The 67,002-nt window shown below is 45.2% G+C and overlaps 5 protein-coding genes across 6 annotated transcripts; all 5 read left to right on the top strand.

Moving 5' to 3' along the window:
* Positions 1–10,396: 10,396 nt before the first annotated feature.
* Positions 10,397–11,986, top strand: LOC133923513 (protein BEARSKIN1-like). Its single transcript, XM_062368797.1, has 3 exons — positions 10,397–10,592; positions 10,720–10,997; positions 11,153–11,986. The coding sequence occupies exons 1-3, from the start codon at positions 10,424–10,426 to the stop codon at positions 11,690–11,692; spliced, it is 987 nt and encodes a 328-aa protein (XP_062224781.1). The 5' UTR covers positions 10,397–10,423; the 3' UTR covers positions 11,693–11,986.
* A 9,048-nt stretch (positions 11,987–21,034) lies between these two features.
* On the top strand, positions 21,035–22,710 carry LOC133923512 (uncharacterized). Of its 2 annotated transcripts, XM_062368796.1 has the most exons (4): positions 21,035–21,456; positions 21,555–21,623; positions 21,723–21,827; positions 21,953–22,710. In XM_062368796.1, the coding sequence occupies exons 2-4, from the start codon at positions 21,579–21,581 to the stop codon at positions 22,052–22,054; spliced, it is 252 nt and encodes an 83-aa protein (XP_062224780.1). In that variant the 5' UTR covers positions 21,035–21,456; positions 21,555–21,578; the 3' UTR covers positions 22,055–22,710. The 2 variants fall into 2 exon arrangements, with proteins under 2 accessions (XP_062224780.1, XP_062224779.1); XM_062368795.1 differs by lacking the exon at positions 21,035–21,456 and having other exon boundaries at positions 21,467–21,623; positions 21,929–22,710.
* A 9,687-nt stretch (positions 22,711–32,397) lies between these two features.
* On the top strand, positions 32,398–36,529 carry LOC133924288 (putative 12-oxophytodienoate reductase 13). The gene is made up of 5 exons (XM_062369757.1): positions 32,398–32,698; positions 33,205–33,848; positions 34,599–34,879; positions 35,258–35,407; positions 35,679–36,529. The coding sequence occupies exons 2-5, from the start codon at positions 33,790–33,792 to the stop codon at positions 36,293–36,295; spliced, it is 1,107 nt and encodes a 368-aa protein (XP_062225741.1). The 5' UTR covers positions 32,398–32,698; positions 33,205–33,789; the 3' UTR covers positions 36,296–36,529.
* Positions 36,530–43,304: 6,775 nt separating this feature from the next.
* On the top strand, positions 43,305–45,089 carry LOC133924287 (putative 12-oxophytodienoate reductase 11). The gene is made up of 5 exons (XM_062369756.1): positions 43,305–43,510; positions 43,606–43,746; positions 43,830–43,960; positions 44,062–44,238; positions 44,322–45,089. The coding sequence occupies exons 1-5, from the start codon at positions 43,428–43,430 to the stop codon at positions 44,915–44,917; spliced, it is 1,128 nt and encodes a 375-aa protein (XP_062225740.1). The 5' UTR covers positions 43,305–43,427; the 3' UTR covers positions 44,918–45,089.
* An 11,781-nt stretch (positions 45,090–56,870) lies between these two features.
* LOC133924286 (putative 12-oxophytodienoate reductase 11) lies at positions 56,871–59,864 on the top strand. Its single transcript, XM_062369754.1, has 5 exons — positions 56,871–57,034; positions 57,909–58,049; positions 58,165–58,295; positions 58,519–58,695; positions 58,944–59,864. Exons 1-5 carry the CDS (start codon positions 56,886–56,888, stop codon positions 59,534–59,536), a joined length of 1,191 nt encoding a protein of 396 aa, XP_062225738.1. The 5' UTR covers positions 56,871–56,885; the 3' UTR covers positions 59,537–59,864.
* The last annotated feature ends 7,138 nt before the right edge of the window (positions 59,865–67,002 follow it).

Raw genomic sequence — 67,002 nt, 5'->3', positions numbered from 1 at the left:
CAGCCTTAGAGCAAAATACGCACTTCTCAGGATTAAGTCGCGCGCCAGCAACCTAGAGGGTGTCAAATGTCTCTTTAAGTTCAGCAGCATGATCTGGTTTGAGCTTGCTCTTCATGACAATGTCGTTGATGTAGGCCTCGATATTGTCTAATTGTTGCTCCAGGATTTTACGTATCAGATGAGAGAAGGTGGCTCCGGCATTTCGGAGGCCAAAGGGCATCCAAATGTAGCAGTATACCCCTAAAGGGGTGATGAAGCTAGTCTTGCTCTTGTCCTCCGTAGCCATCCACATCTGGTGGTATCCGGAGCACGTGTCCAGGAAGCTCAGAAACTCGCAGTCGGCTGTGAAGTCTACTAGCTGGTCGATGCGAGGAAGGGGGTATGAATATCGAGGGCAAGCTTTGTTGAGTTATGTGAAGTTAATGCACGTGCGCCATTTCCCATTGTGCTTCTTGACCAGGACAGGGTTTAAGAGCCACTCGGAGTGTATGACCTCTCGAATGACGCTAGCCTCCATCAGATTCTAGACTTCCTCCTTTGCAGCCTCCGCCCACTCAGGGGAGAGCTTGTGGAGCCCCTAATGCACTGCCCTGGCCTTTGGGTCAACCCGGAGGGCGTGTTTGATGATGCAGTAGTTGACCCCAGGGAGGTCCTGTGGGGACCATGCGAAGACATTGAGGTTGCCCTGCAGGATGGCCAAGAGCTAGGCTTTCTGCTCCGGAGTGAGGTCTGCCCTGATTTGGAAGGTTCGGTCGGGCTGGTCCAAACATGCTGGAACATGCTTTAAGTACCCCTCTAGTCATGGCTTTGGAGGGCCACGATGTCCGGGGTATGCGAAGGGGGGGGGGTCTTTGAAACTCTCTTTTGCCATGTTATGGATGCGCGACCATTGAGAGGAGTAGGGTGCTCGTACTCAATGCGTCTTGCCAAGTCTTGGTCACCGTGGATGGAGATTAGTCCCTAGGGTCTGTGTATCTTTAGGCAAAGGTAGTTGTGATGGGGAACAACTTTGAACCTGTTTAGAGTTCCCCATCCTAGGATGGCATTGTAGGCATAGGGTACGTCCACAACGTCAAAGGTGATCACTTCAGTCTGTGTTGCAGGGCCCTCGCCGAAGATGATCGAAAGTTCTATTTGGCCTAAGGTGTCAAGAGGGGCACCATCAAACCCCTGTAGGGGCCTATGGGCCAGAGAGAGCCGGTTCTGCGGAATGCGGAGCTGGTCAAAAGTGTGTATGAAGAGAAGGTCAGCCGAACTGCCTCCGTCGACTAGCACCCTCCGGACTTCAACTTCAGATGCCGGCTGAGATGACTAAGGCATCGGAGTGGGGGAAATCCACCCCCTTGGAGTCATCACAGGTGAATGTTACAGGGACGTCAGCCCATCCAGGGGCCTGACGATGGATGTTGGTTGCCTCGACATGGTTGACCCCACACACGTAGTCTGGCTGCTGCCATTTTGAGGAGCAGCCAGAGCTTCCTCCCCCTCTTATAGTGAGAACCACCTGCCTGACCCTGTCCCCCTCGTTGTTGTAATGCTTCACGAGTGGCGGAGGCGGTGTAGGCAGGGCAAGCTAGGAATGGTTTTGCAAGGCTAGGTGGTCAACCTGGCAGGCCGCCGCTGGTCTATGACCTTCGGGCCACTCGTCGTCCCTTTTCCACCGTCGTGCGTGTTGGCTGCCTCCCGAGGTATTCCTCTCGAAAGGTTATGAGAGTATGACCGTCCTTGGTGTTATGGCCACATTCGGCTCCATGCAAAGTGCACTAGTATCCCTCCTCGGGGTGCCAGCTAGGGGCGCGATGCCGCTCGGGGAAGGCTCCAGAGCGCCCCCAGCTGCGACCCCTAGAATGGGGGTGTGCTCAGAGCCCCTCGACCGTAATTAATATTGTAGACGTCACACCACTTGTCGTGGTCATACCTTGCGGACTCCAAAGCCATCAGTCTCTTCAGAGCCCCACTTTGCTGATGGAGCAGGAGGAAAGGCGTGTGAGGACCCTGCTTGCAAGGTTGATTTCTCGGGCTCTACGCTGGGGTCGGGGTTGCCTGCATAAGCCCCCGTCGGAGATGCTCTTCCTCTGGACGTGCATATTCCTCAAATTTGCACATGAGGGCCTCCACTGAGCGTACATGGCACTGGTGCAATTGATCAAAGAGGGGCCCATCGGCCAGACCCTGGGTTGTCGCGTCGATGACTGATGACTCCGAGATACCTTTAATCTAGGTCTTTGGTTCGGAAAAACCTCCGAAAGTAATCCCGGGGGGTCTCGCCTGGCTACTGCTTGATGTTGAACAGGCTCCCAGAGGTCACCTGTTCGATGAAGGTCCTTGGAAATTGTTGCATAAAAGGTCTCAGAGCTAGGCCTAGGCACAAATAGTCCCAGGCTCCAGTGTCTAGGGTGAGAGGGAAGCACTTGGTCTTGGCGGCTTGTCCACCTCCGTTGGCTTCTAATGCGAGGGCGTACAAGCGAACAAATTTGTCTGGGTCTGAATCGCCCCTAAACTTAGGTAGCTTCGGGGTTCAAAAACCCTCTGGGAAGAGGGCGGCCTGCATGTCTACCTACAGGGGGAGTCGTAGTCTTGTAACAGAGCCTCACGACGACGGACCTGAGGTTCTAGAGCATGTGCATCGACTATGGGGGATGCCTGGCGGTGATGTGTCGCGATGACGAAGCCTTCGCCGGGCCCTAGAGCCTGAGTTAGGATGGCGTTGGCCATTAAGGCAGCAACGGTGGTTCAATGGGCAGGTTGCTACTTGTTCCGTAAGGCCGCTTGCAGCTCCTCCAGGTAAGCCTGGAGGGCCACCACACACGACTGCTGTTCGGTCGAGGTGGTGTTCACAACGATGGCACCAGCTACAGCCCCTAGGGACGCAGTGGGGCCCACACTATGCTGCTACTAGGCCTCCGAGGCAGGGGGCTCCTTGCGCCAATGACAGCTAAGGTCGTGGCCAGATTGGTAGTGACCACAAGGCTCTCATTCCCCCCGATTGGGGGTTGTCGTCGGCTTAGCGTGCGCTTGGTCACAGTGGTCGTGTGGATCTTTGCACAGGCGTGGACGGAGAGTTGACCGCCTGTGCTGTGGCCTTGGTGGTCTTCTTATTGAGTGGCATCCTACCTCTCTGGTACTTCTATGTTCAGCCTTCCCCATGGACGATGCGTTGTTGGCAGAAAAGAATATGTCTTCCACGAACAAAGTACAACGAGAATCTGTTCTAGAGAGGATACTCAAACTGAGAAGAAGTAGAGAGGAAGGAGAATCAATAATGTGTTGATAATCAAAAAGATTCTCTAGCCTGATGACTATGAGTTTGTATTTATAGTGTCATTCAAGGTGTAAATGTGCAAGCATGCCCTTACAGAGATAACGGTACAAACTATTTAAAATTCAGTGAGAATTCGGACCGAACCAACCGAACGGTAACCATTAACCAGTCGGTTTGCTACGGTTACCGACTGCATTTAATGATTTATCGAGCGATTTTTCTGCATTTTCAAATTGTAGGTAACCATTCGAATTCGTCGGTAACTGTTCAGTTTTAGCGATTTGTCGAGCGGTTTTCTCGAAATTTAGTGAAGTTTAACAAAAAACTAAAAAATGGCTCAACCTTGTAAAATCAGTAGCTAATTCATCTGAGCTTCAAATCATGTAAAACAAATTTTGTTGATTTCCTTGTAACATGATCTACAAGATAAAAGTATTTATACTCATAAAAAAGTTGAATATTTTCTGTGAGAAAATATATTTGCTAAACCTAGTTAAATGCATAGTTTACTCATTTCTAATCCAAAAACCATGAAACCAATTTTGTTAGTCTTCATAAACGATCCTATGTCTTTTAAAAATACATGAACTCATGAAATAGTTATTGTTACATGCAGGATTGTGTAAATGTGTTGCAACTAGATTAATTCATAACTAACCCATCACACCTCCAAAATTAGTGAAACTACTTTTATTAATTTACTTATACTATGATTTATGTAGGAAAAATAATGGTAGACATGAAAAATTAATTATAGTGCTGTTTCTTAACATATTCATTTTATGCTTTGTGAACTTTGTAAAAATCATGGAGAAATTAATAAAACTCTAAATGAAGTGAAACCAATTTTAAAGATCCTCTTAAGATACTTCCTACACAAAAAATATGTGTTTATATGTTAAGATTTTCTTTAATATAAGTTAATAAATAAGCTGCACGCTTCAATTTTTTTTTCTTTTTTTAAAACTTCCTCCATATAGAATATGATGCAAACGATATTATTTTTGAAAAATATTTTCACTGGAGGTCTTAGAATTATCTCTAGTTTTTTTTAGGATTTTTTATTTTATTTTTTGAACTTTTTTAATTCAAATTTGAAAATCAAACCATTTCTATTATCGATGTGGAGTGGTAAGCTCGGTTACCGCGATTTTCGAGCGGTAATTGTCGCTAAGTTGAACCCTGCTGGTGATGGAATAAACTTTTGGCTCATACCCATAGATTATAAAATTGTCTACTTCTCAGCGATCCAATCTCAACCTCCCAAAGGTATGAAAACGTTCAAAGGACCATGATAGAAAGATGCACATTGCCCACTGTTTTATCCGACGACAACAGCAGGGACGTGTGGCTCATCTGGAAGGTAACCCTGCAGGCAATGCAGGGATTCCCTGAGGAGATCACCGATCTGGTGCGACGCTGTGACATAGCCTCGCTGAGCTTCACGCAGCTCTGCTACGGGGCACCGTGGCATATTTTTTGAAACGCAACAAGCTGAAGAGCTGTTAAAATCGTGTTAATAAGATAGAAAAGTGTTAATAAGATAGAAAAGTTCGACAGACAGGAAAACAAAAAGGTACAAACCGACGCAACAAAAAGATAACAAAAAAGGAGGAGAAAGAAAACACGACCCAAAAGAGGAGCTAGAGCTGAGAGGCTACTCTCATAACAAAAAGCACCCTAAGTGGTGCGCTCTGGTGATATCCTAAGTGATCGTCTCCTCAAAGATCCATCCTATAATCTGAGCCACCGGCTGTTTCTTCTAAAAAATACATATGTTCCTCTCATTCTTGATTTTTTAAACGATCAGCATGACAAGCGACTAGGATCTTTCCTGTAAGAAGGGATGACAGAAGCGAGCGATGTCCACCACCCATAAACCGAGTAAAAGGGTGGCCACATATCAGGACAAATGGTCAACTACTTTAGCTTCACACCCATGATCCACCAAATTCGCCGCGAGAAGGAGCATTCTGCAACTAGGTGCAAGCCGGACTCATTAAGCTGCTCACAAAGCGGACAAATAGAGTTGCAAGATCAATTCCTACGTGTAAGACGATCTACAGTCCATAACCTATTCTGAAGCGTCAGCCATGCATGCAAAGAAGCACGTGGCACATGATCCTCGAGGTGTTCCAGGAGGGCACCGTCTGTGGCAAGTGATGCCATGCATGGGATGGGCCGGGGCCTTTTCTTGGCTAGGGTGGCTCTTGCAGCCTGGAGGATGCGGTTGTGCTCGCACGATGCTTGGCTACAACGATGTCTGAGGTGGTCAACAGCGCGGCTGATGACTGGAAACTGGGCAAGAGCATCGAGGAGGGGCTCGAGTCGTACGTGCAGGAGAGGAGGGAGAGGATCCTGATGCTGTCTTTGCAATCTTTTCTCACAGGAGCGCTCATCGCAGCACCTTTAGAGTTCAAGAAGGTGTTGATCACAGCTTTTATGGTCGTTCTCTTCAGAAGAAAGTACAAGCATACTGATCACAACTGTGGTTCCCTGTAGTGCAAATCATGCCTAAGATTCAGAGAGGTTTATGCAGAGTAACAAAATTTAAATGAGAACACCCCGGTAAGAACCGCATCTCTATGTTTTTAAGGAAGTATAATGGGAGTTTGAACCCACAACATCAACCACAAATTCTTGTGCTCTACCTTATTCTATACTGGTGCTTAGCTCAGTTTCTCCTGAACAACAGCATTGCAATCTTTTGTTGATATATACATGCACCAGTTTATTGACTATATACAAATTACTTCAATTGAATCGTAGAAAATTCTCACTCTGATGTTAGATTTTTTACTTTTTGTAAAGGGAATTAGTGCACTATTCGATCACGTAACATGCACACAGATAAGATCGTGCAAAAGGAAAGGGGCGCTGCATGCCCATCTAGTAGCTACAATTCACATGATTGACTTTGTGGTGAATTGATTATTGAACAACTTTGATCGTCTTCAACGGAATCCACTTTAAGACACTTGACAAGAAAGCAAATCTTCTTCTATAGTTTCTAATGCTAATATATTATTAGTCGAGTTGAGGAACCTGTGTCTTAGTCTCGGAATATACTCACTCCGATTGTAAATGTATGTCGTTTTAGACTAGTGCACAAAGATTAAGAAAGTAAATCAAATAACCTTGTTGTCCTTTATTTATTCTGTATTGAAAAAGATAGCTCATTCATTTGTGAGAGTTGTAGCATTTATTGAATAAGGGAAAGAAGGGAATGAAAGAGAAAAAAATACATAGAAGTTTGAGAATGATTTATATTTAGAGAATAGTTGAGGAAGATAAAACAAACTATATTTACAATCAGAGGGAATAGAATTTAGCTAATAATTTAAGCCTCTTAGAATATTTTTTTCCCTTTTTCACTCGGTTTGGAATCAGAGGACAGTGAGGTATTTTCTCTTTTAACTGCATATACCAACAGTTTGATGCGTGTTTTGGAGCATGAGAATCGATCACACAGGAAATCCAGACGATTTATCACACTATAACATTCTTTTAGTACTCTTTGATGTAAACATTGCCCGCATGCTTGAGACAAGGGATGGGCATGAATCGCTTCATGGATCCACTCTAATTCAACTTAATCAACTAATTATTTAATTGATTAAGTTGAATAGAGTGGATCAACGGATACTATAGAGCGACCCATTCCCATCTCTACTTGAGATACTGCTGGTACTGGACTGGTGTGGTCGTAGAACGGTACATGGCCAACACTCATTAAGTGAAAAAGCACAATAATCTCCCTGAGAACAACTGGCTAACGAGGACAGAAGTCACCTAGCCAGGCAGGGTTTGGTTTTCACTAAACTTTATTAAGAGCAAAGATGGGGGGGGGGGGGGCGTCTCTCCCCTAGTCGAGTTCTCTTTTTATGTGAAAAGGTGCATAATGTTTACTCCCATGCATTGCTGGATCTGAAATGGAAAAAAAATGGCTACGCGAGATTTGGTAAAATGTCTTTTGTGTTCGGTAGCTTCTTCAGTAAAAGTTTTGGTGCACTCAAATGCTCTTATCATTCATGCACCCCGTGGCAAGCTTGCATTGCTGTCTTCACTCAATCCCCACAAACAGAGCGGATACCTGAAGCATGCATGCATGCATGCATTGTGAGATGTGGCGAATTGGCAAGTTTAAAATTGAGGCTGGAGCCTGGAGGCACAAGCTTTCATGGTAAACACGCTTCACCACACGCTCACAAGATTACCAGGAGCAGCAAGCAAATGGCACAGGAAGCAAGCTGAAACCAGCATCAGTTCGGCTAGGTTCCTATCCTAGGTGGTAACAATCAGGAGAAGCCGGTTAATTGCAGTAAACTCCAGGCTAGGCTCCCCTAATCATTTGCCTTCTCCCTCAAAGCGCGAGCCCTGAGGTTCCTTCGGCTGATCGATCGAGTGCTGCGCATGCAACCGATCGAGCAAGCGCGCACCCCGCGCCCGCAGGAGCCCCCCCCCCCCTTCCCCTCTTCGACCTCATGGGGAGCCTCGCTCGCCGAGGGAGCGCGTCACGGTGACGGCGGAGCAGTACGTCTCACTCAAGGTGCACGGGGGTAGTGTCCATATGCACCATGGACGACGACTCTCCCCACCAGTCGTGGCTTGGTGGCCTGCCCACATGGAGCGCCCCTTAAGTCATGCTTAGATCGAGCAATCATGCTACCGCGTCGATATTTTGGTTAATTTCTGTGATATTTCGGTTGACGAGTAATTTGAGTTCTAAACTCTAGTCCAATCTTTATGTATATGTTGAGGCTATGCGCAGAATATACCTGCGATGCGTGCTGCCCAGCTGACTGCTAGCTTCTTCTCTGCGCTTGCCTGGGCCTCCAACATGCACAAAACAAAGGAGTTAGTCAGCCAGCTTATGTCATATCACCCATTAGTCTACCCACTTGACTTGTAGAAAGGGCATTTTCTGTTGATTTTAATTGTTAAAATACAATATTTGTAGAACCATATTTTCGATTTTTGATCCGTTTAAAACAAAATGAGATCCATAAAAGCTATATTTTAATAAAGTTTTAGGACCATAAATGAGTTATGTCTATATAATTATAACATGATAGACACTCTAGTTACAACATTATAAACATTACAGTTACAACATGATGAACTGCAGTATTGAGTGTTGACTAGTTACAATAAGGTAGACACTCTAGTTACAATGTGGTAAACATTACAGTTACAGCATGGTAGATACTTTATAACATGGTGAATATTGCAGTTATAACATAGTAAACTGCAGTGTTGAGTGTTGACTAGTTAGTAGACACTCTAGTTACAACATGATGAACACTATAGTTACAACACGGTATACAATCTAGTTACAATGAACAATACAATTACAATATTACCGATTACAACATGGTTATAATTAGTTACAATCAGTCAGGCTGGACAGGTAAGTTGCAATGTCACTCTGTATATAGTTGTAACCGCTCTATATCTGTAGTTGCAACTAATAGTTGTAATCACTTTATACTACATTTTGTAACTCTTCTATATGTGTAGTTGCAACTGGTTGCAATCATTGCTCATGAGGTGGAAACACACTCGGTCATTCAGTGAGCCCATGGGGTAGGTGGTGGGTGCATGTTCGGTCGTGTGGGGCTGGTGCATGTGTCAGAGCCTGGTTGGCTGCAGAAAGATGCACAGTGTGTGTATAGCTACGGGAAATGCAAAACCGCTATATAGGTTTGCCAAGTTAGATTTCTATTTGAGAGATATGAATGAAGTTTTGGAATTCAGATGAACGAACTTTCAGATTAATTTCAGAATGTTCTGTGCTGAATTTTGCCTGCATGATGTGTGTCTATTTCCCAAGTTGTAGCCGTAGTAATACTGTTTCAGTGCTTTTGAAGTGGTTTGATCAGCTGGTGAAGCAGAATTCTCCTAGTAGTTTAATGACTGAGGATGGATGTCAACTGATCCTTCAGTTCTAGTTAAGCTCAATCAGTTAAGGTTTAGTGGAAACTGTGCCTGCCTGCATGTGTGTGGTGGTCGATCCCTAGAGAGATTGGTTGGTTTAGGTAGCAGTACCAAGTGTTGGGCTGCATAATTTAGTTTAGTTTTAGCCACCCCTCCCTCCACCAGTGTGCAAGTAATCCCAAACTTGCATGAAATTGCATGCAGATCGAGCAAATTAAATAATTGACAGTATATATCCCCAGCTAGTTACTTCTCTAACTTCGCTTGATCATATTTCGTTTGAAATCACCCACTCGCCCACTATTGATTATATTTAAATTGCAGCTATCTCGTGGCAATGCATGAATGCCACATAGGCAGCTACATCAATGAGTTAAACTAGGTCAGAATCCAAATCATTTATGATTCGTATTGGATCTTGCCCTATCTACTTCTTTCCTAGCTAGTCCTAAAATCCTGTGCGTGAGCATGTTCATGAAAACGATGGCATCACACCACATATCTCAACTTAATCCTAAACTTACACAGTTACAATACAACCACCGCATACAATACAATCTTTAAAAAAAAAAAAACCCGCACGCAATACGATCATCATCGTCGACTATATATCAATGGAAGATAGAATCAGGCCCCGTGCGTGCGCGTCCGGCAATTGAGAATTGCACATAATTTCTACGGGAATTATATTGTTTCAAATGAAATTCATGTATAATTCTTGTGCCCAAAGCGAGGCCTTGATCTTCGATCAATTTCGTCGAGCTACCCCAGCTAATGTAATTAGGGAAAACTACGTATATATTAATATATGCATAACTATTAAGTTTTTTAAGTAGCGGTGATGGCAGCTCTTCCAAAGCTAGCTCGCGCTTGCTTTGAGAACAATCAAGCGATCCCTAAACAAAGTCCGGTGCGAGCTTCGGGATCGTTAACGGCGGCGTAGAATAATGCAGCTGACCGCTGGGCGACCGAGCTCCCCGCGCGCGCGCTCATGGCCGTGCCTTGCGTCCTACGCGACCAACTTTTATCCCCGTCCACCGCCGCGGCGGCCGGCGTCAACTCTCCCCCACCACCCCCTGCGGCTACAGCCTACAGCTAGCTGTCTGTGCTGACGATGCACCTGCCCTGCCCGTGGAGAGGCCACGCGTGTATATATACGCGCTACAGGCCTCGTCCGCGTCAAAATCGAAGGCTTAATTAGTAATTGGGAGCCGATCGAATAGAATGGCGGCCTTCTCGTCCAGCAACGGCGTGCCGCCGGGGTTCCGGTTCCACCCGACCGACGAGGAGCTGCTGCTCTACTACCTCAAGAAGAAGATCGACTTCGAGAAGTTCGACCTCGAGGTCATCAGGGAGGTCGACCTCAACAAGATCGAGCCATGGGAGCTGCAAGGTAACTAAACTAGTCCATGCATGCATGCACTAGCTGGTGATGATCTAACTCGCTTACCAAGTTGGTGCATGTTGTTCTTGTTGATAATTGGTGTACCTAAGTGTGTGGCTGGCATGGATGGATGCAGAGAGGTGCCGGATCGGGTCGGCGCCACAGAACGAGTGGTACTTCTTCAGCCACAAGGATCGCAAGTACCCGACAGGGTCGAGGACGAACCGAGCAACGATGGCGGGCTTCTGGAAGGCGACGGGCCGGGATAAGTGCATCCGCACCAGCTATCGCAAGATCGGCATGCGCAAGACGCTCGTCTTCTACCGCGGCCGCGCCCCACACGGCCAGAAGACTGACTGGATCATGCACGAGTACCGCCTCGAGGACACCGACGACGCACAGGGCGGCACCAGCGTAAGCCCTCCGATCCCTTTCCACAATCCACAAGCATGCATGCATTTGAAATCCCAGCTAGCATGTGTTGATGCGTGCATCCACACGTTGGTTTAGGGCTTCGCTTAACTCTGTGTTGATGTGGCCATGCATGCATTTCATGTTCACGCTTGTAGGAGGACGGATGGGTGGTGTGCCGCGTGTTCAAGAAGAAGTGCTTCTTCAAGATCGGCGGCGGCGGCGAAGGGAGCACGAGCCAGGGCGCGGATGCCGGCGGCCACCTTGCCATGTCCCCGCCGCTGGGTGGCCACCACGACCAGGCCAGGGCCGCACTGGCGTCCCACTACATGCACCCGCACCAGTACTACCACCACGCCTCCTCCTACTACTCACAGATGCAGGCCCCGGCGCCGCACGCCGCGTACTCGCACCACGTCCAGGTCCAGGACCTCCTCACCAACCACCGGCCCGCGGCCGACGCCGGCTACAACTTCTCCGGCCTGCCGATCGAGCACCCTGGCGGCCTGGACGTTGGCAGCAGCGACGGCGTCGCTGCAGATGGCCAGCTGGGCGAAGGCAGAGACCAGGCGGGCGGTACGGCCGCTGAGCAGTGGCAGACGATCGACGGGTTCAGCAACGGCGGGAGCGCGGCGGTGCAGCAGATGACCGGCGCCCAACGAAGTGGAGAGATGGATTTATGGGGTTATGGGAGGTAAACTTGATGACCATCGATCGATCGAAGACATGAACAACATGTGCATGCATGTGATCGTGCAAATTGATGCGGGTTCTTGGGGAGTTATGTTTTGATTAGGTTTGGTGTTTACGATGTGTGTATATGCGTTGTATTATTTGTTGTTGGTTTGGTGTAATAAGAGCCAAGGATACGCATTGGTGTGTAATCGGTGATTAAATTAATCATTGTGTGTGTGCATGCATGCAGAAAAACACAGAAGAATAATTTAACTTTGGGTTTTTCTTGACATGCATGTTCACAGATGTAGGGCGCGCGTGTTTGGATTGGAAGTGGGCGGGAGCATTTGTTCCGCATGCCCTTCTCCTAGTATGTTTTGCGATGAACTTTATGTAAGAACTAAGTTTTACTTAGGGAATAAAAAAAAACACCCCCGCTTCGCTCCAGGGAGGGGCGACTCGGGTGGCCACCACACCCGCTGCACCGCCGCCCCCCCCCCCCCTTTGGCATCCCCGCCTCGCCGCCGCTTGAGTGTGCCGCCAGAAGTCTATGTGGCCGCAAGGACAGCGACGGTGGGGCTGTTTTCTGCCCACGCCGTTGTCCTCTCCTTCGTCGTCTTGAGGAACGGAGGCCGATTGGAGGCTCGCGGCAGAGCGAAGCCTAGCCGGAATTCAATGGATGTGTGGGATTTCTTTGCAGTAACACACCTCTAGCATAAACACAAAAACTAATGGTGTGACTCAAGGTGAGGTGTCTGAAAACATAAATAATCTCAGTGGATGCTACTGGCTGTTGGATGCATATCGAATGGCCTATCTGTTTTTTCTCTAACACTATTATAGAATACCACATATATAGTGTTTATCAGTGTCGATTCAATAGTAATCGGCACTGAAAACATATCAGTTCCGGTTCTTAAACTCCTGCGCACGAACAACAGCTGAGGAGATAAGAACTGACACTAATAGTCACTATTAGTGTCATTTCTTGGCTGAAACCGGTATTGATACATCAGTACCGGTTCCAACCACGAACCGGCACAGATAGTGACTATATCAGTGCGGTTCTAACTACGAACCGGCACTGATAATCAATATCAGTGTCAGTTCTAACCATGAATCGGCACTGATAATCAGTATCAGTGCCGGTTCTAATTACGAACCATCACTGATTATTGCTATTGTCACATCTCATCTTAAAAAATTCATACTTTTTCACACGAAGTCGGATGGACAAAAACTTTATGGAAATTATAGCTCTCGATAAGATCTACAACTTTGTAGTTAATTTTTTTTTAAATTTGAGGTCATTTAAATGCCCAAATAATTATAATAAATTTGCAGCAGTGATCGCTGATAGCTCACATTAAAAAATTCATAACTTTTTCACACGAAGTCGAATAGGGAAACTTTATATGAAAATTGTAGCTCTTGATGAGATCTATAACTTTGTAGTTGATCACTTTTTTATTTGATATCATTTAGATATCCAAATAGCTATTCAAACGTTCGGTTAGAAGATATCAAAATGATTTATTTTGCTACTATACTCACGAACGGACGATATCTGAGATGGTTAAAGGGGTCATGCGTGCGCACATGCTGTGAGGTCTTGAGTTCGAGTCTTGGTTACCGCATGCGAGTGAATATCACATGACTTTGAGAATATTGGGCGCGGTCGGGTGGACAGCCTCTTGTCGGGTGTGTCTAGTCACGAAAAGAAATTTTTAAAACTTTTTTCAGCCCAAAAAACGTTAAATCGAGACCGACTATCAGTGCCGGAACTGGCACTAACACTGATTTTCAGTGCCGGTTCCATACCCGGCACTGATAGTCACTGACTATCAGTGCCGAGTAACCAGTGCCGGTTAAAAACCGACCACTGATGACGATTTTAAACCGGCACTGATGAGGTGTTTTGGTGTAGTGTAATGGGTAAGTGTTGGTCTGCTGTTATGTTCTTCTCTCTCTTATGCGGAAGTTGCACCAATGATATTCCCCGCCCCGCCCTCTTCCTCCTGTCTCCAATGCTCGCTCGCACCGCTGGATCTACCGCAATGCTAACCTGTCAGTGCTAGGCCGTTGATTTCATACCCTCACCACCTTCGCCAGCCCACTGCCGATACTTCACTACCATGGTTGGCGGTGCCCCGCCTCGCCGCCTCCCCAGGCATCCCCCCTCTAAGCACGGGGGCCAACCCAACTATAAAACCTAACCACTTAACTAACATTATCAGAGGCCGCTGCTCTTGTCGTCAACTAAATCGTGAGTGATTTTGGTCGATTAAGCAGAAGACATTTCGATAAACTAATACGCGGACAAAAGGGCGCCGACCCTAGGCTTTTAGGCACATATGCCAACAAAGACTCCAACTTTGATTTGAACTAGACCTAAAACTGACTCGTACTCACACAAACTGACACTTTTGTTTCGGCCCTTGCGATGCACACATGATGAATGTAAGTACGGGGTCATATCCATTAGAAAGGTCTGAGAACAATCTTTCAAACAAGTAATTATGCAGCAGACGAGATTTCTTTGAGGGATTTATGGATCTTTTACTCAGGGTTGTAACACCCTATGTTTTACCATCACATAAAAATCAAAATTTGAATGTTTTCAATTTTGTCACAAACTCAAATGAAAATCATTAAATATGGGTACAATATCCCAAATATACATCAAATTTAAAATTTGAAAACATGTACAAACCAAATTATAATGCATTTTGGAGTTTTCTAGTTTTTATTGGTTTTCATTTGATTTCCAATTGCAGGTTCAAATTTTAACTACTTCAATTCTCAGATTGAGTGTTTGGATAAGGAAAGTTATAACTTCATTGATTATTTAACCTAGATTTTATTACCACAACCTAATAGAGCCTGTTTAAAAATGCTATTATTATGCATCTTAATTTAAATGATTGATTAGTTGTGACATAGCTTGATAATGCCAAACCTTGTTTCTTATTTACCTATTTATCTTGAAACATTATAAGGTCTCCAACATCAACTATGTTTGAGTGTATTTGGATGATTGCCTTGATCACTAGTATGTTTAGGGCTTTTACTCCTCAGATGAATAGTATAGTTGGACACCTTAATCATATATTTTTTTTTTGCAAAAATACGTGAAATGTGTTAAGTGTTTTTGGTGGTGTGAGTGTGTTAAACATGTGAAGTTAATGGAATCAAAAGTCTATTTTAGCGAAGGTGAGTAAGGTACCCCACGTTGGTGGGATTGCCTTAAAGGTAAGGTTTGCCTTTGTGGTGCATAAGGATCAGTTCGTTGTGTCATCGTGCTAATAAACCTTTGTGCAACCGCATGCCCCTTTCATGGGAAGGGTTTGACCTAACACCCCACTAGCAGAACCTAATATCTATTCAGAGACAGGAGATGCAATGGGAGCCAGGAGAAGATGCAGGTGACCTAAGTGCCATGTGGTCCGGTTGAAGAATCTAAAATTATTTGAGCCATGTTGATCATGAGCCCTGAATTTAGTGTCCCATTGTTGGATATTGTGGCGGTGTTGGGTGAGTATAGACCTTGTTTTGTCCACTTCACCAGTAACTAAGATTGGAGGTGGAATATTTATTGTGGGTAAAATGTACAACCTCTATAAAGTGTAAACATATCAAAATAGTTGTGTTCACAATCATGGACACACGAAGTTTCGGCCACACAATGATTATCCCAATTGTGTGTGCTTGTCTTTTAGAAAGTCCAGCTAAGCATTGTAGGCTGGAGAGGACCTTGTGTCCGGCAGCTAATAAAACTTGGGAATTGACAAGATGGATGTATCTTTCCAGAGCCAACTACCATAATTTGACTTAAATCATGTTTTACCAAATGCTTTCAACTTTGTTATGCAAAATCAGCCCTCGCATAAAAATTGGCTTTTTTCAAAAACCAAACCCTATAGCCTTATCCTTGGTTATACCTCTTATACATCTATTAACCCCTCGAAGTAGTGTCAGAACTTGCTGAATACCTTAAGTACACATTTTTGCTTATTGATTCAGATGAAGAGCTGGAACACACCTTTTATAATGGTGATGATGAAGAATAAGAGAAGACTAGAGCTATGTCGCCCAAGTTGCTTGTAAGCATTGGGCTACCTTTATTTTCGCCATTGTGTCTCTTTTCAATAAGGCCCGTGTGCTATGGTTTGTATTGGACTTAGTGTTGTAAGGCCTATGGAGACTATTTATGGTACTATAATAAATCGAGGTTTGATTGTGATGTCAACCTGTTGGAAATGTGCGTATCAACTACTGATCAAGGGATTGATACGAGATACACTGTGGAACCAAAAAATTAGTGTCCGACAGGGGCTGTCTAGCAGTGTTAGGCAAATCTCTAAGTTTTCTCTAACTTGAATATGTGGAGGATATAAAAAGGAAGCCCATGTTTTCTCTAAGTTTTCTCTAACTTGAATAAGGGGCTGTCTCAATAGCTCCATGTCTCTTTCCTACATTACATGTTTTCTCCTTTGCCACATAGCTTGATCTACACTTTTGACTTCCCCTTGCGCACAATGTGAGACCCACCAAATCTAAGTACTCCCTCTAGTAAATAAGAGTGTCATTTTGGGTTGCATGTAGTCAACACTTTAAATTTTGACAATCAATATTTTTTTGACGATAAATACTGGATAATTATCATATCTAGGTACCCTAGGGTTTCCCGTAATTCTTGAGACATGTCTCTATCTCCAGAAAGGGGATCTATATATAAAAGAAAACTACCTGTAGGCATCCAAGACATCCCGTAATTGGGAAAATTTATCTCCAAGAATAGGAAAGTGGACTCCAAAGGATGTACAATACCCCCATATATATACGGAGTTAAGGGGTCTTACGCAGGACAAGTCATTAGGAGCGACACAAGTCTACACAAGCTAACATAAGTCAAGCAAGGAAATCGCTAACTAGGTTTAGAATCATCTAGGCTAGCCACATACCCCCTTGTAACAGGCTCAGATCAATACAAGACAAACAATACATATAGTTATTATCCTCAAGGAGACCCGAACCTATATTAAAAAACTGTGTGTTCTCCTGTAATTCATTTACTCAAAGCATCCCTCAATTCTTTAATAAGTTTATTAGATCGGCGGTTCACAAATTGTCGACAGCTGTGCTGTCCGTGGAGATCATGACAATAGGTGTTGAAGAGTTTACACAGAACATGCCATCAACTATGCATGCGTTAAGGATTGGTTTTTCAGGCACGAGGTTCTACGATGACTTCACCCCTCCTACCGACGAACCGGCAATCGATTGGATAAACTTTGATGAAGAGCTTTCCGATGATGATTCTAGCGATGAGGTAAGTTGCTTTATGGATCAATATGCTAAGGATTACGACATCGAGTTTGAACCACCCGACTGGCAAGATAGCCATGAATGCCCTAATCACCACAAGCTGAGATCTTTCCCCACAATTTCCAACAACACAGATTGTCGAGATATCTATCCAGAGCAATCCGATGAAAAACCCATGATGGACCTGCCATCAAGCCGGTTACATAAGTCTTCAATGGCATAATACCCAAATCTTTGGCCACTCCCATCAGCTAGATATTACTCTGTGTTACCTTCTGGAAGCATAACAACTTCCGGATGAAAAAGATTCTATTCGATGTGATCAACTTCGAGACAACATACACTATTATCTTGGGAAGACATACTCTCACCAAATTCATGGTAGCAATGTGTTACGCTTATCAATGCGTGAAAATCCTAGGACCTAGGGGAGTCATCACCATCCAAGGTTGTCCCAAGGTAGGTCTCTATTGCGACAAGTAGAGTCTCGACATGGTAGTTCAACACCAACCAAGTAAGGAATCCAAGAGTTCAAGGATCAACGTGAATAAGAAGTCTCAGTTGTAACCGCGACCACAACGCCTTGAGACATAAACCCAGAAACCCAGGGGATGGGTTCCATGACTAGTTTGGAACTCATGTAACAACGCCTATGCTACCCCCAGAGTAATAAGGGTCATCGCTTATCGACTTTAATCTAGTTGGTGTCATTTAGGTTTAATATTTAGGTCTACAATAGCTCATGGGTCGTCAATAAGCTCTGCAAGTACCAAACGTAAGTATTAAGAGTATCTTCGTAATAATAAAAATCATATTACCTAGGAAGTCATTTGAATTATTTTCCTACCTTACTTGTCTTTCTGTGTATCCTCATGTCCAACAACAGGATAAGTCACTTCTCGGGTTCCTCATCCCAAATGCGCACTCGGAGCAGCGAAAAGCATTTCTCGATCCAAAGACAATATGAACTCTTTTCTCTTTATTGTGTTTTCTATTTAGATTGCCTACCTGAAAAATTCTTCCGGGCAGACAGTCGGGGGCTTCACAAGTACAGGGTGCTGTAAACCAAATATAACATATTGTGTACCCTCTGAAAGCAAATTTCAACGAGAAGAGAAGGATCATTACGTTGCAAACTCGGGTTGTGAAAAGGCTCATTCTCGTGTTCCAAGAGTGTCCAGGGGCTATGACGCCTCCCACTCAAGAGAATCTAAGGCTGATCATAATAAACGCTCCGACTAATGATTAACGCGTCTTGAACTAATTGAAGGACGAAGTCAATAAGGAGATCACGATATGACATCGAATACGGATTTCTAATAGTCGGTGCTGCTGCACATGCAGCCATTTTTATGGTAAGAGACTATGTAATGAAGTATTCCCGTCAAATGCGAAAAATGTTTAAATTCCTACAAGTCTAACAAATCTATCAAGTTACTTATTATAGTCTGCAGAGTAAAGTTTTAAGGCAAGGTGACCCCAATGTTCTTGAAGAAAAAATGACACAAATGCTGATAAGATCAACATGGTACCAGCAAGCTCTCCGGCGCTACCACGATCAGAACATCCGCAAAAGATCTTTTGAACCGAGAACTTGGTTCTACGACCTGTTCAGAGCCAACATAACAGCAACAAGCCATCCCTGAAGTGGGAGTGTTTTGCATGTTGGTTGATCCTACTCGCCCTGGGTCTCTTAGCAATAGAGGATGGATGAGTCTTCAATAATTCTTGGAACATCTATTAACTTCAAAAGTTTTATGTGTAAATATTAAGAGTAAGTTTACACTAGTAAATATTCATATTTCCCGTAAGGTCGCTTGAATCTATTTGTAATGTTTTGTCTTCCCTAAACTAAACATCTAGCACCCCTAAGACGGGTACACCAGCGATAAGCCGCAATCCAGATAGCTTTACCTATCGCGCACAACCGGATAAGCTCAGACAAGGTCACACGAGAGCTGACTTCAGGAAACAAGAGTTCTTACGACCAGAGGAAAAGTATGAGCATTCAATTCTTTTCTCTTACCCCGATCGATTGATTCATAATGGTCAGTCGATAGTTTTTATCTTATTATCTTTGACTGTCTATTTGAATTTTTTCCCCAGATAACCAATTGAGGCAAGATCAATACAATATACCAAGAGCTAACAACAACATATTGTGCATGTGCCAAAGCGACTTCCTTCGCGTGGGGATGATGTTCTAAGTTACAGCCTCACAAGATGTGATAAAGGTTCCTTGTCGCGTCTCTAAGTGCCCGAGGGCTACGATGCCTTCCACTCATGCTGAATCTAGGACTGACCCGATTAAGCTCCTCGATTAGTGACGAAGTCATCCTACCCTAGCTGAAGGAGGAAGCGAGTAACACTAAGCATGCTAGGTTATCGTTATCTCCTCGGTACGAGTTCCTAATAAGTCCCACCAATTTCATTTGCATTCTTTTTGTTTTTACTAACAAAAGAATAAGTTTCTATTCCTAAGCACATGTTATAGAAGAAAGCCTAAGCGGACTCGGCGATTCTCCGACTATCCACCGTGGCGGTTCGGAGTACTACTCAGAGATATGACCTTCTGTGCTGGTCCCATCATATTTTCTGCTCGAGATCTCTTCCGGCTCACATGGGGGTTGTTGGTACAAAATACCAAGAGAGCTGGTGCACTACACCGATAAATACACTCAGTTTCCAAACGCCATCATGATCTTTTTCTAGAAAAAGAGGAAAGAATCTATTCACCATCATGTAAAACTTCTACTGCGACAGTCCAACTTTTGAGCTTGGCCAGCGATGAGTCATATCTTCCTCGTACCTTTGAAAGGACGAGATGATATTTACATGCCGATTAGAAAATCTACCCGGATGGAACACATTCTCGAGGACTCGTTTGAGAACTCGGAGGCTTTCAAAATCCCGAGTAAGTGATCTGAGAACTCAGAGAACCTAGTTAGATGATTCACCATAATCGGTGACCCGAGTCTTACTCGATGACATGGTTGAAAAAAACTTATATTTGTTAGACATGTACTTGATCCATCGAAGCCTCATTTCACAATTGATAGGAGGGCTTGACGATGAATACTGAATAATTATCATATTCAGGCACCCTATGGTCTTTTGTAATTCTTTGGGGCATATCTCTATCTCGAGGAAGAGCATCTCTGGATAAAAGAAAACTACCCATAGACACCTAATACAGCTCGTAATCGGGAAGATTTATCTCCAAAAATAAGGAGGATTCCAAAGGAAGTATGACACTCACATATATATGAAGCTAAAGAGCCTTGCGGAGGACAAGTCATTAGAAGCGATACAAGTCTACACAAGCCAACAGAAGCCGAGAAAGAAAGTCGCCAATTAGATTTAGAGTCATCTAGGATAGCCACATACCTCCTTGTAACAGACTCGGATCAATACAGGATAAATAAGATGTATGATTATTATCCTCAGTGAGGTCCGAATATGTATAAACACCCCTCCCCCGGTGGGTTCTCCTGCAATTCGTCTACTCAAAGCACTTTCTAACTTCAACAAGTTCCTTAGAATAACGGTTCACAAATCATCAATACTTTTTTAATACTTTGATTGAACTTACTAAAACGATATAGCCATATTTGTCTTAAAAAATAGTTTCATAATATTATAATTTTACTATATTATGTATATATTTTATAGTTACGTCATAAGAATAACGTGCTAGTGACCATATTAATATCCAATATAACTCTCTTTTGTGATTGGAGGGAACAATATAATTTTCAGACACGTGGGTAAACAAACAAACAAAAAAAAGTGTGTTGGATGTAAAGGTTGGAGGGTGCTATAAAGCCATGTTTGGTTTGTAGACAAATCAATCCTCCTTAAAAAAAATTCTTTTTATGATCAGTCCTCGTCAAAGCTTTATTTGGCCATGATTTGACTAAGAATTGACAAGAATACATGACATATAATCATATGAGTAAGGAGACATGAACTGCTTAATATTTTCCAACCATTCTAATCAGTACCAAAAAAAAATAGCGAGGTCCAAAATGGCAAAATTGTCAAGAGAACATCTCGAGTTCTTTTTAGTTTTTATACCCAGGTACTTTTTACGCAAAACACCCGGAAAGTATCAAAATAACCCCTCGCTGCTCCAGCCCTCACCCTCTTCCTTCCTCTGCTCCTTCCCTCTTCCTTCCTCGAGGAGTGCAGAACCCGTTCCGCCGAGGCGAAGGTCGCCACGCAACTCTTCTATTATAGTCCTCCTCCTCCCCTCTACTGGACCGGCGTGGAGTGGACATCCGTCCGAACTTAGATTGTTTTCCTCTTTTGCTGGTAACAAAGCCTGCTTTGATTCATTGATCTATGAATGAGGTTTATGCCGGAGGATCTTTTGTTTGCTGTGAGAAACGAATCCTAATCATCCTTGCTTGGATGGATACCCAATCCATCCAGTTCGTTGATTTGTTTTCTGTGTGATGTGGGTACCAAATATCAGTATAGCTTTTTATTTTTCCAAAATATTGAAGGTTCAACAGAACCACCATTCCTTACCTAACATGGCCAGCGATCATGCAGGCTCACGTTTAAACATCTCTGGAGATGCATCCTCCACTAACCTTGCACAGGCATCCTATGTGTGCTGAGGTACCTTTGTGCTGATCTCTGGGTCTTTTTAAAGCTTTGGCATTTTAACTGTATATTTTGCGCAATTTTTCATACATCTAACGTCGATTTGTCACCCAGATTATTGAAGCATTTCAGAAGTGCCATGTGGATCACCCAGTCAAGAAGTTATTTGGCGAGTGCACAGATCTTAAGATTAAGCTAGACCAGTGCTTCCGGCAGGAGGTACGCAATTTTTTTTCCTGTGTTAGAATTGATACAAAAATTGATTTATTTGTTCCTCTATCAGAATCGATACTGCAAGTTTTCCACTTCCCTAAATGCAGTGTTACTCTCTTTGTAAAATTCAGAAAGCTTTGAAGAGGAAGGAAAACTTTCAAAAGAGCAAGAAATTTAAAGAACAGCTGCAGGCCTATAAAAAGGAGATGGCTGAGAAGGGCAAGGAATCATAACTTGGAATAGAGGGCGAGGACCCGGTGGCTTCAGTTGTGTACTTCACATATTTTACTGTTCAAAAGGTTACTATTGATGAACTAGAGGCTATAAGTAGTACATTGAACTTGGAGTTTTGAACTCTCTCCCGTGTGCCGTGGCTATCCTACTTATGTTCGGTCAGTTCTCAAAAATATATAGAAAAAAACCCGACCTTCTTGTTCAGTCAATTTTCAGTAACACTAGAAGCTCTATATAGCAGAGTAGCAGACGCAGACAACAAAGTTTGCACTATGTTGTATTGTAAGAACTATGTTCTAGAATAAGACTATCCAGATAATTATCAGCTGAAATGAGATTTTGCTTGAACGCCTGCAGAGACTATTTTGTTCTGTGGTGTCATACCAGCTATTAACATGTTGACATGGTTTATAGCTCATGGGATCATTGTCTGGTATTGGAATTGGCATTTAGTCATACATTGTTACATTTTCAGTGTTTGTTATTATAGTTCCTTAAGATTCTCTGCGATTGTTTAAAACCATCTAGGGTTTGTGAGCCTTCCTTTTTTATTTCTGAAATTTGTTGATGTGCCAACGTCCCCATCAGCACCCTTGAATAAGGATTAGGACGGATGTGGCACTCGAAAAGAGAAGTCAGGGACAGCTATGCACTGAATAACAATCAAAACGTTATTTTTTTGTTACTTTGCTTCTGGAATTTTCATGTTATATGAAAATACCATCTTGGATGGTAGCAAGGTACTGGGCGTTATATCGCAAGCCACTCAGGTTCCTTTCAGAGAGGAGTAGCATTAGCAATAGTATCAAGAGAGAAGAAAAGAAAAGATGTTACCTGTACCTATTCTGAGCCCAAATGGGAATTTTCGCGTTCTTTTTTTTCTCTAACGTGCAGGAGAGCTGCGTGTCATTATATTAAGAAAAAAGAGTTCAAATATAAAGCCGTACCAACGGCCGGATTAGTTTTACATTAACTACGCGCCACAAACTATTGACAATGACCACATGCTGGAAAGTCATCCCAACAGAGATCCCAACTCTACTGCCCCACCTAAACACCAAAGCCAAGTCTCATCGTTGATTTCCCGTGAAAGTGCTCTGACACTCGGCCGATCACCCTCGAAGACACACCGGTTGCGTAGCTTCCAAATCGACCAAGCCACCAGGATCACCAACGAGTTGAGACCCTGACAGCTTTCCTTGAAGACTCTGCGTTTAGCACGTCACCACCAATTCTGGAAGTTGATGTCGAGACCCCCTGGCGCCAACTCCTGTAGCCCAACGCGTCGCAATGCTTTGAACCAAACCTCTTTCGTGAAGACGCACTCCATCAGCAGGTGTTGCTGTCTACCTGATCACATAGGGGGCAGCATTGTGGGTGTTGTAGGCCTCTCCGCGCGAGGCGGTCTGCTGTCCAACCTATCAAGGGTGGCCAGCCAAATGAAGAGTCTAGCACACAAAGGTGCCCATGACTTCTAGATCCGCCTATATGGCTCGAAGGCAATGGCTCCCGTGAAGAACCTACAATACGCCGATCGCGTGGAGAACGCGCCCGACTCGCTCGGTGTCCACACAAGCTAGTCTGGGCAATCAGCCCGTATGACGAAGCCTTCCAGAGCATCCCAAAGCTGTAAGTAATCCACCAGCGCCGGTGCAGTGAGGTCGCCACTAATATCCTAAGTCCAAGCGTGCTCCTGCAAGCCCTCACAGATAGTTCACCTTCGAACAACCCTCCTCGCCACAAATGGAAGCAAGGTTGGCGCCAAATCCTTCAAGGAGTGACCAAGAAGCCATCGATCAGACCAAAATGATGTCGACCTTCCATCTCTGACCACTGTCACTGTTGATTGCGTAAACAACGCCTGGACGTTGGCATGGACAGTAATGTCAAATGTCACCCACGGTCGTTCTGGCTACGACTTCTACAGTCAGAGCCACCGCATCCGCAGAGGCCATCCAAGCAGCTCCAAGTTATGCAGACCGAGACCCTCAAGCTCCAGCGGCCAGCAAACCTAGCTCCAAGCTACAGTGTAATGCCCACCATGGATTTGCTTGCTTCCCTTCCAGAGAAAAGCCCTCCACCTCTTATCAATAGCCTTGAGCACCCATTTTGGCACATCGAGAGCCAAGAGCGTGTAGATGGGGACCGCCGTGAGCACAGAGCGAACAAGAATGGATCTCCCCGCGGTGTTCAACATACCCGTTTTCCATCCTGGCAGTAAGTCGTCCAATCTGTCGATGAGCGGTTGCAAGTCTGCCCTCCTCAGCTTGTGTATGGACAGAGGCAACCCCAAATATTTACATGGGAAGGTAGCGACTGCGCAGGGCAACTCCGAACAAACAATGTCCAGGTCACTATCCAGACATTGGATTGGAACAATAGAGCTCTTGCTCATATTAGTTCTCAAACCCGTCGCGACACCAAAGTAGTGAAGGATGGCCTTGGTTACTAAGATGTCCCGAGGTTTTGGTTGAATAAATAGAACAGCGTCATCTACATACATGGAGAGCCGGTGACCGATTTCTCTGTTCGCCAACGGATGTAGCAACCCCTTCTGGCCACCCGTGACAAACAATGAATTCAACACATCCATGACTAAGATAAACAGCATCGGAGACAATGGATCACCTTGACGGAGGCCACGATGATGCATAATCAACTCCCCTGGGCACCCATTTAGAAGGACTCATGTTGATGATGATGCCAACAGCATGCACAACATGTTTCTCCACTTAGGACTGAATCCTAAGTGCATCAGAACCTCCAACAAGAAGGACCAGGACCCGAGGCTTCTTCTATTTGTGAAGGAATCTGGCCATCTGCTAGACAAGTAGGAAATTGTCATGGATGCAGCAACCTTTGATGAAAGTGCTTTGGTTCACGGAGACCATCGAAGATAGTTTTGGCGCAAGGCGGTTAGCTAAGATCTTGGTGACCAACTTCGCGAAACTATGAACCAAGCTAATAGGTCTAAAATCCCGCACATGCTCGACGCGTGGCGTTTTAGGATCAGAACCAAGAATGCTGAGTTCAAGATGTGCAACTTTCTGCCGTCACCATCATGCAACGCTTGCAACGTGGCCAAGACATCATCTTTGATCACTGGCCAACATTCCTTGTAGAACCTCCCTGTGAAGCCGTCTGGACCGGGCGCTTTGTCAAGCGGCAACCGTCTTATAGTTTCCCACACTTCATCCACCTCAAACGGAAGCTCCAGAGCTCCTAGGTCAAAGGAAGCAGGATGAAAGGATTGAAGGTTGAGGGTAACTTGCCGATGGTGCGGGGAGCCCAAAATCTCATTGTAGAACCTCCAGACCTCACGCTCCTTTTCTTCTAGGGAACTCAGGATCCGATCGTCCACCTTGAGCGAAGCTACAAAGTTCTTTCGCTTTTGATATCTGGCTTGGAAATGAAAGAAGGCCGTGTTGGCATCACCATTGTGCAGCTAGGAGATTCTCTACCAGGAACGTGCAATGGTGCGCTGAAGGGATGCTAGGGCCAGGCAGTGCTTCTTCAAACGACGGCACAGCCATGTCTCTAAACGTGACAAGGACCGGTTGTCCTGCGCAATGTCCAGTTGATGGAGAAGCTCGCGAGCAAGGTGCAGCTGATAGGTTACGCTGCCGATTTTGCGCTGGTTCCATGCATGTAGACTCCGAGCAAGGCCATTGAACTTCAACGCGAGGCGATGAACCAGGCAGATGGTGTCCACCGTTGTCGATCAAGCCTGAATCACCGCATCCTGGAAGCCATCGAGACTAGGCCAAAAGCTGTCAAAATGAAACCACCCTTTCCCCCTTATGTTGTCCTTGAGACCCAAGAGAAGGGGGTAGTGGTCCAAAATTCCCGACGCGGAGCTCTGGAGCAGACAAATAGGAAAGATTTGATCCCACTCGGTTGTGCAGAGTACCCGGTCCAAATGAACTAGCATCGGTGAAGATCGTTCATTGGACCAAGTGTATCTGCGACCCAAAAGCTCGATCTCGAGCAACTTAAGATCATCCAGGAGGCGGAGAAAATGACCCATCATATCAGGATCCACATTGTTGTTGTTCTTATCACCCGACCTATAAATCATGTTGAAGTCGCCCACCATAGCCCAAGGCTTTGGGCATCCAGAGCGGACCTGGCGCAGCTCCTGCAGGAAGAGAAGTTTCTCTGCATCCATCTGTGGACCATAAACACTCGTGAGCCACCAATGTCAGCCATCCATGCCCATGAACTGAACAGATACAAAGAAGGAATCAATCCTGGACGAAATGGCTATGCACACAGACCCCTTCTAGGCAACGAGCATTCCCCCTCACGAGCCAGTGGCCGACAAGGCGACATGTTGGTCAAACTCTGACCCAATAGCAGATAGAAGGATTCTGGCGGACATTACCGCTATCTTCATCTCTTGGAAGCAGACGATATCAGGCCTTGTGGTGACTACGACACTGCGCACCAAGTCACGGCGTGCATGGTTGTTCAAACCTCCCACATTCCAAATTAGAATATTTGAAGGATCCATATCAAGAACCAAGATAAAGACGACCAACCGACCCATACATAAAGGCAATACAATCAACATCTACGGTGAGGAAGTCAGTGGACCAAACTTCCTCCTCTTCCGGCACCGTCCAACCAAAGAGCGCAGCAAGTGCAACCAGATGTGCACAGGAGAGCGGCCTACTAAAGAGGCTAGCGTACTAATCATGTGCGTCCTGACCAATGCCATCCTCATCAGCCAAAACCCCCAACTTCTTCATAAGCAACGCCTGCGCTCGTCGGACAACATGAGCATGGGGAGCGCGGCCCGCCAACCGGCTGCTCCGATGGCAAGGGATCTCCGATGCAGACGAAGTCTTAGGGCGAGACCTGGTCATGGGAGGCACCTCAAGCATAGACGAAGTGGGCATGGACACTCGGGCGAAGAACTCAGCTTTTGTGAGGCTTGGATGCAGCAACGACGACATCGTAGGCACAGGCGTGGCTGAGAACAATGGCGTAAGGGCAGGTGGCAGAGATGACGGCGGCGTAGGAGTAGAAACTAACAACTGCATTGTAGACTCGGACAAACGCGACGACGACGATGTGCGAATATGCGCTCCCCTTGAGCGACGCCTACAGTAGACCAGGGAGCAAATCTTGGGCGCGTAAACCCGCAATTGGCGAAACAAGAGCGTGTTCGCGCGCCGGGCACCCCCAGACCTTCCAGTCAGGTGGGTCGTGGGCATCGGATCCTGGGGGAGCTGTAGAGGCAGGCCCAGAAGCATCTCCCCCGGTGTACAGAGCGACCCAGGATGGCCCGCATCAGGGGACGGGGAGTCAGCGGTGTTCCCATCCACAACGCATAGCACGAACCCTCAAGGTGGTGGAGAGACGGGAGGCGCACAAGCGACTTCCAAAGGGTTTGAACCAGGGCTGATGGAGTGGGCATCTGAACCGAACCACCCAAAGTAGCCTTTTCAGGGGTTGCAGAGCAGGGGCTTGGTCGAAAGCTCGGGGACACGAGATTCCTTGGGGTCATGTGAATCAATCCATCCGCGGTAGATGATAGCGCGTGACCCATTAAGGAGAATTTCGCCACCATCAGATCGCAAGCCAACGACGTCAGGGCGCTATGCTGGTCGACCATGGCCTCCCACTCTAGGGGGACCATGCGGTGCACACGACGAGGACCAGAGGAACCTTCCTCGCCCATAGGGTCCCAAGTGACTGGGGGAAGGGCTCAGTGCAAGGTTATACTCAACAGCGACTATGTCCGATGGTTCGTTCCGCACGTGAAGCACAGCACGTAGTCCGAGGATGAGGCGACCGAACCAAAGCGGGGCCGCTAGGGACCAGCCTAGGCCTGCCACGGGCGAGTAGCCAACTCCCCCCGGCGGTGAGTTCGTGGCCCACTGAACTCTGGCAATGGACGGAAACGAAACACCGCCAACACCAGTACCGCCAAAGTCATTCCCTACCTACGGGCCCTGGAATTCCGTGCGCTTCGGCCAGGGCTTGGATTGGCAACGCTGCTGGAACCTGAGGCAACTGTCGCCGTTGCTATCCCAAGTATTCGGCAGTGTGCCATCGTCGGAGGAGTTTGAAGGCGAGTGCCGGTCCTGGATTTCCCTGAGGAGGATGGTGACCATATAATTGAGATAGGGCTATTTTGAGTGAATAATCTCCTTCGGCCGTAGAAAAAGGCCCGCCTCGACGTACTCCTCCGCAGGCTCGGGTACGATAAGTGTCACTACTGTCGGGACGAGGTCCGGGTCAATTCACCAAGCGACCACACTGTAACAACTCAAATCCTCCATGGCGACGGTAGCCGGCTTCGGTTGTAGATCGGCACATGGAGAGCCCAAGATGCGTTCTACCATGGAGAGACACCACGCATGCGCCAAAATCCCCCTGAGTTTCACCAACAGGCGAAACAGCATAGCTCCCGCGGCCGCAGAGGACTGGCGCGTCCACGGCCGGAGGCTCAGCTGGAAAGGCGACCCGACAAGGAAGGTGGAGTGAAGAACGCGATCATGGATCCGCGGGTCACGGAAGGTAATCAGGAAATCCTCCAGGAAACCTCGACGGACCGAGAAGTCGCCAGCATCGACTCTGAAGGTGGACTCCAAATACGACCGAACTTGCAGTGTGGACACCGGGGGTCTAGTGCCCACCACTAGCGCCAACAACGCGCTAGAAAGCTCCGTCTCATCTCGGATCAGCTCCCCAGAACGGGGAATGAGACGGAGTTGGTGACGCGGCCAGTGCGACGAGGGGCCATGGACTGACCCGGTAGGCGAAGGTGCACAAATGGGGGGGTGGCGAGAAGGCCCGACCGGTGGACTGGGAGGCATCTAACAGCGTGAGGGAAAGCACCGACAGCAACGGCGGAGAGGCGAGCAGAGGCTAACCCGCTGAGTTGGAAGGCACAGGTGATGGTGGACGAGTGCGATGGAGCAAGCGACCGAACCACCCTGGCGCTGGCGCTGGAGGAAGGCATGCGGCCTGAGTGACTTGCGGCCTTGACGAGGACCTCGGTAAGGACCGAGGCCGCTTGCACTGATGAGCCTGGTGGCCTTCCTGCCGGCACCGAAGGCAGCGCGACAGGTTCGAGCAGGCCACCGCGACATGGTCGGTGGCAAGGCAATTGAAGCACTTCCCGACCAAATTAGCAGAAACCGAACGCGAGGATGAAGGCGGCCGATGGCGCGGAGCTCGGGTCCAACTCTTCTTCTTCCTGATGACTTGTTTCCAACCGTCAGCATCAACGACCGAGGTGCGCGAGGTCTGCCGGCCAGGAGTGGGGCTCACTGCACTAGATGACAAAGGCTGCGAACGCGGCGGGCTAGACGCCTTGTCTGGGAGATGTAGAAGCTCCGCCCGCATCGCGATAGCTAAGAACCCGCCAAAGAGCGATGACCGGCCCTACTGGTCCATGGGGGGAGCGCTCCCCGTTGCGGCGACCAGGAAGGGTGACGGGCGGGACTGTCACGCCCGGTTTTTCAAAAGAACAACCAGGTGTATTCCACATGTATGCCAAGATCAGTTTCATCATACATACGGTGACATATCAGTGATATACAGTTCTATATCGAACAAAAACAACTTTATTGAAACAATTACCAGAGTTTTGAACAGCAGCGGAAAAACTCGAGAAAACTCCAACGAAAGTTTTAGGACACACCACAGGCAATCGACTGGGGGCAACGTGACCTAGGACGCTCCATCTTCATTGTAGTCTTCAGCTTCATTGATCTCTGTGTAGTCTCCTCCCACTGAGTAGCATTTATTTTTGGAAATAGCAAGTGTGAGTACATATCGTACTCCGCAAGTGTAGAAAAATATGACATGAGGGTTTAAGTCAAGAAAAAGTTAGACACTGGTTTACTGCACTAAGCAACATTAACCTACAACTCCCAGAATCAGGCATCCTATGTACTAGGTGTGAAGACACAACTTAAACAAGAAGAACAGCTCATCGGATTCCATCCGACTACCAAACTCACCAGGTGTCACATATCTAGCTACCAACTCATCGGGAGTTCCACCACCCGACTACCCAAACCAACCCTTAAGATTCCCATCTAATCATGAAGAAGTCCAAGCCGCTCTTGACCGTGAGCACGGCTGATCGATCAGTTTTATTACTCTGCAGAGTTTGCACACTTTACCCACGAGTCGTGATTCCCATTTTGCTTCACACTTCCGGGGTGTAGAGCCGGGGTCTCACTACAAGGCTGTTACAAAGCGCCTCCAAATCTATAAGCACCCACTAAGGTTTCACCGCTAACAGGGATTCCATCCACTGCAGAGGCCCCCTCTTGTGCCACTTAACCGTCCATTGGTGCGTACAGAATATGAAGGGCACTAATTACTTAGCCAGGCCGTACCCATATAGGCCTCATGGTTGTGCTGTAATGCCGGGTTACAGGCTTCAAGAACCGGTCCTTAGGACCCCACACAGGAACAGACACATTCCTAACGTGCGGCACAACACATGCGCCTTTATGCACCATCCACATAACAACCATCCTGTTAGGATCCCTATTCCATGTTGCTACGAAAGATTACCATACCCAATTCATGTTGCATAATCGGTAGTCATGTTTAACTTCTAACCCAACCAGGACAGCGACTAGCATATCTACCATTTTCTTCCCATGACTCATTAATGGCGACAAGGATATTCAGACAAAAGCTAGTAAACCCTATTCTTAGGTTTCCAATTTAGACAAGCATGCAATGAAGGATAAACAACTAACATAAATTCCTAAAAAAAATAGGTGCAAGATGTTCAAGGACACTTGCCTCCTTCCGAAGTGCTGCTCAGTGTTGTCGAAATCTTGATCTTGAAGTCACTCGAACTGTTCCAGAACGTCATCGACTAATCGCAGGAACTTCTGACAAACAACACAAAGAAAACACTAAGAACAGTGCACCAAACAGAAGCAAGGCGCTATAAAAAGCCTACTAACGGAAAGTACTCGCTGCTACGATCGCGGGAGCGCGAGAATCGCCTAAATCGGAGCTCGTATGGAAAAGTTACACTAATTCTACTATACAGGGGCTTATGTGCAAAGTTCAGGGACCTAAACATAATTATCCTAAAATTCAGGGGTCTAAATGCAATTATCCTAAAGTCCAGGGGCCTAATTGCAATTATCCTAAAGTCCAGGGGCCTAATTGCAATTATTCTAAAGTCCAGGGGCCTAATTGCAATTTTCCAGAACTATCTAAGGGCCTTTATGCAAAAACAGTAAAGCCTAGGGGTTTCCTTGCAAATTTCCCTAATTTCAGAGAATAGGTGGAATTATTTTTATATTGAAAATCCTATTTAATACGCAAGGCTGACGTCACTGGCTGACTGGGCAGCTGACTGGGCATCCAGGGCTGACTTGGCTCTGCCACGCAGGACAGGAACATCCACGTGGCGCGCTGACGTGTCTTGACTGCTGACTGGATTAAAGAGGACACGTGGCGGCTTTCTACTGGTTTGCGAAAGGGTATTCTGCGATCTAATCAGGAGCGTTCAAAGGGGATCCGACGGCTAACCTTGAATCTTCCTCCTCGGGTTGGCGGCGCGAGCTCAGGGTGGCGGTGCTTGACCAGAGAGTCGCCGGAGTTGAGCTCCGGTGGCCGGACTTCGACGGCGAGCGGCGAAATACGGAGAGGAGACGACGGCGAACCCGATTGAGCAACACGTCCACGTCGGGGCGGCTTCCAACGGCTCGGCGACGGCGAGAGGCGGCGGCGGGATCGGAGCTCGGTGAAGGTGCCGCTGCGACGACGGAGCTCAATCGGCGGTCGGGAAATCTTCTAGGGAGGCATGTGAAGACGGAGGAGGCATCAATCGACCGTAATATGGCTCGGGGAGCGCTGACGACGGAGAGAAGCGGCGGCGCTTACCGGTGTGCGATGAAGGCTCAGTCTGGCGGCGGAGATGCGTCGGCAAGCAGCGAAACGGGCTCCTCCCGCTACTGCGAAGCTGCCGGCGCGCTCGGTCGCGAGAGAGAGAGGAGGGGAAAAGCTCAGCGCGGCGGCTATGGCGCTCGGCGAGCTCGGAGGCAGCGGAGATGCACGGTGCGGTGAGGGGGGGGGAAAGCGGCGCTGCAGGGCTTTATAGGCGAGGGCGGGCACGGGTGGTTGCGCAGGAGCAGCGCGTAGGTTGGGCGGCGCGGCGGATTCGGATTCGGCGCGCGGCAGCTGCGGGATCGGTTTGGATACGGGCGCGGGGCGGGGCGGCGCGGTGGAGAGGAAGGTGCCGACAGGCGGGGCCCTCTGGTCAGCTGCGCGCGCGCGGGTGTGGGCTGGGCCGGAAGCAGACGGAGGCTGGGTTGGGCCGAGCGGTAAAACGGGCGTCACAGGGACGCAATCGGCCCGTCGGAGTTAGCAGTTAAGGCCGACGAAGGGCTGAACAACAGCCATTCCGGCAAATCGACCCCAGCGGGCGGGAGCTCAGCCGTCGGGCTAAATAGAGTGGCATGGGGGTTGAGGGTGGATGGTGTGGCTGGTGCCTCGGCCAGCGGCCCAAAGGGGGAGCGACCATGGGGGCCGCCGGTGCGGCTGGTGGCTGAGGGCGGCGAGGAGGGATTTGGGTTTATAGGGAGGGGGTGTACGGAATGAGAGCTCACGCCCATCTTCCTCCTCTGAATTTTCGTGTTCTCACACAGGTCAGTACTCAGTAATGACCTTGTTACATTTCTCTTCTTCATTTCTTTCTTTTTTGACTTTTGATGCATAAATGTTGTTTTTTTGGTCTGCGAATTTATCACATTTGTCCATGTGATGATTTGAAGCTTTCCTTTTCTTCTTATTAAATTAGAATAACTATACACCTCAACCTACTTTCAGCAATGCCCTGTAATGAATACATGATGCTTGTTTGTTATATTTCCCCTCCCTTCTTTTTTCTCTTGGAACTTTTCATGCATCAACTGCCTGTTGTTGACCCCAAAATTCATCACAAGAAGAAGCTTTCATTTTTGTCTTATTAATTGAATAGAACTTTTACCTCAATATGCTTTCAGTTGCGCTGCAATGCATTGGAAGAAATGCATGATATATTGATATGTATAATGATAATCATGCTTCATACTTACATATCGTGTATGAACTGGTATATCTGTATTAAACATAACTATTTTTCTTCTCTGCACCTTGCTGCATTTCTCTGCAGATTGAGATCAAGGATGTTTAGAGAACATTGTAATGTTTTTCCCCAGAAGTTCAGCAATTTAGAACATTACAAGCATGATGTATTTTAGAAAAGGATATTTAATTAACATGATAACATGTAAATCTTAACTTGATTCAACATTCAATTCATAATTTCAATGTTTTGTTTTCTCAAAATATATGTAGAACTTGTGGGCACTAAATGTTAGGTACAAAAAGAACTTTAACTTTTGTGAGAAGTTCACCGGTCAAAATCAAAGAGGCAAACGATATTATTATCTTTAAATGAGAATGGGGGTTTGAACCTATGACCTCAACCACCGGTCTTGTCCAGTTGTGCTCAAGCACTAGTACCCTGGAAATTTGTTTATGTACCACCTGCCTACCTCCCCACCAGCATCCCTTTATATGGGTGTGGCATTTGCCCCTTCAAGGCACTCACAAAGAAGAATCCTGACAATTGTCGAGAACCAGTAGATTATCTGTTACTTTGCCTCTGAGGGAGGTAATGTACTAGATGTTTAAAGCGAGCCACTCCCAGGTTCCTCTTGGAGAGCAGTAACAGAGGAGCAAGAAGGGAGGAATCATGGAGTCTATACCTCTTCTGAGTCCTTACGAAACAGGAAAATTCAGGTTTTCACACAGGTTAGTTGGACAACCTTTTCCACCAGAGTTTCAGTAAATTTGGATGGCTTCATTTGTCAATTTATAATATTTCTTTGCTTTCTTCTGTTCAAATTTTCTCATGCATCAGTTGTATTATTGATCTGCAAATTTCTCACCTCTTTCATGGAGATAATCTAAAGTTTGATGTTTCTTCAGTTTATTCAATAGTTTGTTTTAACCTATGTGTACTTTGTTCTGGAATTCACTGGGAGAAATAGGTGTGTATGATATTAACTATTCCTCATACAGACACATGTTGTATGAATATAGTATATGCTGACTCAAAATTATTCTTCCTTTCTGCTGCATGTTATCTGCCTTTGAGGTAAACAATTTTTGGTCTCTTGGTAAATATTTTCCGGAACTGTGATGAATTGATGATATTGAGACAAGCAGGATATTGCTTGAAATGGTATAAAGATTAATGTTAATCTCGGAATCTTAAGATGATTGGACTCTCATATTCAATGTTTTGGTATGGTCATAGTGAATGTATGAATTGTGTTACCTAAATGTTGGGATGAAAAGATCTTGTTTTCTGTGAGCATTTCAGTCAAAATCAAACATATGAACAACCATGTCCTACACGTAATGATCCTTTAGGATCATGAAAAAAATCGTGGAAGACCCTATTAAAAGTCTTCTGACTACCTGCATTGCATTTGGACATGATAAATAGCATACCACAGAACTATCTGTCGTCTTCTTTATGTTCACTTCTTCATGCAGAATTGTGCTGGCACCATTAACAAGATCCAGATCATATGGCAATCTTCCACAATCGCATGCCATACTGTACTACTCTCAGAGGTCTACAAAGGGGGGCCTTCTCATTTCTGAAGCCACAGGCGTGTCATCTGATGCTCAAGGGATGAGTTTAATTCCGCACACCCCGGGCATATGGACCAAGGAACAAGTAGAAGCCTGGAAGCCTGTTGTGGATGCGGTGCATGCGAAGGGTGGGATATTCTTCTGTCAGATTTGGCATGTAGGAAGAGCATCTGATATGGGTAAATGTTTCTTGCATGATCCCTTCCATTTCTTATCTTAACCACCATTATGAATGTAATGGTGTTTGGGCAATGCTGTGCTCTTGTGACACTTGACACTACCCTTCACCTGCAACATATGCTTTAAACTTAATTTGAGTATATTTGGTTCCATCATAGCATTGTTATTGGCCATCATTTGTGTCTTCTGCTGCAAGGAATCTTCTTTTCAGGTTTGGTGCAACCACAGGAACTTCACCTACCCTCTTTCTGCTCCAAAGCTGAACTGAAAAACTAATTATTTTATTAACGTCTCTACTCTTTTCATTCAACTAAAGTAGTTCACAATATTTTGAACCAACAATGACTCTGAGGGATGGTTATCTTTTCTTTTGCCAGAGAAAGAACCCATCTCAAGCACAGATAAGCCAGTGGCAAAGAATGAAGATGACCACATGAATTTCTCCATCCCAAGACGCTTAACTGTAGAAGAAATCCCTGATGTAGTCAATCATTTTAGAATTGCTGCAAGAAATGCTATGGATGCTGGTAAGTTGATATTTAACGAAAGTGAAAAATAGAAGCAAGAAAACCATCTATTACTACGTTTTTGCAGTTACTATCATGGTCAAATTTATCTCCTGAAAATAACTACTACTGCAAAAAATAAAGTAATTCAAGGTGTGGTCGATTTCTCTAAGGTAGGTTCTTGATTTGCTCGTTCAAAATTGTTAGATATTCTATGACCTTGCTGTACCCTCTAAAACATGTACCAGGACCTGACATGGTTAACATCACAATATGTACATATCTCATGCAGGGTTTGATGGGGTTGAAATTCATGGTGCGAATGGCTTCCTTGTTGAGCAATTCATGAAAGATAGTGTCAATGACCGTACCGACAAGTATGGAAGCAGCCTGCAAAACCGCTGTCGCTTTGCCCTTGAGGTAGTTGAAGCCGTGGCGGCTGAGATTGGGTCTGACCGTGTCGGGATCCGCCTCTCTCCTTATGCCAACTACCTTGGCTGCCATGACTCGGACCCAGATGCGTTGGGTGTCTACATGGCTCAGGAACTGAACAGATACAACATCCTGTACTGTAATGCGGTGGAACCTGAGATGGTCATGGTAGACGGCAAGATGCAGATCCCGCACAGGCTGCATGAAATGAGAAAGGCCTTCAACGGAATGTTCATGGTTGGTGGGGGTTACGACAGGGAGGAGGGGAACAGAGTTGTGGCTGATGGATACGCTGACATGGTCGTATATGGTCGCTTGTTCTTGGCTAATGCTGACCTGCCGAGGCGATTCCATTTGAATGCACCTCTGAACAAGTACGATCGATCGACATTCTATTCCGATGATCCTGTTGTTGGTTACACAGATTACCCGTTTCTTGAGGACTTGCCAGCGAGTTCTACAAGCGGGGAGATCTGAATTGCCTTGGTGCGACTTCTTGCTCCAGGAATCTGGGAGCAGGCTTGCTGCATCATTGGAAAGCAACATTTGGAGGTTCTTCATTGGATGCTGTTGTTTTTTACGTTTCGTTGGTATGAAACTGATTTGAACTAATTCGGGTTTATAAGGTACTTCAACAAATGAATTGATGGTTTGGTGATAGATATATTAAATGTTAAGGTAGTGCAAAAGGAGCAAAGGGTTCTTGGCAAATTATAGCCATTGTTATGCCTTCGCGAGACCTGAAAGTTCCATCATGTATCTGTTGGGGAAATATCTTAGCTTACAGACATCACGAAGAAGACGCCATAAGGAGCCCATCCAGAGCCATCAGGCTTCGGACTCCCTAAAGAGGCTAAAAATTCTCGGAGGCCGTATACCTCTCTGGCCAAAGCCTCTCGAGATATGAGAAGTAGCTGACCTTTGAAGAAAATATCTGCAAAAGGAAAACATCAATTGCAATTGGTCCGATACGAAATGTCTGACAGTTATTGTCGGTGTAAGTGGTGGCTGCCCTGACATCCCAATGCAAGTGAATGCCACTCTGACACTCAGGATAGTGCGACGTTGCAGTTTATTACTGGTCAAGCCCCACTCTTTGGGCTAGTTCACACCACTATATTTGACATGATAGATAATATCTTTAGTTAGGGGTAAAAATATTTTACCTAGACCCAGGCTGTATGATTCAACCGGTTTAGGTCTCTGTGATATAGTGATAACCTATGTCACTATCTATGTAAGGGGCATACTTGTATACTTACCCCCGATATGACACTATAAATACAGACATGTGGTCATCAGGCCTGAGCGAACTAATCTTTTGGTAAAAAAACACATGGTTTTTCATTTCTCTTCACTTTTTCTCCAAACTTGAGTCTCATTTCTAGAAGAGGCTCTCGCCACACTTGTTCTTAGAAAACTTTTTCTTTCACCAACAGCGCGTCATCCATGAGGACTCGTACATAGAAGTACAAAGGGATATAGGATGCCATCCAAAAAGAAGACCACCAAGGTCGCAGCATAGACGACCGACTCCCTAGCCACGCCTGTGCGAGGGTCCACATGACCATCACAACCATGCAAGCTATGTACACCCACCAGTTCCGCCATCGGACGGAACGATGACCCTCCGGCCACTACTGACCCGGTGGTGGCCCTGTCCCAGGTTGGCACGAAGGTCCCGGCCAGTGTGGAAGCCTTCCAATAATGGCGTAGCGATGACCTCGCAGTAACCCAAGGGGTTATGGCCAAGGCCATGGCCGTGCAGACCGCCCTTCAGTGGTTCTGGGCGCTCGAGCTCAGGGGCACTCATGCCTGGGCCCACCCTCATGGCATCTCTTGTGATGACGCCCAGGACACCTTTGTTGAGTCGATGTCTTCTGAGAATCTGGCTGCCGGGCAGCCTCCTCTACCTCCATTGATGGAAGGGGGCTCCGGAGAGACCACAGGCTCTGGTACGTGCAGATCCCCCAACACCTTCAACATCGACCACAGGCTCCAGTACCACAGGAAGGGTACTGGTGCATCCTGCACGAAGCCAGGCGCGACCATAATACCGAGAATTGTCGAAGCCTTATAGCCTTATGGGCAGAGTAACTCGAGAGGCAGGCGGGACACCTAGCAGGGGAAAGAGCCATCAATAGGCGGTCCAGGGGTCGTAAAACCGAAATGGGTCGGGCCACCGGGTAGGTCTTCGGACCTTACCGAGCCCCCCTCGACCTACTCTATCCCCTCCTACTCCACCACTGATGGTACAATACCCCAGCGATGAGGATTGAGTCTCACCAACAACCCTAACTAGAATGGAATCTAGCAGGCCCTCGGTGTAGGGGCCCCACTTGAACCACCGAAGCAGTTAGGGCCTCTGTAGTGCCTCCCACGTCGAGTTTGATATTAGGTGAGTTGGTCATGACAAATGACTAGGGCTCAGACAGGAGGGCTCTGGGTGTCCAGAAGGTCCACGAGGCCAAGACCCTTCAACGGACGATATAGACCGGAGAGACCAACCCTTTCCCCGTCTAGGAGCTACGAGGGTTTCCGGGCTTCTGACTTTGCTGGGGAGGCCTTATTTTGGCAAAGGTACGCCCATTACCACCTAGCAATAGTTTGCCTAGCTGGTCAAATTTTCAAGACAGAAGAGCAGCATACTCTGAAAGTAGTTAGCCTAGATGTTAAGGGCCTCTACAACAGATAAATATTAGGTAACAACAGTAGATAGTAAAAATCTTAAGTTATATCTCTGTTCAACAGTAGACAGTAAAACTTAAGTTATATCTTTGTTCAAATAGTAGATAGTAAAACTTAAGTCACACCTTTTCTCAAATAGCGCACAGCACTTGAAGCTCAAATAGTAGACAGTAAAACTTAAGTCGCACGGAGATGTCTTAAAAAAAACCCTCCGGCATCTTGAAGGCGATAGCTTCCATGTCAGAGAGGTAAGAAAATCCTCCAACATCTTAAAGGCGATAGCCTTCGTGCCGGAGAGGTAAGGAACCCTTCAGCATCTTTTTAAGGCCTAGCTTATGTGCCAGAGAGGTATGACCCTGCCAGCATCTTAAAGGCATAGCCTCCATGCCAGCAAGCTGTGGATCCTCCGACATTGTTACATGCCAGAGAGGCGTGGAACGGGCAAAGCCTCAGTACCGTCGAGGTCCCGGACCCTTCGGCATTGCTACATGCCGGAGAGGTGGAACGGGTATAGCCTCAGTACCGTCGAGGTCCCAGACTCTCTGGTATTGCTACATGCTGGAGAGGCATGGAATAGACAAAGCCACAGTGCTGTCGAGGTCGCAGACCCTCTGGCATTGCTACATGCTAGATCAGTGTGGACCCTCCAGCATTGCTACATGCCGGAGAGGCGTGGAACGGGAAGAGCCTCAGTACTGTCAAGGTCCCAGACCCTCCGGCATTGCTACATGCGGGAGAGGTGTGGAACGGACATAGCCTAAATACCGTCGAGGTCCTAGACTCTTCGGCATTGATACATGCTAGAGAGGCGTGGAACGGGCATAGCCTCAGTACCATCGAGGTCCAAATCAGCTTATTGATTAAACCAAAAATTACTTCATCTCATACACACATACATGCATGCATGCATGTATACACGCGTGGCATACACGACAATGGCACTGGGAGAACATGCCATCCACTCTCTCGCGACCATAATACGCAAGGGGATCAGGGGAATAACGTTTCGTGAAATGCACACTGCATGAAAGGTGCGAGACGCGCCCTCTATTCAACCGCCACTAGAAAGGACCGAGGGAGTCGTGGACTGCCTCCCTCAGTCTAGCCATCGGCGTCAGCTCCGGCAACCACCGCCGGGCTTTGGATGGCCCTGCCTCCGGAGCCTCACCATGGTTAAAGGCCGAGGGGGTCGCAAACTGCCTCGCTCAGCCTAGCCATCGGCGTCACGCCACGGTTAAGGGCTGAGGGGGTCGCAAACTACCTCCCTCGGCTTAGCCATCAGTGTCACCTCTGGCAACCGTCGTCGGGCTCCAGATGGCCCTGCATCCAGAGCCTCACCGTGGTTAAGGGCTGAGGGGGTCGCAAACTATCTCCCTAGGCCTCATCCGCCGCTCAGCTCTGAATGAATTGCTTTGAGACAGAAATTCGGAACAAATTTAGAAAGGAGTATGTACTGGTATCAGACAGAAGAATGTTCATATCATGTCGGAACCTAGTGAAAGCCAGGGCTAAGGGGATCGCAAACTGCCTCCCTCAGCCTTAATTATCGGCTTCAGCTCCATCCACTGCCACTAGGCTCCGAGACTAGCTCGTCTCCATTAAAGAACTTATCTCATTCCCCCATAATCAGTCGTGCACTCCACCGCCAAGAACGACAAGGTTCATGTCCTCCGCCAAAGGTGTTGGGATCCAAACCCTCCGCACCTCAATAGCACCTACCATGGTCTTGTTTAGACCTAAACCTTTGCGAGGTTTCATCGCTCTAATTGCACCTAGCACCCTACAATCATACCTGTCATCACAACCTCCGGTCGCTAGAAAACCGCAGCGTGCAGGGGGAGAGGGTCGGGAAGGGTGAGGCACGAAGGTTTACGTGCACACAAAAATATGAAAGGCTACACATTCGGAGGATCTCCATGCATTCCAACCAAAGGAAAAACAATATGGGACTCCAAGGATTCAATCATGTTTATAAACTTTACATCCAAAATATGCTTACATACCCTCCCGATTTCCTGGTATTCAGACTACTCGGGGCAAGAAGAAAGAGCACGGACAAAGATGGGGAAGAAAACTACAAGCCTTAATAGTGGCGCATGAAGCGGTGTATGAGCTTCATATGTGGCTTACCGCTGCGAAAGCTGATGCAGTAGCCAGCCCCTGAGCTGTCAGAGGATGAGGACGAAGAAGAAGAGGACTCCTCCATGTCCTTCTCTCCCTTCTCCTTGGCCTTCCTATTCCCCACCTAAGCTGCCTCCTTCTTTGCTTTCGTCTTATCCTCCTTGTCGATCTCCTTCTCCAGGAGATCCCAGTTGACCTCCTCTTTATTGTCAGAAATATCAATAATCCTGACCGAAGCGACCAACCATACGGAAGATCGAGATGGAGTGGCGGGGGGGTGTCTCTCTACAAGGATGGAATCACGAGGGTCACCGGCTCCAACCTTGCAAGCACGCCTGCGGGGTCACTTGCCCCTAGAGACACCACAACAAGCGGTTATGATGCCGGCACTAGAGGTGGCCTCGCCCCTTTTGAGCCAGTCAAAACCGTCGACATCTCCAGCGTTGAGGAAGAGGATGCCATGATCAAACCAAAGAAGAATCACTCCCTTACACAATAGTGAAGGATCAACTGGGTAGACCCCAGTTTTTATAGCCAGGCCAATTGTTTGCACACGCACAAGGAAGGAAGCAAAACTACCACGGGTGTCGTCCCACGGTCTTCCCAATTGCTGCTATAGGGGGTCGTGGCCACGCCCCAGTTAAATCCACACACACGTGGCGAATCCTTGCGGCAACACTCTAGTTTTTTGCATACACATCCCGTCGCATTTATTGCTTGAACCCCTTTCGGTGCATGCAAGGGTAGCCGGTGCAAGACCCCAGGGGAACTGTCCCATTACCCCATCGGACACGTTGTTGTCACCGCGCATCATTAAGTACTTGTACTAAAAAAGAGGAGAATATCTTGCCTCTTCACACTATGTCCATCATGACAGTTTGAGAGACGAAAAGACTGGCCACCAGAGGAGCCGAGGGGCTTGCTCGTCGTCGCTATTAGAATCTCAGTGGCCCTCGACTCCAACATCGGCTATGCCTCCAATCTCCACATAGACTTTGGAGCGCGTTGCCTCCATCAGAACAGCGGTGGCCCTCGACTCCAACATCGGCTACACCTCCGGTCTCCACATAGGCTCTGGAGTGTGTTGCCTCCATCAGAACTGTGGTGGCCTCAGCTCCAACATTTGCTACGCCTTCACCCTACGCATAGGCTCTGGAGTGCGTTGTCTCCATTAGAATCGTGGTAGCCCTTGGCTTCAACATCGGCTACGACTCTGGCCTCCGCCTAGTCTTCGGAGCGTGTTGCCTCCATCAAAACCACGGCAGCCCTCAACTCCAACATCGGCTAACCTTCGGTCTCCGCATAGGCCCTAAAGAGCGTGGTCTCCATTAGAACCTCGACGGCCCTTGGCTCCAACATTATCGTCGAGCCTCACCGCAGCAAAGCCACCGAGGCTGCCATAGACTCTCCCCCTCATCACCTCTACCAAGCACGTCACCCTAAGGGTTAGAAGACAATCACACCTCGGGCTATCACCGCCGGGCTCTGGACTGCTTCGTCCCCGTCAAAACCTTATAGGAACCATGTTGACACCTTTGACACTCGACCTTGGGTTTTGGGCTATGCGATTTCCTACGGGTTACACCTTCCCCATAAAGCTTCATCATCGCTGCTTGCGGTTGTCATGGAAAGGCTATTCAAAGGCAAAAAATTATGTTAGGATATCCTAACTATGAGGCTGGGCTGGAGCAGTTCATTCGGCATCCACTCACCCCTCCATACCTCGGGGCCAACAGATGAGAGGTACTATTGGGGGAAATATCCTAGCCTACATACATCACTAAGGACACACCATAAAGAGCTCATCCGGAGCCCTCAGACTCCGGACTCCCTGAAGAGGCTAAAAGTTCCCAGAGGCCGTGAACCCCTCCGGCCACCACCTCTCGAGACGGGTGAAGTAGCTACTCTTCGGAGGGAATATCTGCAAAAGGAGAACACCAACTATAATTAGCCTGACACCAAGTGACCAACAGTTAATGCCGGTACAAGTGGTGGCTGCCCTAACATCCTAATGCAAGTTAAGGCTACTCTGACACCTAAGACAGTGCGACGCCACAGTTTATACTCTATGGGTCAGTTCACACCATTGTATTTGTCAGGGTAGATAATATCTTTATGTAGGGGTAAAAGTATTCTACCTAGATCCATAATTTGTAATTCACCCGGTCTAGGCCTCTGTGATATAGTGATAACCTGTGTCACTATCTCTGTAAGGGGTATATTTGTATAATTACTCCCGATATGGCACTATGGTTGATTTCTTCACACTTTGGCCCGTTCGCAATGCGAAATTTGTGAACTTCTATAAAAAATTCTGCTTTCTAAACAGGACCTCCATTTACCATTAGGCAATGGTACAATGATATCACACTGATGACAGAGTACGATCACCTAGCTTGAGCTTATGATCGTCATATCTTGCAGGATAGTGACTACGCATTGACTTGGATCCCGAGAGTAAAGCTGGCCGGATCTTAAGATGTGTGGTCGTCGAGGTCGAGCTACTTGAACTGCACCGGTGAGGCTGTTCTGCCTGACTTGCATGGCTGCAGCTTCCTGTGCCACAAGCTGACCAGAGGCCCTCCTCTGTCCACGTCGTCATGCGTCAGAACGATCATATATTGGGCATGCATCAATGCAAGCACGTGCCGTTTCAATCTGCAGATCGAGTTGGACCTACAAAAAGGTCGTCTCGGCTGTTGCCGGCCGGCGCTGTTGATTTGTCCAGTCGTCCTAGCCACCCAGCACACTGCAATCTGTCGGAGCATCGAGTGCAAGAGCAAGAAAGAAGAGCAGAAAGATGGGTGATGACACTGGCGCGGGCAAGGACATGATCCCTCTCCTCACTCCTTACAAGATGGGCAGGTTCCAGCTCTCCCACAGGTCAGTTGGTTTCGTCATATCCCAGTACGAATCCGAGCTGCTCTCTCCTCCTCTCTTCTTGCTTGATTCGACCTGTTCGGTCGGTGTATCCGCAGAGTGGTGCTTGCCCCCCTGACGAGGCAACGGTCCTTCGGCTACGTGCCGCAGCCGCACGCCACCGTGTACTACGCCCAGCGCACGACCAGGGGCGGCTTCCTCATCGCCGAGGCCACCGGCGTTTCACACGCCGCGCAGGGGTGAGTTGCCCGCCGCTGGCAAAATTTAGACCCGAAACCGACGGTAGAAACACTCAGATTGTTCGTGCGTCGCGTTAATTCAGGTACCCAGACAGTCCTGGGATCTGGACAAGGGAGCAGGTGGAAGCGTGGAAGCCGATCGTGGACGCCGTGCACGCCAAGGGGGGAGTGTTCTTCTGCCAGATATGGCACACCGGCAGAGCGTCCAATTACGGTATGCTCTTTCCTCACTGATCGTTTTCACAACGAATTTTGCGTCCACATTTCGTGGCGAGGTGCAAGATTGATCAAGCACGATGCTCTTTGCGTCGATAGAGTTCCAGCCGAACGGGCAGGCACCGGTGTCGAGCACCAACCGGCCTGTCTCGCCTAAGGAAAGCGCAGACGGCCTTTCAACGACAACTTACGCTATGCCGAGGCGGCTGACGGCCGATGAGATCCCTGCCATCGTCGACGACTTCAGGATCGCGGCCCGGAACGCCGTCGAAGCCGGTGAACAAATAACCATTCTTTTACAGTGAACTAGGCAGTCCATGCACTGAGACAGTGCCATATGTACTGATGCTTGCATACAGGGTTCGACGACGTGGAGATCCACGGGGCGCACGGCTACCTGATCGACCAGTTCCTCAAGGACGGCGTCAACGACCGCACCGACGAGTACGGCGGCAGCCTGGCGAACCGCTGCCGCTTCGCGCTCGAGGTCGTGGCTGCCGTGTCCGGTGAGGTCGGCGCGGACCGGGTGGGCGTCCGGCTCTCGCCCTACACGGACTACATGGACGCCGTGGACTCGGACCCGGACGCGCTCGGCCTGCACATGGCGAGCGCGCTCGGGGAGCTGGGCGTGCTCTACCTCCACGCCGTGGAGCCGCGCATGCTGCGGCCCACGGAGCGCGGCGAGACGCGGCACAGCCTGCGGTCGATGAGGGACGCGTTCGGGGGGACGTTCATCGTCGCCGGCGGGTACACGAAGGAGGACGGCAACCAGGTCGTCGCCGACGGGTACGCCGACCTGGTGGCGTACGGGCGGCTGTTCCTGGCGAACCCCGACCTACCCCGGCGGTTCGAGCTCGACGCGCCGCTCAACAAGTACGACCGGAAGACGTTCTACACGCCGGACCCCGTCGTCGGATACACGGACTACCCATTCCTTGATTATCTTTCCAAGTGATGGATGTTGATGGACTACACGTAACATCGTCTTAAAATCAGGATAAATGTGTGCTTCATTTATCAAAAACTAGTAATTGCACATGTTATACATATATGGAATTAATTCAATGTATAGCAATCTGAAAAAGTAAGGAAGATAAATAATAAAGATTTAATGTATTTTTAGATTATATGGAAGGTAAATATTGGACGCTTAGGTATGAAAGATAAATAATGAGATATTAAATATATTTTTGGTTGGAGAAATAGGGTTCAACTTTGCATATAACTGTTTAATTAACTTAGGTGGACGATGGAAGATCGTCTAAATTTACCATAACTACTGAATTATATATAATTATAGATAGAAAAAATATATAAAAGGGATGGAATATTTTTGATACGATGACATAACCTCGTTTGTATCTAAACTATAAAAACATGAGTTAGAACAATCATATACAGACCTAAACAAATATCTATGTAACAACCCATATCATCAGATATGTCAACATCTAACAAATCTAACAACCAAGATTTCTTTGATGGTGTTTCATTCAATCCAATGGTCAATAATGAGTTGTTGTTGGGGGAAACGCTCTAGCCTTGGATATTTAAACTATATACTGTAGTACTACTATAGTAACCATAGTACATCAATTACCACGTGATATATAAAAGGGTAAAATACCCACAATACCCATCTATGCACATGATTGTAACATAATATTTTAGAAATATAGTGATAATTTCACAATTCCCTTATCTCTATAAAGCCCACAAAGGGCAGGAGCCAGAGGCCCTCTAATTTTTCCCTCGTTACATGGACTCTCATTCTCTCCTTCCGACTAGAAGTTCTTCTCCAAGTTTGAGCCTCCTCATTAAAAGAGGCTCTCGCCGCACTCTGTCTAGGGCACATCTTCATGCCCTAACAGCGCTCTGTCCATGGAGAGCCGAACAAAGAGCTTTGTTGGAAGGATAAAGCAAGAGAAATGGCGCTAGGCACTGCAAGTAAGGTGACGCGTGCTAGCCATTTTCGGCTCCGATGTGTCGTCATCACATGAGCAAGCGCGGTTCGAAGCATGCGCAGCGACCACAAGCATTGCGCGGTGACATGCCACCAGCCATGCAGACGAAAAATAGCCTAGCTACGCTCATGTCCATGTGTCATCTTGTGCCTGGCCACACCTGTGATCGCGAGCCATAGCATGCCTCCACGCACCCTCCGGAAGGAATGCGAGGGCCTCTTGGGCATCTACGCACTCGGTGCCAGATACGTCCATGATACACGCATGTGACCAGGTATGTCCATGCACTCCTTGATAGGTTAGTTACGTACACCGCACATCATGGCTACGGTAGCAGCAGTAGTTTTCTGACACAGGTACAAGGCACCTGGAAAGTCGAGAATGCCGACTATGTCAAAGTAGTTACTCGCATTGACGTGATGGATTGTGCTTGTGCTAGGAAAGATAATAGCAAAAAAGAAAGTAGACTCTTTTAAATAGTATGGTTGTAGTTACTCCGTCATGCGAAAGTGCCTCAAAAGGATGAGGGTAGTAAAAAGGTATGGGACCCACCTAACATATGCACTGTCCACGTCAAGGCATGGCGCTGCAATACTTGACTATAAGTCCTTGCATTCAAACCATATCCCTGGGACATTTATATTCTCATGGTGTGGGAGATAGTAGTGATATGTTTATTTACTTGCACGCTCTTGCAGCTCTTGTTAGTGGTAGCATGCAATATTTACTTCTTTCAGTTATGGGTAGCTCACTGGCTTGATCATGCCTTAGAGGAAAATATCTCAGAATGGCCACCTGCTAGCCACTCTTTCTAAAAGGTTAAAATATCTCAGGATAGTAGCCTGCTAGCCACTCCTTTTCTAAGAGACAGTACACTTAAGTCAGTCCAAGACGAACTTGAGGCATGGTCGAATAAGTCCACCATATTTATTAGATGATGTCTCATCACCCCATATCCTGTCTAGCGTATGCTCGGATGAGCTACCATCTTTATTAGAGTGTGACGCTTGATAAAAAAAGCTTGCAACGCCCTTACCACCAGCTAAACAAGAGGGCCATGCCCAATCCATCGGGTAGTAGTGAAGCCTATAGTCCGGTATGCTGATATGATGTGGCTACAAAAAATCAAGACACGAGGTTTCGACTGTCTAGGTTTCGAGCTAGCGCCCGAGGCTGAGGATCAGGCGGTAGCAGCCACCAACAGGGTCCTACGCGAGCATCAAAGCCCCTATGCTCGCCTCGCTGGAGCCTTTGCGTGCTTGACCGAAGCCTCCGCGCGCTCGGCCAAAGCTAGAGCCTTTGCTAGCCTCGTTGGAAACTCCGCGCGCTTGGTCGGAGCCTCGTCAGAGCCTCTACATCTAAACTACAAAAGCATGAGTTGGAACAATCATATATACACCTAAACAAATATCCACATAACAACAAACATCTTCAAATCTGTTAACATCTAACAAATCCAACAATCAAGATTTCTTTGATGGTATTTCATTCAATCCAATGATCAAGAATAAGTTGTTGTGGGGAGAATGCCCCAGCCTTGAATATTTAGACTATATACTATAGAACTACTATAGTAACTATAGTACCTCAATTACCACGTGGTATGTAAAGGGGTGAAATATCCAAAATACCCCTCTATGCACATGATTGTAACATAGTGGTAATTTCACCTGCCCCTTCGCTCTATAAATATGCCCACAAAAGGCAGGTGCCGGAGCCCCCCCAGTTTTTTCCCCATTAAATGGACTCTCGTTCTCTCCTTCAGACTAGCAGTTCTTCTCCAAGCTTGAGCCTCCTTATTGGAAGAGGCTCTCACCACACTCTATCCAGGGCACATCTTCATGACCCAATAGTTGTCATCAATCGTTGAAAATCCAATATCCACTTGCACAAGTGTCCACCTAAATTCTCAAATTTGAATCCAATGGCCAAAATTACATTAACCCTCTACTCCCCTCACCCGATTTCGAATTAATTTATTTTCGTAAAAGACTCATCCCAACAATTTCCTTCCTAAAGAGACTCATACCAAATCTCCCCTCGTACCAAATCAGTGTGGTCACCTTCCTTACGCAGTTGTTGTTCTCACCCCGCTCAAAAAAACTGGAGTAAAAACCGTGTCTGGCCTCTTCCCACCCTCTTGATGAAAAACTAAATGAAAAATTGTGCATGGCCTCTTCTTGTGGCAATTGTGCCTCTTCTCGATGCACCCCTTCTCAAACTGCGAACCACCCTCCTTCTCCCACATCGCGCCTAGCTTTCTTCATGCTGCCAGCCCCGACACCGAGCCATGCTTCCCCATCAGTGAGCCCACCAATCGGAATGAGTACGGCTTGTTAGATCTAGAGTTGTACACGACACCAGGGGAGGGGGATGACCTAGAGGTGCTCCTTGAGGGCATCGCCATGGCTGGCCTTGTAGGTGTGCTCCGCCAGCTCACAGATCTCGAGGACCTCAACGTGCTCTGGCGGCTCGACTATGAAGGAAGTTCTAAGCCAACTTGTTGATGACGCATGTATTAAGTTGTTGATTGCTAATACTTTCTTATCCATGTCTTAGCATTTATGTTACAATTGTACAGTAATACTGAACATGCAATTTTTTTTATATTTTGATTCCTTTGTACTAAAGTGCTCATGCCCCCCTCTGCATGCAAAATTTTCAGCAGTTGAGAAGGCAATTATATCCCAGAGGCAGAATTTTGATTCCTTTGTACTGAAGATGCGATGGTCACTGCTTCTAAAGGACATGGTTTAATACTCCGGTTGCAGCAGCTAGAGGTAGAATTTCCAGCAATTGATAAGGCAATTATATCCCATACTGACCACTCAAATTACTTATTTGTTAATTTCTTTTTGGCACGGTTCTTATTTCAAAATGTTCTCTGCATAATCTCTCACAAGTGTTGAGTGGCGTGCAAATCTTCAACTTAAATAGAATATCTGATCACACAAGGAGATATATCTTGTTTCATTTTGGATTCATATGAAGAATGTTGTGGCCGCAGTCTATTCAAGGAAGTCAAGGAAGTTTCTATATGGAGGGGGAGGGGAATTGGATTGTCATCCCTCTTGTTTTGGAATGGATTGGATTGGTTTGATAGAAGAAGAGATTAGATTGATATTTTGTCTAATTCGTCTATTCAAGGAAATTTACATATGGAGGGAGAGGGGGTTGGATTGGCATCCCTCTTATTTTGGGATGGAATATACCAAGAATTTTCGTATGAAGGGGGACAGATGGGATGTACATATATATTTCACAATTTGCTACCCGCACACACGCACCTAAGGTGGCGACCAAGCTGAGGAGGTTAGAGCACCACTGCAGCGTCAGTGATGCACTCAGGCCCTCCTCCTTCCACATACAGAAGCTCCCCGAGGTAAGTCCTTTCTTTTTTTCTCCTGCCATGCCATCTCCTATCTTCTGTATTGGGTTGGGAATTATGTTGGATTCTATAATATTTTTAGTTTTGGCACCAGGAAGGATAATGTAGCTAGGATGCTTGGCATACATTGTTTGTTGTGATCTCCTCTTCTACTTACTGAGTTTCTTTGAAAGTTTCGGCTATGCCGTTGCAATTTGAATATGATTGTTTGCTTTTCCTATTAATGGTTTGTGCAGCAGTTAGTCTAACCAGTTTATTTTCTACCATAGCAAATTGCAATTATATATGTTTTTTTACCTTCAACTAGACAGAGGTTAGTTAGTAACATGTATTTGAATCTTTGTTGATGTGGTAGTAGGAAGAAGTACTACCACTGTGAGTCACTCTCTTACCAGCAGCAAGGTGATGCCTTTGTATATTGATCTTCATTCAGTTTTGTGGAATGTGGTTGCTGAATGTTAGATCTCATACACCATTTACCAGGTATCTTGTTTCCGATCATCATCTGTGCAAGATCCTAATATTTTATGCTCACAAGAGTTCTTGTTGTCGTCAGGCCACCCAGACCTTGCATTGTTTTTTTAGCATCTTCAAGGTAATTCCTGTTTGTGATGTTTTGCCTATTTTCTAGAGGCAACTGGATGTGTGCCTGTAGGTACACTTTGATTTGATGATGGTTACTATAAAAATATGGTATGGTATCGACTGATTGCAAGTTAAATTGGTGCTTTTCTTTGGTTTTGGGTCTGATATGGTCATTAGCATATCCACGCTTGTGATATATGTTTTTGAAAACCTATGTGCCTTCTGATCCTGATGCATGATTTGAAATTTTTGGTTTTGACATTTTACGAGTTTCATATCTCCAATTAATTGCTCCTTTTTCCAATAGGATATATGCTATATTTGTAGACTAACTTGTATGAGTTGCATAAGTGCTAGCACGCTCAGTACCTTGGCTATATGTGTATGACTTTCTTTGGATAATAATGTCAATAGAGGTTTAATCAAAATATGTAGGTCTTTATGAGGGATTCCATGTTTCATATGTTGTTGTTGATGCATTTGTAGAGGTCACTTTCCCTTGGCTTTGTAGATTCAGCTCCGAACAAGTGGCTGCATATTGGGACGATGATAATTGACAATAGGATTCATTTTGCACAGATTTTTATTTTCTAATTTGACAGTTCTTATGATTTAATATCCATGGATGAGCATTGTTACTGTGTTGAATATTTATGCATGGACAATAGCTATATCTACACTTCAAGGGGATTGAAATGTAAGGATGTCTCTCCAACCTATCCTGCATTTTCCTTTTTACTTGACAGGGTTGTTTCTTTGTGTTTGATCGAAGCCCAAAATAAACTGATCATTTGTTTAGTGTTTTGATTTTGTGCTTGCCCACAATTCTAGTTTGGGGGTAGTTAGCAGTTGTACGAGTACTACACATCTATACCTCTACACCTTCATATTAAGTATCAACATGATCCAACAGGGATTCTTGTGTCGTGACTCTGATATCTCAATAATTGTAATAAGTTGGATTGTCGTCATGGAGCTTTCATGTGAAGCAAACAACCGTGGTTTCATGGAATACAATTTTTCAAGTATACGAATTGTTTGTATTGATTCCTGCACATAATTGTCATGCTCATATTTCAACGTAAACAATTTCAAATTGTTTCCTACTGCACATCATCTATTAATTATTTCTCAAGTTATAAAACTACCTTCCTTTTCTCATATGTCATCTTTAAAGCATGACTTTTGCTCAAGCTTTTATCTAATTCACCTCTGCATGCTACCTAGAACAGAAAAGGCTTCACAGACAAGGCACAAGGTGTTCTAGGAGGATAGCTAGTGAGCTGAGATGCCGTGCTGCATATTGAAGCTCGTCACATTACTTGTTCATATTTCTATTTTTGTATAAGAAATAACTTTGCCTTGTTTTCCCCTTAGCTACTCATCTGAAATCCTCGAAACCAAACACCATAGTGCTATTTGAGCTCAGTGGCAGTGGGAAATCTACTCTTTTTCTATCAGGTAATTTCCTATTTCTTTCTTGTCTCTGTGATATCTAGGGTCTTACAATCGAGAAACTAAAAGCATGTCCATCATATGTTTCCACACTTTGTATGTTCTTCCAAGTTGCACCACTCATATGTTCTTCATGGTTTTTGCCCTTTTGGTGGTCCTATTTGTTCATTCTCTTGTTGCTTGAACTACACTACTGCGTGTCATCTTCCTTGTCACTTGAACCATACTTCAGTTAGTTCACGTAACACATCATGATTTTGAGTTGGTGTGAATTGTGATTCATAGTTGTTCCATTCTGGCATAATCAGACATCTGCTCTCTGCTTTAGCATACACATCTTTTCAATTGCACTACCAAGTTGCATCTTCGTTGTCAGTAGTGACCATGCATAACTCGTGCTACGTACCTTAACATCCTTTCAAACTTTCGATCCGTTCTAAATTTGCATATGGTGGGTATGTTTATATGCCGAATCTATGGTCTAGAATCTAGAAATAAGATGTTGGGCATGTATATGTGGGCTTGAGGGTTACTTGTGTAAATTGAAGTGATATATTTTTTGGATAAGAGGAACTGCCAAACCATTCATTGGTTGTTGCTTGAATTATTATGCCATTCATTGGTTGTTTGCTTGAATTATTATGTACCATACATACAATGTGCTTAAATCAAATAATGGACAAAGGTGTCCATGCTCTGATTATTAATTACTCACACAAGCTGTTTCCACCGATACTGAGTATGGTAGCTTACAACAACATCATAAATTTTATTTGTTGCTTGTAGTCACAATGCAAAGATTACACTGAAAAAATAATGCAAAGATTACACAATGTTATATTCGAAAGCATGATTTTTCAATCGCCTAAGCTTTGCCATGACCATAAACAAAGTGCAGGGACAAACCATCCCTAGTGTTGGTACTTACCTTCCCGAGCTGTTGTTCTCACATGGCTAGTTTTATGTTGCATTGTCAAGGGGTGTGTCAAGGCAGACGACTTGGATTCTTACTAAGCCAAATAAAGACATAGATCCCACAGGAAGAGCACCAAGAATATTGTGTACAGAGACATATTGGAGTGGTGAGATGTATTGGAGTTGTACTAGATGCATTTTTTTCTTGTAATAGTTGCAGGCTTGTAGGGTGATTAAATTAAAGTAGCCTTCATTATGCTTGCAGTGTTTTGTTAAATATTTGTGGAGGATGGCTTAAGATTGTCATATTAAGTTACTTGATTTATGTTAACTCAGAATATAAAAGATGCTCGCATAATTTAGAAACCTTAGTTGTATAATTGCTCATGCGTGTTGCACGTGCATGGTTACTAGTATTGTCAAATTGCACAACAAGTGTGTCAAGAATGACAGTTGTACTAAAACATAAAGGACAACACAACCAATCACATGACTAAGCTATCATTAGGAGTTAATTAACTAATACACATGTGATTTGAAGGCTAAACACATATTGGTTAGGTCAGATGTCAGTTTTGCGCTATACTAAGTGTTAGAATTTACGGATTTTTTTTCTTTTAAATTCGAGTTTGAATGGAGTCAAATTTGAATTTGTAAAGAAATTCCAAAAAGAAAATGACAAAAACGAGATTCTGGGCCATTTCAAGGCCTTTTGAGCCGAGCAGCCCAGCACTAGGGCACCCTTATCCGAAGTAAAGGGGGAGGAGCAGGGGAGGGGGTGCCACCGCCAACGGCCGCCTCCACCGTAGCCAGGCATGTTAGCCTTGACTGGGTCTCCCAGCCATTGGGGACATGGCCTATCTGATCTCTCAGCTAATGTATACAGGCTTGGGTGGTTTCCTTTTCCTTCCTCTCGAAGGATCTGAACATAACCTTTTTTCCTCTTCTTTCACCTTGATCTCCAACCGGTCTCCGGTGATCTTCTCTACTTCTCCCTCGCCTGTGCTTGCTCCGCTCCGGCTCATAGGCATGGTGGTGCTCAAAGTGTTGTGGCTCGCCTTCCCTGAGGTGGTCCCCACTGTGTAGTGTGACATCCGCTCGGCTGGGTCCAGTAATAGCTCAGACTGTGGCTCGGTTGGTGGTGTTCCGCGACCTTGTGCTTTCCATTGTGTGGGTTGTGGCTGTTGTGTGATCGTCAATGTTGTTGTGGTGGGGGTTGTGTTGCTTGCGCCTCCGTGCGCACTTCTTGCAGGTGGATTTCTTACCTGTGTGAGCGTGTTCATGGTGAACTCGCCATGTGTGCATTCTGTCTGCAGTAGCCATGCCGCGCACGATCTCAAGCTAGTGTGATCCTTTGGCATTCACGTCCGGTGCTCGCTCGGCTTGCAGCATCACATACATGTGCACGGTGACCTTTATGCTTGCGCATGTTATTGTGGTCTAGTGCTTGACAATAACCTCCCTTGCATGGAGTTAGGGCCCTTGCTATCGTGGTGATTAATGCTAAACAAGAATTTGTCACAGTGTGCCCTGCGACAGGTGCTAGGCATTGTATCTTCGAGAACATTCACCCCTTGTCCTCGCATAGAAGGGGTGTCTTTGTTTTCTATGATAACACATTCGCATGCCTTGCCTTCGGTTTCTACGTTGGAAAGTAAGACTGTTCTAGTTACCTTTTAAGTTCAGTGTGCAAGTTTGCTATATCATGTGCCTATTAATCTGTGTGTTAATATTGGGAAGAATTATATGCTACTTCAATGGTTTTGTATGCTCGATGATGATAGCGGGCTTAGGGGATATTGGTGTGATAGTATAGTAGTCGTTCTAGAGTGTAGTTATGTAAAATTTCATATAGTATATTATCTTATTTATTTGTTGGCAATTAATCTTGTTACATATGTTCTACTAGATTGGTTAGAACAAGTGTTATATGCTAATAGTTTAATTGTTAGATAATCAAGGCATTGAATTTGTTAATTATAGTCTAGAACACTAATTTGGTACTGCCACACTAGTTGATGATCTATTTTTTGCCATTGGCATTGGATGCTATTAATGCAGTAACCCGCATTGAGAGCTCACTAAATATCTTAACACATGTTAATAAGTTACTTGTGTTATCCCATCATATGTTGTTGATTTCCATATATGATATCTTGTTGAATATGAGTAGCACATTTCATGCTTTACATTATGTTAAAACGCTCATGTTCACGTATGTGATGTTATATCATGGCTATTAAGCTATGTTTATTATGTTTAAATTTGGAATTGATTTAATCTAAAAGTTGTTAAAATGTACTTTGAAACAACAATAAGAGGGACAGCCCTGTCACTACGTCTTTAATCACGTCATTAGCATGGGTTAGCAGTTGCTCTCAACATAGCACCACCCAAAACCAATCTTCACCACTGGGAGGGGTCTTCTACGATCTGTTGGAATTTACAAGGTTTTTCCCCTTTTAAAATTTGAGTTTGAATGGAGTCAAATTTGAATTTATAAAGAAATACCAAAACAAGAAAGGAAAAAATTTGGCTTATATCATCCAGCACTGGACCGATACAAGGCCTAACAACCGAGCAGCCTAGCACCTGAGATTGAGTGCCCTTATCCAGAGCAGAGGGCGAGGAGAAGTGGTGGAGGCGCAGCCTAGGACTGCTCCGCCCTAGGTGGGCACGATTGCCCCTGATTTGGTCTCCTGGCCGATGGGGATGGAGCCAACTATCTCTCTTTGCCGAAGATATATGGGGCGTGTGGTTTCCTTTTCCCCATATGGATCCAAACAGAACCAATTTCCTCATCTTCCACCTCGAGCTCCTCCCGATCTTCGGTGATTTTCTCCACCTCTTTATTGTTCGCATCGGCTCGACTCCGCTCATCGGTGTGGTGGTTCCCGCAGTGTTGCAGCTCACCTTCTTAGAGGTGGGCCCTACTATGACGAGTGTCGCCCACCTGTCAGAGTCATGTTGTGGCCCGGTTAGTGGGTTCCTCAGCCTTGTGTGCTCACCGTTGTGTGAGCTTTGGTCGTTGTGTGCTCGCCGGACCTGTGGTGGTGTCTCTGTGTTGTTCGCACCTTCATGTGCGCTTCTTGCAGGTGGTCATCTTGTCAGTGTGCGCGTTCTCGTAGCAGTTCTGTCACATGTGTGCTCCGTCCGCTATAACTTATGGACCTTGTGTCAGGTATTCGCTTGGCTCGCAGCGTCTCTTGTGTATGCTCGTGCTCCTATGTGCATGTGTGCTTGTGTGCGTCGGCCATGTCCCGTACACACGCGGTTGTGATCCGGTGGTTAACAGTAGCCTCCCTGGCTTGGAGTGGGGCCCTTGCTATTGTGGTGATTGTTAGTCCTTGGGTATTTGTCGCAGGGTGCCCTGCGGTAGGTGTTATGCACCCCTTGACCTCGACATAGAGAGGGTGTATCTATTTTCTTGGATAGCGCATTCACGTGTCTTGTTTTCAGCTTTTTTGTTGGAAAGTAAGACTATTCATGTTGCATTTTAAAGTTAAACCTTCAATTTTCTATATCGTGTGCCTGTTAATCTGTGTGCCGATATTGTAAAGAATTTCATGCTAGTGCGGCGAGTTTTTATGCTCAATGATGATAGCTGGCTTAGGAAAATTGGTGTGACAGTGCAGTAGTTATTCCAGAGTGCAGTTGTGTAGAATTTCGTACTTTAGTATATTGCCTTGTTTATCTGTTGGCAATTAAAATTGTTATATATATTCTGCTAGATTAATTGGAATAATTGTAATATGTTGGTAGTTTAATTATTATATAATCAAGACATTGTACTTGTTAATTGCGGTCTAGAACTTTAATTTGGTACTGCCACACTTAGTTGATCTGCTTTAGCCATTGATGTTGGATGGCTGTTAATTCAGTAACCCGCACTGAGAGCTCATTAAATAACTTAACACACGTTGATATGCTTCTTGTTTTATCCCACCTTATAATGTTGACTGACATGGTTTATGTCAATTTGAATGAGTGTCATTATTTATATTAAATGCTTTGATAAAATACTCATGTTCGAATATGTGTTGTTTGTCCCTGGATTTTATTTATTATTCATCATGCTTAAATTTATAATCAATTTAATCGGAATATTGCTAAATAAATATTTGAAACGACACCATCAAGCATTTTGCATCGACTGAAAAAGGGATGACATCGCCTAATTCAGGCTAATTACTCCTAATTCTATATTAATCAAGTCGTTGTTTATATGATTAGTAAATTTTCTGCGCGATTAGATTATTCATCTAACGGAGAACGTGCCTAGCCTCCTAGTTGGCCTAGCCGTGGGGTTGGAGCATGTCGCACACGGTCTCTTGGCTGGTAGGTGCCGAGCTGAAGCGGGTGTCAGCACGGGAAGAGAAATGACCCCAAGAAATCGTAATTTGGGCCGGCCGGCTGGCCCGCGCTGCGTCGCCATCAGTGACCTCACCAAGATTGTGTCATTTCGCCTGCTGTTGTTGCATTGGACAGGGCCTCTTTCCGTGAGCGATCTTGGGAGCAAAAGTCCAAAAGTCGCGATAGGCAACCACCATCAACTCAATCATCAGTCGCCCTTCCCACGTTTTAGAGCTGCATAATAATTGTCTCTCTGCTTACCAATGCCATTGACGAGCCCCCAACTTCCCATCATAAAGAGAGGTACCAAGGGGGAAGAGAGGGACAAGGAGAGGACGATGAGCAACAATGGTGCTAACACTGCCCCCCTCCTCACCCCCTACAAGATGGGGAGGTTTCATCTTTCCCACAGGTACGCCCCCTCCTCTTTGGTTGGACCAGTCCCAGCTTCCTAATCCCCAGTTAGCCAATGGTGTCGATTACTTCCCCAAGAGATTATTCGTTAGGAATCCTCTGTTCATGCGAATTTCGCAACAGATTTGGGCGCCAAAGCGGCCAAACTAGGTAGCACCGCTTTTCCCTAAGAAGGAAGACGACAGCCATGGCCGGCTGAAGATCGTCTATGATCTTTCTTCCCCTGTGGATGTGCTCATTTTTTTTCGTTTTTATTATTTAGATGCCGTCTGCTGTTCATAGGAGGGCTAGGTTCCCCAACTGTCTCTCCTTGCTGTTCCTTTTTGCCCTTTTGCAAGGTTAGGGCTGGAGTGCTTCTTACGCAGCATCGATATGGGGCATCAATGTGTGTCATCAAGTTGACCCCCCAAACAAAACTGATGGCAATAGTGAGTTCGACATAACTGATCAGGTTTATGCTGAAAGGTTTGATTGGGGATGTCTCAAACGTTTGTATGCATTATGTATGTGGAAGAGAAATTTCAATCAAATTTTTAGGCAATCAAAAGAGTGGCTAGCGATGTGCTGTCAAACAGTTACCAATTTGTTATTCCAGAATAGAGTTATAGGTAGCAAACCAAGTGCACCGGATTCTTATTCTTTTTGGAAAAAATGTCCAATGAATATGGCAATTTCCTGCGAACACGCAAGGAGCGTGGTGGCAAAGCAGCAAGATGCTGCCGAGCCCACGGGTTCGATCCCTGGTTTCGCACTCCCATATGGCCTTCAATGAAGGCCCCGGGTAAAAGGGGCTCGGTGTTAAAAAATATATAAAAAGGCAATTTCCAATGATCCATTTAGTCCTAAGAACTTCCTTTTTTCTTTTTGTCTAGGCTGGTTCTCGCACCACTGACAAGGCAGCGGTCCTTTGGTAATGTTCCTCAGCCTCATGCCATACTGTATTATCAACAGAGAACGACTAAAGGAGGCCTTTTGATTGCTGAGGCCACTGGAGTGTCTGACACTGCTCAAGGGTGCATCTTCTATACCCTCAGGCTGCAGTTTCTTGAAATCTATGTAGTCATGTTAAATTTCTTTTGCGCAGTTTAGCAATTTCTAAAGAAGATACCTTTTCTGTATGCATACAAGGTACAAATATACTCCAGGCATTTGGACAAACGAGCAAGTGGAAGCATGGAAGCCAATCGTAAATGGGGTTCATGCGAAAGGAGGAATATTTTTCTGTCAGATTTGGCACGTAGGAAGAGTCTCTAATTCCAGTACGTTTACAACCTCTGATACTTCTCAAGCTAAATTTAATGGTAGTGTAGCTAACTCACAAGCAAAAAGACCTAAATCGGATTCAGAACTATTCGTGAAGACTTAATGGCATCATAAGTTATCTTTGTTGTTGATGAAAATACGTTGGCACAGTCCTAAATTCTGTACTGCTGTTTTTTTCTTCTGGCATTTTACCAACACGTGATCAATGTCCCAATGCAGCCCTTCAGCCTAATGGGCAGGCTCCAATTTCAAGCACTGATAAGCCACTAAAACCTCATGTGAGAGGCAATGGCATAGATGTGGCTACTTTCTCACGTCCTAGACGATTAGAGACTGAAGAGATCCCTTCTGTGGTCAATGACTTTAGGGTCGCTGCTAGAAATGCAATTGAAGCTGGTAAGTACCTTCCTCTCACATTTTACACTAAATGTTAAGATTAGCATAGAAGGAATGAACAACTGTATATTTACTTTTGTCAGACTTATTTATCATTCCATTTACGGTCAGGAAAAAATTAGCATACAAGGGTTCTTATGGATGATTTGTTAAATGTTAAACAAACACTTAGTAGGTTACTGAAAGTCCTTAGTTCTGACTCCTAAAGAAAAAGGCAATCTGACCCTAACACTTCCCATGGCATGTAGGATTTGATGGTGTTGAAATCCATGGAGCTCACGGTTACTTGATTGATCAGTTTTTAAAGGACGGAGTCAATGATCGCACAGACAAATATGGTGGTAACTTAGAGAATCGTTGCCGGTTTGCGCTAGAAGTAGTTGAAGCCGTAGTTGATGAAATTGGAGCTGACAAGGTTGGGATAAGGCTGTCTCCATTTGCCAGCTATGCGGAGGCAGCAGACTCAAACCCAGAAGCTCTAGGCCTGTACATGGCAAATGCACTAGATAAATTTGGAATTCTCTATTGCCACGTGGTGGAGCCACGCATGGCAAAACTAGGTGAAATTTTTGAGACCCCCTACAGTCTTCGTCCGATGAAGGATGCTTTCAAGGGAACATTTATTGTTGCCGGTGGCTACAATAGGGAGGATGGAAATAATGCAATCTCCACTGGCTATGCTGATTTGGTTGCATACGGGCGCTTATTTTTATCTAATCCCGACTTGCCTCGGAGGATTGAAATAGATGCTCCTCTGAACAAGTGCAACAGAGACACTTTCTACATTCCTGATCCAGTTATCGGATACACTGACTACCCATTTCTTCCGTCAGATGCCTAATTGGGCCTTTGCAGGAAAGTCCTTTTTAGATTGAGTAGCTAGTTGTTGTACTGGTAATAATACAGGAATAAGGTCATTGATCTGGATGCTTACTTTTCATGTGTATGGACAAAGTAATACGATCAATGCAGGTGATGCCTTAAATCTTAGTTGTAAATAGGGGTGGAAAATGGATAGCAGCTATCCGAATTATCCAATATTTGTATCCGTTAAAATACGAATATAGATATGCGTATATGTATTTGTTTGTGAAACGGATACTAAAATGTATGTATTTGAATTTGTTTTCGAGATTGAATTCAGATGTGGATATCCGTATTGCTTTGAATTCGGATGTGGAAATGGATCTGTATCCGTCAACTAAGGAACCAAATTTTTGTTAAAATTTTAGACATTTCAGAGGTGAATGAAATTTGTATAATCTGGCCCAACCAAATTGGATCAAATTTTAGTCAAATTTGACCAAGTTTCAGTCAAATTGGATCCAATTTTAGTCAAATTTAACCAAACATTTAAATTTCCAACATGAATTTCAAACGAAATTTCTAAATTTTTGGTAATTCTAGTAATTCCTAATGTGAACGAATTTTACCAAAATAAAAATTATTATCATTAAAGGTGTAGGATATTTGCATACAACCCGATCGAGTAAATATCCAAATGCGGATTCGGATTCGAACAACCCAATTCGTATTCGCATTCAAAGATATTTGTATTTGTATTTGTATTCATATTAAAATATGGTTAGCAATATAAAAAATGGACTATTCGATCCGTATCCGATCCGTTTTCACCCTTAGTTGTAAAAAGCGTGTGAATCAGATCAAACGTCATCTATTTACTGAAAAACCAGCCTTTTTACATGCAACTACTGTGAGTCTGATGTAGTCACATGGGGCTTTCATATTTCCTCCTTTTGCTTCCACATGTGTTCCCATAGTTACCGACATAATCAGTGAAAGGTGGTATCTTATTTCAGTGAAGTGTTATGGCAAAGCTGTTTTAGCTATCTTAAATTCCATAAGTGAAAAGAAGAGTAACAGTAGGATCCACTGGTAGCTCGAGCTTACCAGAAAAAGTAACTGCTTAACCATGTCTTGGAATGATTATCCGTGGTACAAAGCTATTTATGAAGTAATTGTACCTTTCTGTTACTAAAGAAGTCGGGCTTGTGGATCAAGAGAATCCTTAGCTTTAATCGTGGATATCACCACCTTGAGGAGATGCTCCTCCAGTCACAAAAAAAATATGTTTTAGACATCAACATGGTTCGAAAATTAACACTTACTATAAGTGATGTCTTGGACATTGATATGGTTCTACAACTGCACCTTTCGCAATTAATTTATTTTATGATGTATGTAAAATCTAGTAACTTGTAATAGTATTAAGTACCTTTTTTGAAAAATCTATGCATATCATTTTCATATGTCCAATATAAATATACAGTGATACGAATAGCCCAGAGTTTAAAAGGTTTGATTGCACCTATTGTTATTTTTTAATTGAGGCAGTAGTAAAAAGGCAGCATTATTATCCAATTATAAAATAAAAGCTATGCAATAGCCAATGCTTGTGGCATGGTACCTTTAGCATCTTCGAAGTGCTAAGTTTCCTGTGTCGATTTTTTAAAATTTTAAGTGCTGTTATAGGCTTATAGTGTAACACCTGTTTCCCTGCCCCTTCTCTCTCTCATCTCTCTTTGTCGCCACAGTGTGGGTCCTGCTTGTCATCTTCTTCCTGTCCCCACCAAATTCCCCTCCTTCCATTTCTTTAGCACCAGCCACCCGTTTGAAACCCCTTTATACCCACGTGCGCGATTAAGGAAGGGAAGCCCAATAGTTGGTAACCGAAGCCGCATTGACGAAGGAAATCAAGCCAGGATTAATTTTGCGAAGAAAGGTGGACGAAGAGATGGAAACCGACACCCAAAACTTCCACCCTCCATTAATCCCGATCAGCCGATTATCTCTCCCTCCCCATCTATTTAAGCCGCATACAACCCCCGGCGGAGCCTCCTTTCATTCCACCGCGTTCAAGCCCTCAAACTTCGTCGAGTTCTAGCCACTAGAGAGCTCTCGTGCCGCCGCCGAACCATCGCCGAGCTCCTCCGTCGTTGTCGTGCCTTTCCAGTCTTCCTGGACAGCGTCCGATCTTGTAACCGAGTTAGCAATCCACATATTGTCGTCTGCGACCACTCTCCATCGAGTTTCGCTGCCGCAACCAAGCTTTAGACGCTGCCAAACTTCTGCCATTGAAGTCCACCGTCGCTGAGCTGTTGTCATCTTCCCCGACGTCGTTCAAGCCTTCAAATGGACTCGGATTCACCGCCACACTCTTTTCCGCCGATCTCCGTCGACGATTGAGCCGTGCCGCATCATCTCCTCCTCTCTTCGACGAAGATCCGCAACGGAAGCCCGCCGTCGAGTTGATCTGCGTCGGAGCCAAGTTAGGCCGTGCATCCACTGTCCGATCTAGTTTGTGCGGCGTAGATTAGAAGTTCAATAACCTTTTCGCGGTAGATGAATCTCGACCGTCCAATTAGAAATCTAGGGTTTAAATTCAAATAGCCATAATCCTAGTCAGAGTTGCCTAATCAGCATGCCATATCAACATTTTTGTCCGATGTGGCAGCCCAGTCAGTGATCCGAGTCCAATCAGCGTCGCGCAGTAAATATGGTTTTCCTTTAGATAAATAATTCACAAAAATAAATAAATCCGAAAATAGTTTTTTCCTTAGGAGAAAATTTTGGTAGAAATAGTTAATTGTTTTTATCAGTAGAATAAATGTTTTAATATGTTTTAAATTATGTTTTAATTTGGAAAGTAGTTTTAGAAAATCTAGAATAATTTTAATAATGTTTTACAATGTCTTCTTTAGTAAAATAAATGTATTTAATATATTTCAATGCATATAAAATTATTTTTAATCCCTAAAAATGTAAATAAATTATATAAATTGTTATGATTAGTTTTATGTTGAAAAATAATGCTAGAAAACTTTAAATAATTTTTTAGTCCTTTTATAAATTCAAAAAAAATAGATTTAATTATAGAAAAATACCTTTTGCCTTTTTCAGCCATTTAAAAATTTGTTTATCCATAGTTCTCACATCATGGCTTTGATTTGGATGGTTTTTACGTCCAAATCTTTCTAAAATCATGCTCTAGCTATTCCTAGTGTTGGTTTGATGTGTTAGCTATATTGGATGCTTGTTCTTAGTGTTGCTTGTTTTGTTCGCGTGTAGAGGAGTTTATCCTGGAGACGTTTGACAACATCCAAGACTAGGACTTCGGTGACTTTGAGCAGATTTCGAAGAAGGCAAGTGTCCTTGAATATGTTACACCTAATTTTATAAAGTGTTTGTTTTATAATTTTGCATGCTGGTCAAATATGTGGGATGACCTATGGTAGGGTTTACTAGTTGTTCCCGATATTCCTTATAGCTATAGAATGATTATCATGTTATAAGTAGAAAATGTTTAGTTGTGCTTGCTCATGGGTAGTCTAGGTTTGATAAGATAACTAATGATATATGAATCATGATGTTAACTTTGGTAAAAAGGCTTAGACACATGGAAAGTAGGGTATTGGAAAGTTTGGCATGTTGGTTGGCTTGTGGATGTTTTCCAAGTGAAATTTTAGGCCTTGACGAATATTTGGTGATTTTCCTGTGTTGGATGATGGCGGTTTTGCCCAAACCATGTTAAGGACCAGTTCATGGAACGAGCACTCATAAAAATAGTACAACCACAAGCTTGGTATGGAACGGACCTAGTTGAGTAATTTGCTATCCTCTCAGCATGGTGAATGTCATTTAATGGTACGAGGATATAAGGGTGTACTTCCTAGATCCGTAACGCGCAAGAGGGGGTTTCTGGAGTGGAGGGTGTACTCCCACAGCGGTGAAACCTCAGCGGGTTGTCCAACTCCAGTTCATCTAAATCTTGTTGTTCAATTCCAATTCATGTTCAATCTTTTCCCTTTCTCAAGCATATCATCCATGTCTATTTCATGGCAGTTCAAGATGGTTCATGAGGAGGATTTTGGTCAAGCTTATCAAAGGAGAACAAAGGCTCATTTTGATCCTCAAGCGTAAAGGGAAATACCATCATAGCCACTTGCTTCAGAGGGCAGTGGCAGTTGCTATGGTCGTATTTGCAAAATCGCTAGAAAGGTGCGAGCTTCACATTCAAGTAGCATCCACATTGATGAGATGGTTCAAATTGTCAATGTACCTTGTGGTGGTGCTTTGCCACCTAAAGGAGGAAGGGGAGCAACAGGGAGAGGCAAAGGAAAGGCAGTTGCATCTGGCTCAAGGGCATCAGATGATGACATAAAAGAGGATATGGAGCAACAAGAAGAAAGGACTATTTTGCCACCGTTAAAGGTTTATAAACCCTACCATGCATCTATGCATTCAAGTCAGTTGGGCAGAAAGGTGGTAGACTATATGAACATGTCCAGCAAGTGCAAGAAGGAAAGATATGAAACTCCTTTTGAGTATGAGAAGAATTTGGTGGATCATCGGCTTTTGAATGACTTTTAAGCGATTTTTATCCTTAAGAAGAAGTCAGTCACTCTCATGCAATAGATTGATTGGGACTATATAGATAAGAAAGATGATCCAATCTTTAATGAAGTCATATCCACTTGTGAGCACAAAAGAGTGAAGAATATCATGGGTTTAAAGTATGATTGGAGGGATGAAGTGATAGCCCAATTCTATGCCACACTCTACTATGATCATAGAGAGAACCAAACAATGCATTGGATGATTGAAGAAAGGTACAAGATCAAGTACAATAATTTTGGTCGCTTGTTTGAATTTGATGTTCATGACACTAGTAAGAACAAAATTCATGTGGAGCAACAACTTTCCACCAATGAAATGGAATTCATGTATGATGATTGTGGTGAAGTGACATATGGAACAACTAAGGACACGAGGCTATTTTTATAAGTATCTCAATTCTTTGTTTCGCGTCACTCTTTCTCCCAAAAGTGGTGATGCCTAATGTTCAAGGAAACACAAGGGACTTACTTGCTATGATGTCTAATGAGGGTGATCCTTTTAGTGTGATTGATTTTATTTGCAAAGAAATTCACACCACATCTCACACCCTAAGTAAAAGTTGTGCCTACACTCCCTATATCTTGTTTATGATTGAGAAAGTGGCTAAGAAAAATTTCTTCAAGAAAGAAAAGCATGAGCCTTTGAGGATTAGGTTGATGAGCTCCAAATCAATTCCATCTTTACCACCTTCTCCTCCTATGGCAGCACCTAGAGCAGCGACAAGGCGTGGATCTTCCTCTCGTGATTCCTCCTCCTTTATCAAGAATGCTATCAAGAAAATTTTCAATGTGTGCACTCATAATACTGTGAAGATCAAAGAGCACAAGGATAAGGCAAATTTGAGGTTGAGGAAGCTTGAGGCAAGGCAAAAAGAGATTCATGCTCATTTGAAGATTGAGCCTCCTTGCTCTCTCATAGCTTCCGAGGAAGAAGTGAGTGAGCCTAAGGTTTTTGAGAACCCTTGGGCTTGGTATGATCAAGCTCAAGCCACCGCTGTCAACACCGGAACATCTCATGCTCAAGTTCGTGATGATGAGGAAGAGACCGAGGAAGAAGAAGAGGACTTGGGTGGTACCGAGGAGAGCTCACATGATGATGATGATAGCGACAGTGGAGATGAAGATGAGGACCATGAAGAGGCAGCGAGTGATTTCTCTTATCATACCTTTCTCTTTCTTTTTTGGTGACTTGATGCCAAAGGGGGAAAGGATGTGCCTTTTTTGTTCTGCTGTCTGTTCTTCCGTCTAACCCAGAAGTTCCGAGTTGACCTGAAAGTTCTAGGTTAGTGTAGTCAAATCTCCTCTCCTTCATCAGTTCAAATCTTTATCATTTACGGTGTTAGACATGTAAGAATATTTAATGTAATGATGTGATGAACTATGTGGTGTGCTAGTTGTTGAACTTTAAATTTGTAAGAACTTATTTATGTTAGTGTGAGACTTAGGTGATGCTAAGTATGTGATGTACTGGTGTAATATTATTTTATCTTTTATTGAGTGATATACCATATCATACGCATCACGATTTCATATGTTCACTCACACTCTTTACACCCCATGAATGTTAAGATATAGGGGGGGTTCTTGCACAATTCTTTTAAATACATACATTTGATGTCAAAATTAAATTTTAATCAATACGCATATTTAGGAGCAACTCACAATATATCTTAGAATTCAAAATCTTTAATTCAATTATCTTTTGTAAATTTTAATTATGTTGTCATCAATCACCAAAAAGAGGAGATTGAATATGCATCTAGGCCTCTTAAGTGGGTTTTGAATAATTGATGATAAACAATTAAGGGACTAATAAGTTTAATGAGGTTATGAATAGGTATTAGTCTCATTGAAGATGTTAAAAAGTGTTGGTGTCCCTCAAAAAGAAAAGAGAAGCGGCACATGGTTACTCATTATATTTAAATTGATTTTATTTTTGAATTTGAGAATAGATATGTCGTACTATCAAGAGGGATGCGTATAAATAGTCTTGAAGGTGTCTCAGTGCCCAAAGTAACATTTTTAACCTAAAGATGAGAGACACAAATCACCCTACAAACACCGTTTTTCAAAGTTCCTATGTGTACCCAGAAGTTCCGGGTGCAACTCGAATGTTCTGGGTAGCCGGAATCTCTGGGTGGAGCTCCAGGCATGGGTTCTCAGTTTGGTGTTTTAAATCAACCCGGAAGTTTTGAGTTGACCCGTAAATTTCAGGTTGCCGAAACCTCCGAATTGGGTTCCGACCGGGGATCCTCGGGTTCCTTTCTAGTCTGGACCCGGAAGTTCAGGGTTCGTTTGGAACCTCCAGACTTTGTGGTGTGTCCGGACCCTCTGGGTTAGCTTTCGAGTGGGGGTCCTTTGGTGCTAAGTCTCACGCCAACCTGGAAGTTCCGGATAGAACCCAAAAATTTCAGATTAGTACAAAAAGCTACATAACGGCTAGTTTTGGGGGAAGAGTTTAAATACTCCTTCACCCTTCCTTCTTTTGTTGTTGAACAACCATGAGACAAAAGCCTTTAAAGTCATTCAATAGCTCTCCCCACTCCTTTAGGGCATCAATTCTTGCAAGGATTTGAGAGTTGGGTGTGAGAGCAAGAGATTGAGTGCTAGTGAGCCGCATTCAAATCTTTGAGCACTTGGGTTCATCGTCAAGTTGGTCGAGCCGTATTTGTTACTCTTGGAGGTTCATCCTCCTAGATGCCTAGGTGTCGTCCGATGAGCACACAAGATTATAGAGTGCCACGGGATATTTGTGAAGGTCATCCTCACCTCCGCAAGGGAGGAGGATAATTGAGTAAGCTCAAGTTCGATTTTAGTGGTCACTTGATGAGCATCTCAACGGAGACATAGGATCTTTGGATAAGAACTTCGAGAAATAAATGTGTCTCCT

The sequence above is a fragment of the Phragmites australis genome, chromosome 7 (genome assembly GCF_958298935.1).
Source record: "Phragmites australis chromosome 7, lpPhrAust1.1, whole genome shotgun sequence".
Classification (NCBI taxonomy): Eukaryota; Viridiplantae; Streptophyta; class Magnoliopsida; order Poales; family Poaceae; genus Phragmites; species Phragmites australis.
This window is presented reverse-complemented; position numbering and strand designations above follow the sequence as displayed.

Excerpts from the sequence above, each read along its gene's own strand:
- LOC133924286 (XM_062369754.1), top strand. The coding sequence starts at position 56,886 with ATGCCATTGACGAGCCCCCAACTTCCCATCATAAAGAGAGGTACCAAG. Across the intron at positions 58,050-58,164 it reads GTGTCTGACACTGCTCAAGG|GTACAAATATACTCCAGGCA; the intron begins GTGCATCTTCTA and ends TATGCATACAAG. Across the intron at positions 58,696-58,943 it reads TAGAAATGCAATTGAAGCTG|GATTTGATGGTGTTGAAATC; the intron begins GTAAGTACCTTC and ends CATGGCATGTAG.
- LOC133923512 (XM_062368795.1), top strand. The coding sequence starts at position 21,579 with ATGCATCCTCCACTAACCTTGCACAGGCATCCTATGTGTGCTGAG. Across the intron at positions 21,624-21,722 it reads GGCATCCTATGTGTGCTGAG|ATTATTGAAGCATTTCAGAA; the intron begins GTACCTTTGTGC and ends TTTGTCACCCAG. Across the intron at positions 21,828-21,928 it reads ACCAGTGCTTCCGGCAGGAG|TGTTACTCTCTTTGTAAAAT; the intron begins GTACGCAATTTT and ends CCCTAAATGCAG.
- LOC133924287 (XM_062369756.1), top strand. The coding sequence starts at position 43,428 with ATGGGTGATGACACTGGCGCGGGCAAGGACATGATCCCTCTCCTCACT. Across the intron at positions 43,511-43,605 it reads AGGTTCCAGCTCTCCCACAG|AGTGGTGCTTGCCCCCCTGA; the intron begins GTCAGTTGGTTT and ends GTGTATCCGCAG. Across the intron at positions 43,747-43,829 it reads GTTTCACACGCCGCGCAGGG|GTACCCAGACAGTCCTGGGA; the intron begins GTGAGTTGCCCG and ends GCGTTAATTCAG.
- LOC133923513 (XM_062368797.1), top strand. The coding sequence starts at position 10,424 with ATGGCGGCCTTCTCGTCCAGCAACGGCGTGCCGCCGGGGTTCCGGTTC. Across the intron at positions 10,593-10,719 it reads CGAGCCATGGGAGCTGCAAG|AGAGGTGCCGGATCGGGTCG; the intron begins GTAACTAAACTA and ends GGATGGATGCAG. Across the intron at positions 10,998-11,152 it reads ACGCACAGGGCGGCACCAGC|GAGGACGGATGGGTGGTGTG; the intron begins GTAAGCCCTCCG and ends TCACGCTTGTAG.
- LOC133924288 (XM_062369757.1), top strand. The coding sequence starts at position 33,790 with ATGGAGTCTATACCTCTTCTGAGTCCTTACGAAACAGGAAAATTCAGG. Across the intron at positions 33,849-34,598 it reads AAATTCAGGTTTTCACACAG|AATTGTGCTGGCACCATTAA; the intron begins GTTAGTTGGACA and ends TTCTTCATGCAG. Across the intron at positions 35,408-35,678 it reads AAGAAATGCTATGGATGCTG|GGTTTGATGGGGTTGAAATT; the intron begins GTAAGTTGATAT and ends TATCTCATGCAG.